Source organism: Hyperoodon ampullatus, assembly GCF_949752795.1.
Source record: "Hyperoodon ampullatus genome assembly, chromosome: 2".
Lineage (NCBI taxonomy): Eukaryota > Metazoa > Chordata > Mammalia > Artiodactyla > Ziphiidae > Hyperoodon > Hyperoodon ampullatus.
In genome coordinates this window covers 116,199,536-116,271,624 of record NC_136915.1, presented here as the reverse complement: position 1 = coordinate 116,271,624, position 72,089 = coordinate 116,199,536, and the positions used below count along the sequence as shown (strand labels likewise).

The 72,089-nt window shown below is 39.4% G+C and overlaps 2 protein-coding genes across 2 annotated transcripts; both read left to right on the top strand.

Annotated features, from left to right (window-relative positions):
- Positions 1–18,888: 18,888 nt before the first annotated feature.
- Positions 18,889–28,135, top strand: CD5L (CD5 molecule like; the record flags this gene model as incomplete). Its single annotated transcript, XM_079721995.1, has 7 exons — positions 18,889–18,916; positions 21,311–21,337; positions 24,154–24,477; positions 25,226–25,543; positions 26,076–26,396; positions 27,410–27,471; positions 28,112–28,135. The coding sequence occupies 7 exons, from the start codon at positions 18,889–18,891 to the stop codon at positions 28,133–28,135; spliced, it is 1,104 nt and encodes a 367-aa protein (XP_079578121.1).
- A 158-nt stretch (positions 28,136–28,293) lies between these two features.
- On the top strand, positions 28,294–58,888 carry LOC307065167 (Fc receptor-like protein 1; the record flags this gene model as incomplete). The annotated part of the gene is given in 12 exon segments (XM_079721988.1): positions 28,294–28,353; positions 40,877–40,918; positions 40,920–40,965; positions 45,012–45,032; positions 47,302–47,571; positions 53,210–53,497; positions 53,641–53,919; positions 54,266–54,386; positions 56,890–56,993; positions 57,220–57,291; positions 57,863–57,894; positions 58,817–58,888. Coding segments are annotated over 12 exon segments (1,407 nt in total).
- Between the last annotated feature and the right edge of the window lie 13,201 nt (positions 58,889–72,089).

Here is a 72,089-nt window from a genome sequence, read left to right as displayed (position 1 = left end):
CTCCATACAAATTTTAAGAAGTTTTGTTCTAGTTCTGCAAAAAATGCCATTGCTAATTTGATAGGGATTGCATTGAATCTGTAGATTGCTTTGGGTAGTATAGTCATTTTCACAGTATTGATTCTTCCAATCCAAGAACATGGTATATCTCTCCATCTGTTTGTGTCATCTTTAATTTCTTTCACCAGTGTCTTATAGTTTTCTGCATACAGGTCTTTTGTCTCCCTAGGTAGCTTTATTCCTAGGTATTTTATTCTTTTTGCTGCAGTGGTAAATGGGAGTGTTTCCTTAATTTCTCTTTCAGATTTTTCATCATCAGTGTATAGGAATGCAAGAGATTTCTGTGCATTGATTTTGTATCCTGTTATTTTACCAAATTCATTGATTAGCTCTAGTAGTTTTCTGGTGGCATCTTTATGATTCTCTATGTATAGTATCATGTCATCTGCAAACAGTGACAGTTTTACTTCTTCTTTTCTGGTTTGTATTCCTTTTATTTCTTTTTCTTCTCTGATTGCCGTGGCTAGGACTTCCAAAACTATGTTGAATAATAGCAGCGAGAGTGGGCATCCTTGTCTTGTTCCTGATCTTAGAGGAAATACTTTCAGTTTTTCACCATTGAGAATGATGTTTGCTGTGGGTTTGTCATATATGGGCTTTATTATGTTGAGGTAGGTTCCCTCTATGCCCTCTTTCTGGAGAGTTTTTTTCATAACTGGGTGTTGAATTTTGTCAAAAGCTTTTTCTGCATCTATTGAGATGATCACATGGTTTTTCTTCTTCATTTTGTTAATATGGTGTATTACATTGATTGATTTGCATATATTAAAGAATCCTTGCATCCTTGGGATAAATCCCACTTGATCATGGTGTATGATCATTTTAATGTGTTGTTGGATTCTGTTTGCTGGTATTTTGTTGAGGATTTTTGCATCTATATTCATGAGTGATATTGGTCTGTAAATTTCTTTTTTTTTTTTTGTAGTATCTTTGTCTGGTTTTGGTGTCAGGGTGATTATGGCCTCATAGAATGAGTTAGTAGTGTTCCTTCCTCTCCAATTTTTTGGAGGAGTTTGAGAAGGATGGGTGTTAGCTCTTCTCTAAATGTTTGATAGAATTCACCTGTGAAGCCATCTGGTCCTTGACTTTTGTTTGTTGGAAGATTTTTAATCACAGTTTCAATTTCATTACTTGTGATTGGTCTGTTCATATTTTCTATTTCTTCCTGGTTCAGTCTTGGAAGGTTATACCTTTCTAAGAATTTGTCCATTTCTTCCAGGTTTTCCATTTTATTGGCATGGAACTGCTTGAGGTAGTCTTTTAGGATGCTTTGTATTTCTGCTGTGTCTGTTGTAACTTCTCCATTTTCATTTCTAATATTCTTCATTTGAGAGCTCTCCCTCTTTTTCTTGATGAGTCTGGCTAAATGTTTACAAATTTTGTTTATCTTCTCACAGAACCAGCTTTTAGTTTTATTGATCTTTGTTTCTATTTCATTTATTTCTGCTCTGATCTTTATGATTTCTTTCTTTCTACTAACTTCGGGTTTTGTTTCTTCTCCTTTCTCCAGTTCCTTTACGTGTAAGGTTAGATTGTTTATTTGAGATTTTTCTTGTTTCTTGTGGTAGGCTTGTATTGCTATAAACTTCTCTCTTAGAACTGCTTTTGCTCCATCCCATAGGTTTTGGATCATCATGTTTTTGTTGTCATTTGTCTCTAGGTATTTTTTGATTTCCTCTTTGATTTCTTCAGTGATCTCTTGGTTATTTAATAATGTATTGTTTAGACTCCATGTGTTTGTTTTTTTTACGTTTTTTTCCCCTGTAATGATTTCTAATCTCATAGTGTAGTAGTCAGAAAACAGGCTTGATATGATTCCAACTTTCTTAAATTTACTGAGGCTTGATTTGTGACCCAACATGTGATCTATCCTGGAGAATGTTCCGTGTGCACTTGAGAGGAAAGTGTAATCTGCTGTTTTTGGATGGAATGTCCTAAAAATATCAATTAAATCTATCTGGTCTATTGTGTCATTTAAAGCTTCTGTTTCCTTATTTATTTTCTGTCTGGATGATCTGTCCATTGTTGTAACTGAAGTGTTAAAGTCCCTCACTATTATTGTGTTACTGTTGATTTCCTCTTTTATAACTATTAGCAGTTGCCTTATGTATTGAGGTGCTCCTATGTTGGGTGCATATATATTTATAATTGTTATATCTTCTTCTTGGATTGATCCCTTGATCATTATGTAGTGTCCTTTCTTGTCTCTTGTAACATTGTTTATTTTAAAGTCTATTTTATCTGATATATTTCTACTCCAGCTTTCTTTTGATTACAATTTGCATGGAATATCTTTTTCCATACCCCCCTCTTACAGTCTGTATGTGTCCCTAGGTCTGAAGTGGGTCTCTGGTAGACAGCATATATATGGGTCTTGTTTTTGTATCCATTCAGCAAGCCTTTATCTTTTGGTTGGAGCATTTAATCCATTCACGTTTAAGGTAATTATCAATTTGTATGTTCCTATTACAATTTTCTTAATTGTTTTGGGTTTGCTTTTATAGGTCCTTTTCTTCTCTTGTGTTTCCCACTTAGAGAAGTTCCTTTAGCATTTGTTGTAGAGCTGGTTTGGTGGTGCTGTATTCTCTTAGCTTTTGCTTCTCTGTAAAGCTTTTGACTTCTCCATCGAATCTGAATGAGATCCTTGCTGGGTAGAGTAATCTTGGTTGTAGGTTCTTCCCTTTCATCACTTTAAATATGTCATGCCTCTCCCTTCTGGCTTATAGAGTTTCTGCTGAGAAATCAGCTGTTAACCTATGGGAGTTCCCTTGTATGTTATTTGTCATTTTTCCCTTGTTGCTTTCAATAATTTTTCTTTGTGTTTGAGTTTTGTCAGTTTGATTACTATGTGTCTCAGTATATTTCTCCTTGGGTTTATCCTGCCTGGGACTCTCTGCACTTCCTGGACTTGGATGACTATTTCCTTTCCCATGTTAGGGAAGTTTTTGACTATAATCTCTTCAAATATTTTCTTGGGTCGTTTCTCTCTCTCTTCTCCTTCTGGGACCCCTATAATGTGAGTGTTGTTGCATTTAATGTTGTCCCAGTGGTCTCTTAGGCTGTCTTCATTTTTTTCATTCTTTTTTCTTTATTCTGTTCCATGGCAGTGAATTCCACCATTCTGTCTTCCAGGTCACTTATCAGTTCTCTTGCCTCAGTTACTCTGTTATTGATTCATTCTACTGCGTTTTCATTTCAGTTATTGTATTGTTCATCTCTGTTTGTTTGTTCTTTAATTCTTCTAGGTGTTTGTTCTTTAATTCTTCTCGGTCTTTGTTAAACATTTCTTGCATCTTCTCGCTCTTTGCCTACATTCTTTTTCCGAAGTCCTGGATCATCTTCACTATCATTATTCTGAATTCTTTTTCTGGAATGCTGCCTATCTCCACTTCATTTCTTTTTTTTTCGTAGGTTTTTATCCTGTTCCTTCATCTGGTACATAGCCCTCTGCCTTTTCATCTTGTCTATCTTTCTGTGAATGTGGTTTTTGTGCCACAGGCTGCAGCATTGTAGTTCTTCTTGCTTCTGCTGTCTGCCCTCTCCCTGGTAATGTATTTTTTCAGGACTGTTACAAATTTCCAAAATATAAAATTTTCTAAAACAAATTTTGCAGACAACTCTGGGATGAATTAGTCAAAACCACCCCTAAAATGATAGAGAGAATCCATGAAAACCCAGTAAGAGCAAGATAATATCAAGGATGAGAATGAAGTTTGAATTGAAGGGACTCTAAGAGACCCAATGAGATTTTTTAAACTTCTTTTAAAAGATTACAATAGTTTTCCTATGTAGAAAATTGATCAGGACAAAACCTAAAGTGTTCAGTTTCTGGCATGTCCCTCATCCTTGCTTTTTGTGAAAAATTCTTTGTTTGCACTGCTCTGTTGGGCTGATCAGCATAATCCAAGGAGAGTGTCAATGTGAATTTTGGAATTTACTGAAAGTAGCTTGAGGACTCATAAAATACTTTGTAGGTATTTATGGTTAGATATTTTAAATGTACTGATTAAGAACAACAGCAAAAAACCCAAACAATAGGGAAAAAAAACAACAGAAAAACCAAAGTGATACTTAATAATGTAACTTTATGTTAATGAAAATTTAACAAGTATTTTTAAGTGGGATTTTTATAGCTTAGTTAATTAAATTTCTTAGACATTTTCAACTGCATTGATAAATTTAATGTACTATATTCTTTTTTCTTTCCTGTAAATGATCAGTCTAACAAACCTTCTCATGTACTTAAGTAATCACAAATCAAATAAATTGCTCTTAAAAGTATGGTGACTATGATGTTCTCCTCAATGATGTTTGCAACAGTAAAATTATCTCATAACATTCAACTTAAAACAACAATTCTATTAAACGAATTCTCCCTCAATCATTTAGTGGTTTGTCTTACTTAACTGGTCTCCCAGGAGGTCTGATCAAGGAAATAAATGGTTGTGTTATTTTTCTCTAAATCCAGAGCATTATCAAGCTGGGTTGGTCTGATCCTATGCTGCCACTTATCATGCTTGCCCTATGTTTATCCAAGGAAAATTTCTAATAGAGGTTTGGAGCTCTGACACACTTCATTATGATACTTGATTCTCTAAAGGTCCCCTGGCTCCCTTGCATTTAATGCATCTGGCAAGTTAGTTGCTGATTGCATTCCACTGGGTGTTCTTATAAATTCAGAGGTAAGGTTTATGCTCTTGTTGAATTTGGCTGTCCTATGGATTCCATTCTTTGTGATATAAAACAGAAAAATGACAGCTTGTATAAATTATTAAATGAAGAGACAAATGAGAACCACAATGAAGAGAAAAAGAACACACACAAGTCATCACTTCAAGATCATCAGATTTAATCCATGGAATATTAGAAAAAAAGGTGTTGTCTTCAAGAAAATATGCCAATTATTTAGAGTATTTGGAGCTGTTTCCTAAGATTATAATGAATATTCTTCCTTAATTAGAAAATGTTTAGAGAATTAGGTGCAAAACACATTAGAACTCAAATAAATATTTATTTTTTTGTCACCACCCCCAATTCTAAATCATTTACTTATTACACTTTTTAGATATTGAAATCTCATAGTTGTTAGGCATTTCAATATACATATTATCTTAAATATTACAAATGTTTAAAACACTAAATAGTTAAAGATTATTTTTCAACATAGAGAAATATTAATAATGTTTTTTAACTTTATCATATCAATCCTTCTCTTTTTATTGGAATAAAGCCCCATATCCACTAAAGAAACAATTTTAGCATACTGACATAATTTGAAGTTACTAAATATTAGGAATTTGATTAATTGCCAGTCACGGAAACCTAAATGATGATGGCTTAAAAATGTGAGGAATTTGTCTTTCTTTACCTAAAAGATGTTTATACGTGCAAAAATTAAGTCTTTTCAAAGAGGTTCACCAAATTTAATTGGGTCATGAAAGGTCCCTACCACTTCAAGTTCTACCCTTCACTCATGATATTATCTTCCTGCTACTGAATTTGACTTTTAAAAACTTTTCAATGTTCTGTATTCCTTCTAGCTTTCTTTTCTGTCATGATTAGCACATGGATTCCATCCTAAAGGTTGCCTCAGGGTTGTAGCAGCAATTTTCCCATTTGAAGTAGGAAGAAAGAAGAACAGAAAGCCTTCCCTGTTGAGTCAGCCTCGTCCTCTCTGAAGAGTTTTCCCAGAAGTACCATCCAACAACTTCTGCCTACATACCATTGCCCAAAATGCAGTCATATGACTACCCCTATCTGCAAAGGGAGTGGGTGGGGAATCTGGATGTTCATCTGGTCACATTATTGTCCCTTGTTGTTACTGAATAAGGAGAGAGTGAACGTTTGGTGGGCATCCAGCAATCTCTGCCATAACCTGTCAAGCAACTTGGCTTTATGGTGTAGGTGGACTGATATTGCATATGGAACAGACCTCTAGGTTTAATTTTCTCAAAACTGTGAAAAATTAGTCAAACCTTGTTTTACACTCTCCATACCAATAGATACTTCAAATCCATGCCCTATAAATGGGATAGTCTTGCAGCTCACTGTCCTTGAATTCATCTTGACAAAATTTCAAGCCTAATTTGGGCTTATGGCCACTCCCAACCACTGGTCCTCCATCAGACCTTTTTGCCATTAGATTGGATTCAACTAATTGCATTCCAGGTTCTCTCTATATTTTTAATTGGCAGGAGTACAATTCTCATAGATACTTGGATAGCATATGATTGTAATCAACATGTCTTACATGTCAGCTTCTGGATCTGAAACCACAGCTTCTAGAGTCTTTCTAATGAAAAGAGGAGACTTGAAGGTACACAAAGGTAAGACAGAAAAAGCTCTAGAAGGTAGGATGAGGGGCAAGAGAAGTAAGGAGATTGGGAAAGATGGTCAAGAGTGAGATCAGGAAACTGGAGATTTGGGAAAAATCAAAAGAGTCTGGTGTAGGCAGATGCTCTGATTAATGCACATTATGGAGGGAGATCTCTAAAGGGGAATTTTGGAAAATTTTACTGTGTGCTGTATGTTTCAATATCCATCACGTCTTACTGCTCCCCACTCTTGCCACCTACTCAAGAGATAGTCTATAAAGGTCTGTGTTACTGTTTGATAATTTGGGGGGTTAAATTTCTGTATTTTTTGAAAGCGCCAAATTGCCAAAATGGATGTTGAGATATATTAGAGGCTCAATTTATTGGGGTACACTAGTGTCATGACTTGTAGTACCCAACATCTGTTCTAGGGAATTCAGTGAGGACACAATTGTGGGGTAGATTCCATAAACCTCCAGATAAGTTATGGGAAATCCAATACTCATGGCTGATTCATGGTCAGAGACATACGTATTAGTAATATGATAGAAATTCTCTATTCTACCAAAGCATGGAAGTAGGTTAGAGATGGCTGGGCGGGGACTTCAAGGAACAAAAAGTCCCTCAGTTAGCAAACATTTATTGAGCATGTATTTTATTTGAGGTGTTATTCTATGTTCTGAGAACAATGATGAACAAGATAGACAGCATTCCTTCCCCTCAGGAGCTTATATTTGTTGAGCTTAAGGTAGCACACTAAATCTCCTGCAGGGACCATATTTCAGACAAAGAAGAAAAGTGCATGGAATGATGATCTAAAACCTATAGAAATATGGACACCTTAAGAGATGCCAACATAGAGGAATGATCTTGAAGACCAAATGACATGAATCAGATGTCTACATGGATTAAAAAGGGACTTTTTAAAAAGCACTAGACCAGATACCCAATATATGCCTTTCTGCACTGTGTCCCACACACACCTGATCCTGGAATTATTCTCAGAGATAAGTGGGAGGGGGAAATATTGGGTTGAGTGAGAAAACTCTGATATATCTGAAATTAACCAGAACTGGCAAGATTAAGTACTATTTATTTGGCAGCATGCAGAATGGAGATTAGAAATAGAAGTTAAATTATAAAAAATATGAGAAAATTATCATTGTTGTACATTTTAGTTTGTGGCTTATTCTATTTTTATTCTGTACATCAGGTTACAAATCTAACTGAACAGGAATCATCCAGAAATCATTTTGGTGTCTGTATGTTTCATGGTAATTAAGATTAACATTTTGATTGGCATCAAAATATATTCTAGAAGATATTAATGACCAGGATCATTAGAAAGTTTTCCATGTGATTTTGAATTAAATGAGTCTAGTATTAGAATAAACTCACTTTTATGTTGCTGACTACTCAAGGATCACTGCAGATGTAAGAATGAAGTTTCAACTTTTCAGTGAGATTCAGGTAAACTCTAATAATAGAGTAAGTATTACACTTGTGGGAGTTTTAAAGGTAGTGTTTTAACCAAGTGCAGTGTAGGAAATGTCAGTGATATCCTTGCTTTAGGACTGATATCTTGAGATTTGAGTATATATGAAACACTTAGCTCTGATTTAAGGCTAGGAATGATGAGTAAGTGCCAAGTTTGGGCTCCATCAAATTTTGAATCAAGAGTAAAAGAGTCTAGATGCAGATGTTTACTTTATTGCCTTCTTGAGGATGTTAAAAGGCAGGATGTTGCATAATCAAATACCCAATAGGTTGGGATCAAGTTGAGAAAGCAACTCAAGTTGCCTACCATGGGTTCAGGCTTAGAGAAGATCAGGAAATGGACTGCTATGCTATACAGTATGTCCTTGCTTTTTATCTGTTTTATATGTAGTAGTGTGTATCTGTTAATCGCCCAATCCTAATTTATCTCTCTCCCTGTCCTGCTAACCCCTTTGGTAACCATAAGTTTGTTTTCTATGTCTGTGAGTCTATTTCTGTTTTGTAAATAAGTTTATTTGTATCATTTTTTGGATTCCACATATAAATAATATCATATGTTACTTCTCTTTCTCTGTCTGACTTACTTCACTTAGTATGGTAATCTCTAGGTCCATCCATGTTGCTGCAACATGGTATTATTTCATTCTTTTTTTGGCTGTGTAATATTCATATACATATACCACATCTTATTTACCCATTCATCTGTCCATGGACATTTAGGTTGCTTCCATGTCTTGGCTATTGTAAATAGTGCTACTATGAACATTGTGGTTCAGGTATCTTTTCGAATTATAGTTTTCTCCAGATATGTGCCCAGAAGTAGGATTGCTGGATCATATGGTGACTCTATTTTTAGTCAAACAACAGATTTTTAATGTAGATGAAACAGGTTTATACTAGAAGAAGATGCCATCAAGCACTTTCATAGCTAGAGAGGAGAAGTCAATACCTGGCTTCAAAGCTTCAAAGAACAGGCTGATTCTCTTGTTAAAGGCTAATGTAACTGGTGATTTTAAGTTGAAGGCAATGCTCATTTACCATTCCAAAATCCTAGGGCCCATAAGAATTGTGATTAATCCAACATAAATAACAGCAACATCTATTTTGACCCACCTCCTAAAGTAATGAAAATTAAAACAAAAATAAACAAATGGGACCTAATTAAACTTAAAAGGTTTTGCACAGCAAAGGAAACCATAAATAAGATGAAAAGACAACCCTCAGAATGGGAGAAAATATTTGCAAATGAAGCAACTGACAAAGGATTAATCTCCAAAATATACAAGCAACTTATACAGCTCAATATCAAAAGAACAAACAACCCAATCCAAAAATGGGTGGAAGACCTAAATAGACATTTCTCTGAAGAAGACATACAGATGGCCAATAAACACGTGAAAAGATGTTCAACACCACTAATTATTAGAGAAATGCAAATCAAAACTACAGTGAGGTATCACCTCACACCAGTCAGAATGGCCATCATCAAAAAATCTACAAACAGTAAATGATGAAGAGGGTGCGGAGAAAAGGGAAACCTCTTGCACTGTTGGTGGGAATGTAAATTGATACAGCCACTATGGAGAACAGTATGGAGGTTCCTTAAAAATCTAAAAACAGAACTACCATATGACCCAACAATCCCACTACTGGGCATATACCCAGAAAAAACCATAATTCAAAAAGACACATGCACCCCAGTGTTCATAGCAGCACTATTTACAATAGCTAGGACATGGAAGCTACCTAAATGTCCATTAACAGAGGAATGGACAAAGATGTGGTAAATATATACAATGGAATATTACTCAACCATAAAAAGGAATGAAATTCGGTTATTTGTAGAGGCAAGGATGGACCTAGACAGTGTTATACAGAGTGAAGTAAGTCAGAAAGAGAAAAGCAAATATCGTATAAAAATGCATATATGTGGACTCTAGAAAAAAGGTATAGATGATCTCATTTGTAAAGCAGAAATAGAGACATAGATTTAGAGAACAAATGTATGGATACCAAGGGAGGAAGGGGTGGGGAGGGAGGAATTGGGAGACCGGTATTGACACATATATATTATTGATACTATGTATAAAATAGACAACTGATGGGAACATACTGTATAGCACAGGGAACTCTACCTAATGCACTGTGGTAACCTAAATGGGAGTGAAGTCCAAAAGGGAGGGGATATCTGTATGTGTATGGCTGATTCATTTTGTTGTTCAGTGGAGGCTAACACAATATTCTAAAGCAACCATACTCCAATAAAAATTAATAATAAGAAAAAGAATTGTGATTAATCTACCCTGCCTGTGTTCTGTAAATAAAACAACAAAACCTGAATGACAGCACATCTATTTATAACATGGTTTACTGAATATTTTAAGCCCACTGTTGAGACCTACTGCTCAGAAAAAAGAGTGCTTTCAAGATATTACGGCATATTTTTTTAACATCTTTATTGGAGTATAATTGTTTTACAATGGTGTGTTAGTCTCTGCTTTATAACAAAGTGAACCAGCTATATGTATACATATATCCCCATATCTCCTCCCTCTTGCATCTCCCTCCCACCCTCCCTATCCCACCCCTCTAGGTGGTCACAAAGCACCAAGCTGATCTCCCTGTGCTATGCAGCTGCTTCCCATTAGCTATCTATTTTACTTTTGGTAGTGTATATATGTCAATGCTACTCTCTCACTTTCTCTCAGCTTACCCTTCCCCCTCCCCATGTGCAAAAGATTGTTATCTTTGCAAATCTGATAGTATTTCAGTGTATTTTAATTTACATTTTTCCTAATGTGACTGAAGCTGAGTGTCATAGATATTTTTTTAAATTGCCTCTTAATTTTGTTGCTTCCCCCCCACCCCCAATTTGGACACAATTTTATTCTTTTCAGGTCTCCACTAGAGTTCCCAATCTAATTAATTGAGTAATCAATCTTTCCCCCATTAATATTACATCATTACCATATACTAAATTCACATGTATTTTTGATTTTTTACATTATAATTTGTGACACTCGTTTATACATTAGCACACTTCTGTTTTAATGATGAGAATCTACAAAAACTTATTAGTGAAGAATAAAATGCACAGATCTCAAATGTTCAGTTTGATGTATTTTGACAATTGTATATACTTATATATCCACCTCCCCTCCAATATAGAACATATCCATCATCCCAAGAAGTTCCCATATACCTCTTTCTGATCAGTGTACAATCCCCATCCTAAAGCTATCTCTTTCTGATTTACCACTACAAATTAGTTTTGCCTGATATTGGATATTATATAAATAGAATCATACATTATCTTCTCTGTTTCCTTTTTTTAAAAAATTTGACATAATATTTTTGAGAAGAATAAATGTTTCTGCATATATCAGTACTCTGTGTTTTTTAATTGCTTAGTATTTTACCACTATATGAATATATTATCATTTATTTATTCATTCTCCTGTTGACAAACGTTTGGGTTGTTTTCAGTTTGGAGCTATAATGAATAGATCCTTACAAACATTCTTGTATAAGTCTTTTTTTTTTTTTAATAAATTTATTTATTTATTTTTGGCTGTGTTGGGTCTTCATTGCTGTGCACAGGCTTCCTCTGGTTGCAGCAAGCAGGGGTACTCTTTGTTGTGGTGCGCGGGCTTCTCATTGTGGTAGCTTCTCTCATTGTGGAGCACGGGCTCTAGGCATGTGGGCTTCAGTAGTTCTGGCACGTGGGCTCTAAAGCACAGGCTCAGTAGCTGTGGCACACGGACTTAGTTGCTCCACGGCATGTGGGCTCTTCCTGGACCGGGGCATGAACCCGTGTCTCCTGCATCGGCAGGCGGACTCTCAACCAGGCGCCACCAGGGAAGCCCGATCTTTTAATCTTCATTTTGTTTCTGAGCTGTATCACATTTATTCTTCTTTTTTAAATTTATTCATTTATTTATTTATTTATGGCTATGTTGTGTCTTCATTTCTGCGTGAGTGCTTTCTCTAGCTGCGGTGAGCAGGAGATACTCTTCATTGCGGTGCGTGGGCTTCTCATTGTGGTGGCTTCTCTTGTTGTGGAGCACGGGCTCTAGGTGCGTGGGCTCCAGTAGTTGTGGCACGTGGGCTCAGTAGTTGTGGCTCATGGACTCTAGAGCTCAGGCTCAGTAGTTGTGACTCAGGGGCTTAGTTGCTCTACGGCATGTGGGATCTTGCCGGACCAGGCCTCGAACCCATGTCCTATGTATTGGCAGGTGGATTCGTAAACACTGCACCACACGGAAGTCCCTGTATCACATTTATTGATTTGTGTAATGTTGTGCTATCCTTGCATCCCAGGGCTAAATTCCAGTTGATCATGGTATATGATCCTTTAATAATTTGTTGATTCTGTTTGCTAGTATAAATTGTTGAGGATTTTTGCATCTATGTTTATCTGTGATATTGGTTGGTAATTTTCTTTTCTTGTTTCCTTGTCTGTCTTTAGTCCCAGGGTAATGCTGGTCTTATAAAATGAATTTGAAAGTGTTACCTCCTCTTCAATCTTTTGGAAGAATTTGAGGAGGATTGGTATTAATTCATCTTTAAATGTTTAGTAGAATTTTTCTGTAAAGCCATCTGGTCCTCAACTTTTCTTTTTGGGAAGTTTTGATTACTGATTCAATCTTTTCCATTGCTATTGGTTTCTTTAGGTTTTATATTTCTTCATTATTCAGTTTTTGTAGGTTGTATGTTTTAGGCATTTACTAATTTCTTCTAGGTTTTCTAATTTTTTGGCATATAATTGTTCATAGTAGTTTCTTATGATCTTTAGTATCTCTGTGTTATCAATTGTAATGTCTCCTCTTTCATCTGTGTTTTTATTTATTTGAGTCTTCTCTCTTTTTCCTTAGTCTAGCAAAAGTTTTGTTAGTTTTGTTTATCTTTTTTACAAAACTAGCTCTTAGTTTCATTAATCTTTTTTTAATCACCTTTCTAATCTCTATTTCATTGATTTCTGCTCTGATCTTTGTTATTTGTTCCCTTCTACTAACTTTGGGTTTAGTTTGTTCTTTTTCTAGTTCTTTGAGGCCTAATATATGTTTTATCCTGGAGAATATTCTACATGCTCTTGAGAAGAATGTGTTTTCTTCTGATGTTAAATGAAATGTTCTGCATATATCTATTAGGTTTGATCCATTTGGTCTAATGTGTAGTTTATATCTGATATTTCCATATTGATTTTCTGTCTTGATGATTATCCATTGTTGAACGTGGGGTATTGAAGTCCCCTATTATTATTATTATTTTTGGCTATGCTGTACAGCATGCAGGATCTTAGTTCCCCAACCAGGGATCAAACCCGTGCCCCCTGCAATGGAAGAGTGGAGTCCTAACCACTGGACTGTTGGGGAATTCCCCCCTACTATTATTGTTTTGCTGTCTAATTCTCCTTTCATATATGTAGATATTTATACTATAAATTTAGGGGCTACAATGTTGGCTACATAAAAATTTACAATTGTTATATACTTAAATATATATATTTTTTTACTGAAGTATACTGATGAGGCAGCATAGTGCAGTGATGTCTAATAACGCCTGGGAAACTGCCCAATCTGTGGCTGGTTCATCAGACAGCTCCTCTTGCTATCTTCTCATGGGCCCCATACTGACCATTTATTCTTATGCTACCAAAATATGGGCTTTTTTTTTAAACATGGGAATGTCTGTCTTTCATAGGGACTAGGTTTAGCATCAGGGATGTCCAGGGAACAAACTTTGGGGCACAGAAAAACTAGGATAAAGGCTAATTACCTTAGGAAATGAGCTGGCCTTCTGTGCTTGGTGCTTATCTGAGGAGTCACTCTATAAGCTACTTGCTTTGCTGTCATTTTTGATTTCCTATTTAAAAAAGGAACATGAAAGTGGATTAAGCAAGATTAAATTAGTTAAATATTTATTCAATAAAAGGCAGAAATGAAAACTGATCATTCTAGCAAAAAAGGTATAAATCCTCTTCAACAGAACTACCCCAAAGGGTCAAAGTAACTTGTTCAAGGCCACATGGTTATTAAGTGACTGAGTTGGAATTTTAACTAGGTCCACTTGCCTCCAAAGCACATGCTCTTAGCCTTTGCACTGTAATGCCTCTTTCTAAGGATGATTCCAGGAAAGTCCAGAAAAGCAGGTTGAAGTGACCTGGCCAGAGCACACACCAAGGACATAAGGACAGCTAAGGCCAGTTTTCTGCTAGCAGGAAGTGGACAGCCAGGCAGGACGTACACAGGACAGCCAGGTTTACAGGGTTTCCTCCCTGCATACTCTACTCTTTTGGCTGCCATCACCCGTCTCCTCTCTCTTGGATTTCTTGCTTCTGGTACCTGAAGAGTGAGAGGCCATTAAGCCTTTGTCACCTCCTGATAGAGGCCACAGCCCAGGTGTCCTGGCTGTCCTTCAGCATGAACAAGTGCTCTCAGCCCAACAGAGATGATGCTGGTATTTTAATAAGGATTTAGGATCTTTTTCCTGACCAGGTTTAGAATATTTTCACAATTTTGAGACTTGGTGACAACAAAATAATTAATAATAATCACCCAACCATAAATAATGGAATCTATTAACAGACCATTTGAATAAACACCTGCAGTTATAGATCATGTCCTCTGGGACAATCTATTTTGTCTTCAGATTTTTCTAATGATGAGTTGAAAATAAATGTTTTCCGGAAGTGTCCATATGTAAGTCTTGTTATTTCCTCAGGAATATCACAAAGCAATTTTCTTCTAAATACCAGAAGACTGTGCTCATGCTCCCTCAATCCCAAGTCCTGGTTCTATTCCTTATTTTGAGCTCCTTCTCCATCCTGGTCGCTATGGGAGAGGGAGGCAGATAAACAAATGAGAGCAACAGAAGGGAATCAGTGGTGCTATTTACAGGGGTTTACAGATGTACACAGGAAAAGACAGCCACACCCACCAGAAACCTGATTTCAGATGAATTATTATAGAAAGGCAGCCTGCGAGCCCCAGTCATTCTGACAACCATCTCAGGATGTCAGTCTTTACCTTCTCCCACCCAGGAAGCACACGCCAGTGACTCTCACCTGCGAGTTCAGCCCGACCCAGTTCTAAAGCCAATCCTGCGTGAGATAGGTGCACATTAAAAACCTTGTCCCACCAAGAGTGACTGAAATGTGTCTTCCTGGAAAATATCTATCCCATTATTATGGTGGTAGACACCTGATTGACTTAGTATCCTATTAGCTCTTCAGATCATCCTTTGATTATGCACACCCCAGATAGATAGAGTACTTATTTCATGCCAGTTTTTTCTCTTAGGGACTCTAAAGTCTCTATCCCCCAGCCCATAGAAGACAATGTGGACATGATGGACAAGAGATGACGATTCTTTCTCTTTAAATTAATTAATTAATTAATTATATTTTTGGCTGCATTGGGTCTTCATTGCTGTGCGTGGACTTTCTCTACTTATGGCGAGCAGAGGCTACTCTTTGCTGTGGTGCACTGGCTTCTCCTTATGGTGGCTTCTCTTGTTGTGGAGCATGGGCTCTAGGCATTGACTTAGTATCCAAAGTGTGCTTCAATAGGTGTGGTGCGTGGACTCAGTAGTTGTGGCACATGGGCTTAGTTGCTCCACAGCATGTGGGATCTTCCCAGACCAGGGATCGAACCCATGTCCCCTGCATTGGCAGGAGGATTCTTAACCACTGAGCCACCAGGGAAGTCCTGAGACAATGTTTCTTATGGTTCTAACTGCTCAGTGATGTTCTTTGGCTGCTAATATAATCATTTATTCATTCACGGAGTCAACAATCATTTATTGCATGTCAAACACTGGGAATGCAAGGGGAACAACTCAGATGGTTTCCTATTCTCACAGAGACCACTAATAATTGACATATTCAGTTATTTGTCAGAGGGATTTCACCTTGATGCTAAACCAGCAGAGAATGTAGCTCATCCTTCATTACAGTACCCCAGAGAGGGTCTTCTATGCTCTTATGTATATATATCTTATCAGTATATACACTGATGTTCTCCGGACAATTATCTACTTCCACACTGCTTTGGGCTTACCGCTCCCTGCATCCCACCCCATCTTCCTCACCTGGATAAGCCTCCTACTGATAACCCCTTCTCAATTCCCTAAACTTCTATTTCTGAAACTTCTACCTTCACTCTCTTTCAGTTCCATGACTTGGGACTTGTCATTGCCCAGAACTGCTTCTCCTTTAAAATCCTAACCACTCCTCTGGAAATCGCTGAACAACTTTCCATCACTTGAACTTTCTAGCACTTTCCTTTTCCCCAGCCCTTCCTCAGTGAGATCCTCTTTCCTACCACTTATTTCTGTTTTCACTTTTCATCAACTCATTTCCTGATCTCTAAGTCTTGCCAGCCACTTGAGTTGCTTTCTCATCTCAAACTCCCTGACTCTGTCAGGCTCTCAACATACCTTTCTTACAAGGCTCCAACTTTGAATCGGTCAGGCTGATAATCTCACACTGACCTCTTGATTGTAGTTTGACAGGGCACATTGGTGCCGCTTAGCAAATTCAGGTTTTCAATCCAGTGCTTGTCTTTAACCAGGGTCTCCTTCCCTCTCAGTGATTATTTCAGACCCTTACCATTTTTCAGAAGCTTCCTCTCCAATCCAGACTCCCTGGCTCCTGTTAAGCAGCTTATCCTCCATTTCACCCCCAAAACACTATGAGGTGTAGTGCCCTACTTTCTACCTACCGTAGCTGACATTTATTTTTATTTTCAACTTCTGTATATTTTTTCCTTCCAGAAATCTGGGAATCATCTTAAATGACTATTTACTCCTTATGGTCACATCCAAAGAGCAAAGTCTTCTTATAGAGTCTACAATTAACTCTTTCTCATATCCATCCCCTCCCATGGACAACCTTTGGCACCCTGGCAGTTTAGACTCTCTTCTGCTCTCTCTGGACTAGTGCAGTGGTCTCTTCATGAATCTCCCTGACTCCAGACTTCCCCCATTCCAATTCCTCCTTCAAGCTGCAGTCAGAATGCATGCTCTAAAATGCATACCATCCTTCAATGGTTTTTTTTTGTTCCCTTAGCATAATGTTCTTTCTGATTGAAAAAGCTTCCTTTTCCTTTCTTCATGTTCTTGACTCTGTTAATAAAATACTATAGTTTGGAGAAAGCTTTTGTCTTTATTGTTTCTCTCCTTTTCTTTCACTTAATCTTCTACATTATATGTGAAGAAATATATCTCAATCTTGAAGCCTGAGCTCTCCAGTGGATTTGTCTGCCCATAGGCCACATGAAGTCTTTTCTCTTCCATGTGTAAACTCAGTAGGGCAGGCCTGACTTCTGAAGGCTGAAGGTAAAAGCATAGGATCTTGGATCCCAGTTGCAAACTAATCTAGATTCCTCAAAGTAAAGCTGATGTTTTGAGCCTTTTCTGAATTCTGTGTCTCTTACTGCAACATTTCAGAATCTGCAGAGGGTAGAATGTGAGTAAGTAGCATTTACAAAACCATTTATAATGGACTCTCCATCATCTGGATCCTATTGATACCTTCATATCACCTAGTATCTTCACATTTCAACACCAATATCTCCTGACACCTGACCACCAAGCAGGCTGTGACCAGCCATTTCAAACTACCTGTCATTGCTTAAATAGGTAATACTGTTTCATTTGTCTGCATATGCACAGCAAAGTCTTTTCCCATTCTGATTCTCCATTCTACTCATCCTTTAATTCTTGTTCAAGTGTCATGATCTCTCTAAAGTCTATTATTAGCACCAAGTAAACGTGACCATTTCCTCCACTGTGTTCCCAAAGTTTCTTATACTTTCCTCTCTTACAGCTGTTTTTATGTGCTATTACAATTACTAGACCATATCATTTTGCAGCACCAAACTCTCCATTATTCATCAATATACTCCCTTGACCCATCGCATTCACCTAACACACATGGCAGCTAAAAACTTTCTACTGAATATAATAATATGTAAATTACAGGAAGAAAAACAGGATTAAAAATAAATACCTATAATGAACTAATCTTTGTATAGAGTGATCCAAATATTACAAAGAAGCTAAGATGTTTCATTAGAGAGACAAAATTACCCTGTTTGAAATAGTAGGGAGTGAAGTTAGCATATGTAGTTGAGTTCTTGAGTAGTCTAGAGTTGAATAGCTCTTGAAACAAAGCTATACTTAATAGCAAGACAAGGGAAACTGGGAATACTGAGGGTCTTGCTACTCAATCCCTGCCCATCATATCTTAGACTTAAGAATGACTTGATTTCATTACCATAAGGACCTGTTTCCATTCAACTTCCAAAGATGGACATAAACGAGGACAAGCATAGAAGAAAAGCAGATCCAAGTCCTAGGCCCTCTGCTTAGCACTGGAAAAACTGGTTTGGAGGAAATAAATCCAGCCCTATTTGCAGAGATTGACACATTGGCTCTGGATTACCATCTTGACTCTGGATTATGGTGCCCACAAGGGCAACTCTGGAGTTGTTCTGTGATCTCTGGCTTCTATATTTTCTAGTCACTTCCACATGGAAGGAAAGAATTGAAATTGGCCTATTGCTCCCCACAAACCATACATGGGGGACAAGCATTGCTTGATATTCTAATGTGAAGTGACCCCATTCTTGGTACTTGCCTTTCCTTATGGGAGTTGTTTCCCCTATTTACATAGTGAAGGGACTGAAGCAGAGACTGATGGAGCTGGGATTACAGCTGAACCAAGTCATAACAGCTTGGGAATATTTTGTTTGTTTTCTTTTGTTTTCAACATCTTTCTGCCAGTTCCGGCCACTTCCCTTCCTCTGGGGACATGCTGAATTCAGCAAGTCCAGCTCTATCAGTTCTGCCCCCTGAGCCCATTGGCTTCTGGTCATCTGATAAAGCCTCTGCTGCAGGCAGGACCTGCCTCCTTCCCTCCTCCCAGCACACTTGCAACCAAAACTGAATATTGCTGTTCTGGGGCTTCCTTCCAGCCTTACGATTCAGCTCACCATCTTCAGCTACCTGGGTCATGGCTTTGCTATTCTTCTTGATCCTTGGTGAGTATTTCTGCTCCTTTTGGTCTAGGCTTCAGAATACTCTGGAAGTTTGATTGGAGGAATCCTCTCCTTGCCCATCTGGTGCAGATCTAGGTATCATTCAAGGAAAGACTCTTTCTTGCTCTCCTCCTTTCTCTATATCTGGCAATTATTCTAAATCCCCAAAACCACTTAATCTCTACCCAATTTATAATCCACCTTGATTACCAGAAAATTTCCCCTTTCTCTATATCTTGCAATTATTCTAAATCCCCCAAACCACTTAATCTATACCCAATTTATAATCCACCTTGATTACCAGAAAATTTCCTATTTCTCTATATTTGCACTAACAAATTTGTAATAATTTATCCCATTGCCTTATCACATAAATTTTCCTAAATGCACTATTTATAAAAAGACAAATAAATGGACCAAGGTTAGCAGCAGGTAAAGCAAGAAAAGGAAGTAGAACTGCAGGAGAAACACCTTTCATTTAACATATTGTACAATTTCCTTTCAAATGTGTTTCATGTTTTCCTAGTTTTTCCCAGTTTCTTATTGCTTAGATTAATTTAGAGTAAATGGGGATTTTGGAATCAAAGAGATCTGAGTTTCAATCCTTGCTCTTTGATTTCTTAGCTGTCTGAAATTTAAAGTTACCATATCTCTCTGAAATCTCATTCTCATCTATGAAATAAAGATAATGGTATGTTCCTCAGATGTTTGTTAGGCATGTTTTCACAAGATAACAGTGCCTGCTAGGTCCCTTTCCTAATCAATCACATCCATTTTAATTATCTTGATGATCCAGTACATCACTGAAGCCCACACTGGTTTCTCAGTTGGGCACTTATGTGTTCTATGCAGGGTGCTGGCCACATACTTAAACATCTATATACCCCTTATATCACCTAACAGATAGTCCCACCCATTATGAAGGTGCTGTTGAATTTCTCAAGCTTACCTTCAGTCGCACCTCCATCATGAAGCTTTCCTGGTCTGTGACACCCATAGTCATCCACCCTGCTACAGAGTATTCAAGTCACTTTTGGGCTATGTCACTTTCACACCTACATATCAGGTTCATCACATTCAGTTTCCTTTGCATGTACACGTTTTGTGTTCTTTATTATACATGTAGGGTATTATATATAATATAATTTTGATGTATAATATAATTTTGAGTTTTAGACAATTGCACACAAGGTCTCATTGAGTCTGGGAGTGGCCATATCCTGAAAACTAAGGACATGGGGTTATTAAGAAATTATTTGGAAAGCAAGTATTTGGAAGAAAATATTCCAGGACAAGACAGTGAAATACATAGATTTACCTAAAAAGCTCTAGGCTGGAAGTCCAAAGATATTAACTCCTTCAGAAAGATCCTATAAGATGGGATGGCAGGCGGGGGTTGGGAATGATGAGTTCTGCATTTCAAAGGCCACTGACACTCAACAGGGTTCAGGACCCTCTCTACGGCATTAGTGGGGAGCCTAATGAATAGAAGAGTCTGATCATGTAGATATCCTGTAGGAAGAAACTCTGATGGTTCAAAGATGTGCTGGTGCTTAAACCTGGAAGTTTGGAACTCAATGTAGAACTGCTTTCTGGCCTATTAATCAGGGTTCAGCAAACTACAGCCTGCAAACTAAGAATGGATTTTACATTTTTAAATGGTGGGGAAAAATCAAAAGAAGAATAATATCTTGTGACAAGTGAAAATGACATAAAATCTAAATTTCGTTGTCCATAAATAAAGGTTTATTGGAACACGGCCATGCTCATTCATTTATATATACATGGCTGCATTCATGCTACAATGACAGAGTCGAGTAGTTAGAATAGACTATATGACCCATAAAGCCTAAAATATTTACAATTTGGCCCTTTACAGAAGAAGTTTGCTGACCCTGGTCTAAATGCAGTGTCAGTGAACACAGACATATCCTGCCATTTCTCCCTATGCTCTGTGCTGCCTCCCATGACATTTTTATCTTCCCCAACCAGTGTGTCTGCCCAGAGGCCTCCAGCATGCTTTCCTTTTGAGCCCAGATGCTGCATCACCACACTTTTACTTTAGGTGGTAATCACCAATCAGTCTAATTGACTAGAATAGAAAACCAAATCCATCCATGCCTGGGGCAGAGCCAACATCAGATGTAAAGGGAACATGATGGGTCAGTTAGCTATGGTAGAACTGGTTTTGTGGTTCCTAGTCAGTGCACATGTGTCCTTTGAGACTGGTCATTCCAGGAAAAGAAGGCTCCAACAAGGACTAACTTTGGAGGCTGTGTATCTACCACTCTAACTGTCCCACAAAGTTTGTCAAAGCCTTTCTAGAGAGTTGCATTTTTGAACAAAGCCTTGGAAATTGACTACAGGATCTCATTCACTTCTCTCTTCTTTCCTCAGCCTTTTGCACTGGACTTGGCCTCTTAGGTAAGATTTTTGGGTTCCTAAGAGGGAGGACTTTAAGCTCTGGAGAGTGGAAATTCTGAAACTTCTCTGGGCCATGGAGAGAGCCTCTGGTTCAAAACAGCCCAAGTAGATTTCCTTTCTGGTTTCCCAACCCACCCACTCAGTCTCATGTGGGTAGATTTCCACATAAGAAAAAAGTTGGGTGGTTTATCTTGCAAGGGGATTCCTCTCCACTTGGCTTCTGTGACCCAAGGCTCTCGGCCATCTCTAAGTAGCAGATGGCTTTGTTTCAGGCTCAGAAGACACCTCACCCCCTGGGAAACAAACTTCCTTTTGCCCTGCTGAATTCTACCATTTCCAGTTCTCTCTGCCAGCTTTAATGGTACCATTGAACTAGAAATGCATCAGCTTCTGTGCAGCATATGGCTTCACCAGCAGAGTGCAGGCTGAATTTCAGCCACCACTGGCCATTTCTGTGAGGAGTCTTTGGGCAGAGCACAAACAGCTCAACTAAGGAGAGAAAAGGGCTGCAAAGAGATAATTAGTCTGTGGGAGAGGAAGGCCCTGATGGTCCAAAATCAAGGGGATTTGTTGTGGATTATGAGTTTCTTTGACATTATCCCTTCAGCCTAGTCTTTCTCTTGATAGTAGAGGCTTTACCAGAGAGGGACAGCTACAAACTCCGCTATGAATGTGGAGGATTTTACACCCTGATAGATGCAGTTTGATTCCTTAAAGGAGTGCTGCTTCTGGGTCTCAGTCCAATACTCAGATTACTTGGTCTTTCTTCTCTGGCCTCCAGGGCTATCCCTTACTGCAAGTGCCGGGAGACACCTGCTCTCCTTATAGCCTTCTCACATCCTAAGATGTTGCTTCTCCACCCCTGGGTCCCTCTTTCAAGACCTCAGCTAATAAAGTAAGCTAAAACACTGCCTAGGACACACTGCCCTGATGAGCCCCTCTGTTCTTCTCTCTAGCTTTCAAATCTTTTCTCAGACCTTCTCTCCCCTCCAGCTGGATTTCTTTTGTACTTATTCTGTGTTTCTCTCTCTCACTGTCTCTCTGTCTCTTTTCAAAAACATATTTCTTCTTTCTTAGGAGGTGTTCTAGTCCTCCACTTCATGAAAATGAAAACTTATTTAAAACCAGAGTTTTACCATTCAAAATAAAATGAAATAACCTATGCATGATTCTGATAGCTAATATTTGCTGGAGTACACAATAATGCCTAGCCAAGCTCTAATCTTAGTTACAATGACCCAAAAGTTACCTCTAGATGACTCTTCTTGAATTATATTTGTACTCAGATATACATGCCTTAAACTTCGGTGTGCAAAAATGGAGAATTTTCTTAGTTTTTTATAGTTTTATATTAATTTCTATCTCTAACCTCCATTCTTCATATTGCTTCCCTCAAGAAATTATGGAAGAAAAGGAGAAGACCAAAAACAAATGGACAAACCAAACATAAACTTCCCAATGCAGTTTAAAATCAGATCAGACTTTTTTCACCCAACAGCTTCTTCTGGGGTTGATGCCAAGTTCTAGGGAGTTTATGCAGAGTTGAGACAAGGTAGGCAGTGGAAAATCTGGTCCTGAGAAATTGTATTCCACTTTGCAGGGATCTGGGTCATTCCATGTGGTCCATGTTGTCACATGTTATACTGTTCATATTCTAATAGATCACAGACCACCAGTCTGAATGTGGCCCCTCCAGGTTCAACAGACCTCTCCATGGAGGCATGGCAAATTTAGGTTTTCTTTATCACTCTGGGACTGAGAGGACTTGGTGGGATTGCCTCAAACCTATTAAATATAATCTCTTTGAGGGCAACAATGCTAACTATCTTGTCATCACTATTCTCTGAGTTCATAAAACAATACCTGGAATGTAGTATCCAGAAGTTTATTTCCTGATGGGCTCTTCCCTGGTCTCCCTACACAACCATCTCTACCCCATGTCTAAGTCTTAGTAGAAGGGAAAGAATTTCTATTAGTCTTTCCTACCTCACAGTTGTAGTCAAGAAGCAGAAACAAATCCTGGATTCCTCAGAACTTATCTGGAGGCTCTGTGAAGCATATCTCCTACTCCCAACCCCTAGAATCCTCTAGACTCAGTTTTGGAGCCCTGAGACAGGCTCTGACTCTTCTTTTGCCCAGTACTCTCTGTATTTCTTCTGAGCTGGGTTCTTGGACATGGGAAAATGTCATAGAAGTAGCAAGGATGAGTGGGGGTGGATCATTGATACTGGGAGAGACAGTCAGGTTGTTCAGCCCAAATTATATCCAGACACCTTGCCTCAATCTAGCTGCCATGGGGGGAGACAGAGTCATGAAGAAGAAAGGACAAAAACAGATATCATCTCTACACTCCTGTTCTGACCCAGGCTTTCCACTATTTGACAGTGTGACCATATGACCTTGAATTTCATGAAGATCATTTTCTTCATCAGTGAAATGGTGGGGTAGACTTGATGATCTCTATAGGTCTTTCTGATCCTGACCACCAGAGATTCTAAAAACTCTGCTGGATGTTCAACCAACCTCTTTCTCTTAATCTTTAAACACCTAGATATGACTGCTGGTTTTTGAAAACTAGCAGTCATATCTAGGTGTCTTGAAGTGGAGTTTCTTGGTAGGATACAATTAAGAGTGTAGCAGGGCTAGAACTCAGAGATGGAGTCCTGAAGCTCCTCTTCCCTTTTGGCCCCTCCTTTCTCATCCCTCAATTTTCCATGCAATGGAAGTGGTGGAAGAGTTCTAAGAAGACTGCATACATGCCTGAGTACTCTCTGGGCTCCTCCCAGATCTCCAGCCAATATCTCATTTCTTTGCAGAGTCTTCATCCAGAATGCGACTGGTGGGAGGTCACCATTGCTGTGAAGGGCGGGTGGAAGTGGAACGGCACGGCCAGTGGGGCACCGTGTGTGATGACGGCTGGGACATGAAAGATGTGGAAGTGGTGTGCCGGGAGCTGGGCTGTGGAGCAGCCACAGGGACACCCAGTGGTATTTTATATAAACCATTGGCAGAAAAAGACCAAAAAGTCCTCATCCAAAGCGTCAGATGCAGTGGGATGGAAAGTAAACTGATTGATTGTGAGCAAGAGGAAGATGTTTTTGATTGCTCCCACAAAGAAGATGCAGGGGCGATGTGTGAAAGTGAGTACGGCAGGGCTCAAGGACTATCTGTCAGCTGCCCACACCCCACATGACCACTCTTTGTCCTTATTCTCCACCATGAACTCATGGCTAATTGGCTCCTTGTCCTTCACATCTTACACTTCCTCAATTGTGGACCCTGGAGACAAACATTATCCTCAGGTAGAATCGCTACTCATCCTTGGTTGAGATAATGATTTTCTCTTAGTTTCAGTCTATATGAGAACCTGTTTCTCTTCTTCACACACACAAATATGCACAAATCCAACAACAATTAAACATTTGCATCTAGAGCTCAGGTGGAGTTATGGGGAAGAAATGAGCTCCCAAAGTATAATGTATGCTTTTTCAGTTCTCAAGGAGTCCACCATCTAAGTAGATAGACAGGAGACACTCATAGGAAACCAACACACAACAACTGTGTATATATCTATATCTATATCTATATATATAATTGTTGTTATGGTATTCCTTTGCTCCATTCATATATTTGCTTTCTATGTATTAATAATTTCTCTCTCTGGGTCTATCTCTTCCTCCATTAGACTGTGATTTGTCTAAGGGACTAGTTCATGTCTTCTTTTTGTTACCCCACAGTTTGTTATCAGAGAAACAATCACTAAATGCTTGCACCCTGATGCTGAGGTCTCATTCTTATTTCTTAGAAAAATTTGGTGTTAGGAGCCCCCTTTTCTGGGAAGGATGTGTTCTTACAAAGAGCAGACGCTTCATCTTTCTTTTCCCACAGTTCCAGAGACTGTGCGGCTGGTTGGTGGCCCTGGTCACTGCAAAGGGCGAGTGGAGGTGAAGCACCAAGAGCAATGGGGCACCGTGTGCAAAGCAGGCTGGAATCTCTCAGCTGCGAAGGTGGTGTGCCGGCAGCTGGGGTGTGGGAGGGCCATACTGACCCAAAGAAGCTGCAACGAGGATACCCAGGGCCAAGGGCCCATCTGGCTGAGTGAGGTGTCATGCTCAGGACAAGAAGGAAGCCTTCAAGATTGCCCTTCTGGGCTCTGGGGGAAGAATAACTGCACCCATAATGAGGACACATGGGTCGAATGTGAAGGTAATGCCTATAAGTCCAGCGACTAGCTTCATTCATGAATTTGATTAAATGGAATTCTATTCAACCAATGTTACAGAGAACTACTCATGCATCACATAACCATGGCAATGTTATTTAAGTGTGCTGCTCATCAACTGTCTTGTTTTTAAAATGGAGATAATGATACTTACCTTTTTATATGAAAATGCTTTAAACGATATTAAGCAATGTATTCAAATGAACTATTATTATATTGAATTCTATATAATAGGTAAAGGACACACCATTCCATGTACTTGTTGAAGTCTTCAATTTTAAAAAACTACTAGAAAGTCATTCATAAATATTAGACTTTTATAAAATAGATGGGAAAGTGAAAAGATCTTAGTTAAGGAAACGGTCCTGGGCCACATGGATTGGAACCAAGAGCAAGGGTTATAATCACAGAAACACAGGTAAAGAGTTTCAAAAGTGCTGATGGGATTTGAATGAGGATGTAGATGATGTTATTTTTTCTTCTTTCCATGCCTCTCTCCATCCCCTGACCCTGCAGATCCCTTTGACTTGAGGCTGGTAGGAGGAGACACCCGCTGCTCTGGGAGACTGGAAGTGCTGCACAAGGGTGAATGGGGCTCTGTGTGTGATGATGGCTGGGGAGAAAAGGAGGAACAGGTGGTGTGCACGCAACTGGGCTGTGGGGAGCCAGTCTTTCTATCTGCCAAAGCCCGGAGAAACTTTGGCCTTGGAGCTGGCCGCATCTGGCTAGATGATGTTCATTGCTCAGGGAAGGAGCAGTCCCTGGAACAGTGTCGGCACAGGTTCTGGGGGTATCACAACTGCAACCACAAGGACGATGTGGCCATGACCTGCTTAGGTAAGTCCTGTAGATGAAACCCAAGGGGACTGACATTGAGGGAGGTGAAGAAGGGGGTGGTGGGGGTGAACTCTGAGGATAAGGGTTATTCTACCAGTGCCGTACAGCTGTCCATAATAGTCACCTACTTTATGTGTTCTTCAAGGAATTTAATTGAGACATTCTAGTAGTGAATAGAATGATAATAATAATAATACTAAAAAAATCCCATACCATACAGTTATTGAATGTGAGAACAAAAAGCATTTTGAAAATTATTGAATTAACACCTTTCTATTAAACATGAAGAAAGTAAGAGTCAGTCAATAAGTAACTTCCCAAAATCATAAAAAGTTGTTTTCAAATGATAGGGCAGAACTAAAATGACCAGTATTGACTCTTAACTCAGGATTAGTTGTCTTAGATGACCTCAGTCCTCAAACTCTAAGTTTAAACTATAGAAAATGGTCCCATATCATTCTACCTATTGTCACACCCCAGATACTAAGTTAACCTGTGGGAATGGGGCTGGGGTAGGGGGCTCTTTGGGAATGCCCATGAGTGTCTTTCTAGAGAAGCCAGGATACTAACCCTGAACTGTAGACCTCTATGGGGGAGTGAAGGAAGAAATTCTGTCCCGACGTGAGTCAGGAAATGCAAGCATAGCCCTTGGGTGACTGACTCAAGAGTCACAGTTCTGAAGCCCAGCTTTTTAATCAGGGTGGGAAACTGGCATGCAGAGCTGCCTGGTTAAATACTCAGCTATGGAACTGGGCAAGAGCTGATAGTGGACCAAAGATATGAAGAGCAGCTAGTGCCCAGAAAAAGAGGGCTTTAGTGACAGAAGACTAGGGTTTGAGCCTTGCTGCTGCCATTCTGAGGCTAGTTAATCTTAGATAGTCACTTAACTACTCAAGACCTCAGTATTTTCACTGGTAAAAAGGGAGACACTTGTCCCATTCTTCTTGAAGAGTTTTGTGATTGTGTGAGGGTGAGAAGTGTTAATGTATGTGAATACTGTTTGTGACTCATAGGGGAGCTGGTTGAATTAAGTGCCTGGGACACTGTACCAGATTCTGACATGGTTCACATCAGTGTGAGTTATGTGTGTGATTAGGTCTGGGAGGGTCTCTGTTTCCTATTCTGGAACCCAGTCTTCTTTCTTGGTCTCTTTGGGTCTGAATGAAATAATCCCCTCTTGGCATGTCCCCATCCTTACTGTACATTCTTCTCTTTACAGAACTGTAGCCTGGCCTTCCTGATGCTTGACCTGATCCCTGCAGGCCCTGAGTGTCTTTTGCTTTCTCCTGGGCCAGAATGGCCTGGCATGAGCACTGAGCCTGCAGGCTTAGCTACCACTCCCTCAGCCCCTCAGTAGGAATCTGAACACTCTGCTTATACTTTGCTCTCAGAGCCAAGCACCCCTATCATTGCCTCGAGATATGAGTTGTTGAATTCTCTCTTGCTGGGGAAGATGAGCTCCCAGTCACCCTCTCCTCACTGCTGACCCATTGGCATTGGTTCTGGCCTCTCCTGCTTCTTCTCAACCAGCCTGGCATCCCCAGGCCTGTTACTTTGACCACTACAGGCCCTTTTCAAGACAAGATCTATGTCTGTAAAGAACATGAAAGGAATGAGACAACGAAAGAACATTTGAAGGGCAATGTGGGTTAACAATTACATGAAAGTTGGGGGAAAGCTTAGAGTCTTTTTAAACACTTTTTCTTAACCTTCAGGTGATCACAACAATTAACATCTGAATATTCTCCTATTCTTTGATGAGAGTAGACCATTCTTTCAAGAGCAGTGCAGTATCCTGTAATCCTAGACCTTTTCACGACACTTGGAAAAAAAATCACACTCCCTGAATGCCCATAATAAAATATCTTTGTTGACCATCCATATACATCTTGCCAACATGGTGTACATTGAACAAGAAGAATCTCACAAATTCACTATAATTTTTCCAAGGAAAAATGTATTGGCTATGGAGCTGCCACTAGGAGAAGGGAAAGGAAGAGATGAAGAAAGAGTTTAGGGAGGTCCAGAGTCATGTCTCATGCCAACCAGATGTTATCATTTTAATTCTGTCCACTCAAACTTTAGGATCTACAAGTTTGAGGCAAGATAGAATGATACTAAGGAGAGAATTATGACTTAATTCTAAAAACTGACTACTTTAGATTCTGAGGCTGAGTCGAGTACCTGTAATATGCCTACATTTATGCTTTCTAATAAAGTAGTTCTCACAGTCTCAACAGTTGCCTCTCTCTGTGATATACTCTTTCTACCCAAGAGGAAGCAGGTGTCTCAGCTTTACAGGGATGACCTTTTAGGCAGGATTAGGTAGAAGATGCAATCTGCCAGCAGATGCAATCTTATGGGTAATATAGCTCTCTCCTCTGGATGGAGAACTTTCTCCCTGTCTATTTCCTATAATGGGAAAATATGTAAAGAAACCTAGCTTCATAGAAGAGAAGAAAATGCCTTAACAGACATTTTGAGATCTATCCTGTCTACTCAAAGAGATTTTGCCTTTATCTGATCAGTTATCTCAGGTCTTCCTGATTTTCCCTACAGACTAGTATCATGTTCCCTAAACCACACAGTATTATATCTAGAATCTAGAGGCCTGCTGAACTGCCTTGATTGAGTCATTGTAAAGCTCTTTTATCCTAAGTAGAGTAGAACAGGTTTGGCTTTTCACAAAAGGAACTTTATTTCCCCTTAATTTCTACATTAGAATTTCTTTTGTAAAATTCCTACTTAGCAAGACCCCTGAGAACAAATTAGATAAAAATAATACCTCTTAGAGGAGGCCGGGTGATCCAGCGCAGAAGGCAAGACATGACAGTAGCCTAATATGTAGTGTTGGATGTCTAATAAGAATGTGTCACTTAAGTAGAGGAAACTGAGAAGCTGAAAGTCAAAGTTGACACTAGCCTATTAGCACTGTCCAGGAGAAAATTGTTCCCTGACCCAAGAATATGGCTGTTTATCTTGATTTCCAAAGTGGACATGGATGAAATAGTACATCAGAGCCTGAAGAAGTTAGCATAGTGACAATGACTGACAGTGCTCACAAATATTCATGTTTGTTTCTTCTTCCTAGACATGCCACTAGTCTATCCCAAGTTTGTCTTATAGAAGATACCCCAACCAGACTCCTGCCCCCACCCTAGCAAAGCAGTGCAGTAAACTGGAGCTCTTCATTCAATGAGAATATTACCCACTGGGTATTTTAGGAGTTGCCAGCTGGCATACACCTTATCCTCCAAGTACCTGTCCTGTAACCATCATCTCCTGACTCTTGCCCAGTTCCAGATCCGTAGCTACCCACGAAGTGCTCAGCAGGCACTTGCTCACTACACTTTCTTACAAGAGTCTTGGGCAGCAATGGGCCTCCAGGTCTGTGGAGCTAGAGCCTAACACCAAGCACCTACATAATCTCCAGTGGGAAGGGGACCCACACCTGGGAGTTTACCCTGAGGCTGCAGCTGCAAATTGGTCACAATCAATCCCCATTTGGACTTGCTGCCTGATGGTCCCAGGCTTCTCAAGTAACTAGGGCTCCCAGGTGTCCCTTTGATCTAGGTGGGACCATATGTCCCATTCTCACAGTGGAAATAATTTATGACATTTTCATATCAAGGCAGTTAACAATAGTGTGCCTTCTCAATGCTCTTTTTCTCCTTACCTGCTGGCTTGTTAGAGAAGACCCCAAAGACCTAGGGGAGGGCAGACCCAGAAGATGGAAGGAGCCTGGATCTCTGAATGACAGTGTGGATCTCTGAATGACTCATACTCTGCTGACTGTGTCATGAAAGAAATCAAACTTATTTGTGTTAAGTCACTGAGGTGTTGAGGAGATTTTTACAGCAATTAGTTTAGTCGGACTAAAACAGATATAAATAGTATTTCTAAAAAATCAATTGCATTCCTTCAAAGCTCACCAAAAAATTTCTGATGATCAGTTGGCTCCCTCAAAAGCTTTTAGTATCTAATATTCCATGCTAATCAGGAAATGTGAGACTTGGCTCACTCACTTTATTTTTACTATAAATTATATTTTATTTTGGATATTTATTTTTAATGGTCTTCTGACCCGCCCCCCCCCCCATACGTTTTTCCTAAAACCTATGCAAGATGCTCCTGGAGAATTCCTTGCCAACATTATTTGGTGTGTATCTTAAGACTTTATTTTTTTTTTAAGAACAATTTTAGGTTCACAACAAAACAACAGTGGAAGGTACAAAGATTTCCCATACACCTCCTGCTCTCACATATGCATAACTTCCCCCATTCTCAACATTCCCAATAGAGTAGTGTATTTGTTAAAATAATGAACCTACATTGAAATATCATTACCTCTCAGATTCCATAGTTTACATTAGGGCTCACTCTCGGTGTTGTTCTATGGGTCTGGACAAATTTATAAATGTGTATTCACCATTAGAGTATCATACAGAATAGTTTTACTACCTAAAAATCCTCTGTGCTCTGCCTATTCATCCCTCATGCCCCTCTAACCCCTAGCAACCACTGATCCTTTTATTGTCTCCATAGTTTTACCTTTTCCAGAAAGTCATATCATTGGAATGGTACAGTATATAGCCTTCTCAGATTAGTTTCTTTCACTTAGTAATATGTATTTAAGTTTCCTCCGTGTCTTTTCATGACTTGATAGCTCATTTCTTTTATTTATTTATTAAAAAAATTTTTTTACTATTATTTTACAATCTACTTTAAAATTTTTTTTAAATTTTTTATTTATTTATTTATTTTTATTTTTGGCTGTGTTGGGTCTTCATTGCTGCACATGGGCTTTCTCTATTTGCAGTGTGAGGGTTTCTCATTGCGGTGGCTCTAGGCACACATGCTTCAGTAGTCGGGGCACGCGGGCTCAGTAGTTGTGGCTTGCGGGCTCTCGAGTGCAGGCTCAGTAGTTGTGGTGCACAGACTTAGTTGCTCCACAGCATGTGGGATCTTCCTGGACCAGGGCTCAAACCTGTGTCCCCTGCATTGGCAGGTGGATCCTTAACCACTGTGCCACCAGGGAAGCTCTCATTTCTTTTTAGCACTAACATTCCATTGTCTGGATGTGCCACTTTTTTTTTTTTAATCCATTTATCTAGTGAAGGACATCTTGGTGCTCCCAAGTTTTGACAATCATGAATAAAGCTGCTATAAACATCTGTATGCAGATTTTTGTGTGGACATAAGTTTTAAACTCGTTTGGGTAAACATTAAGGAGTAGTTTTCAACAATATAAGCACGTCATTCTGGCTACAGTCGATTGATACCAAGAGTGGGCTTATGTCCAAGCTAGATCAATCAACCCTTCCCAGGAGACAGGAACTCTGATTGAAATCAGATTAGTTTCTCCAAGTAGCTAGACTTGTAACAAATTAACCCAGGAACTGTGGGTGGTCATTTTCCACATAGATCAGAGAACGAGAGGAAGCCCTTCCACAGAGATACATGAAATGAATGAACGAGATGCACAGAGAGGAACATAGATGAGAGACATAGAACCCGAAAAACATTTTCAATTTCTGGTTCTCATCTTTTCCTGGAATCCAACTGCATTCCTGGTCTTTGGTTCTGTGACAAACTGTTGTAGGTTTATAATATATGTATATTATATATCATGATATGTAATATATATTATAGTATACATATTAATATATATTAATTTTTTAAAATTTTATTTATTTTTGGCTATGCTGGGTCTCCATTGAGGTGCGCGGGCTTCTCATTGTGGTGACTTCTCTTGTTGCAGTGCATGGGCTTTCAGTAGTTGTGGGGTACAAGCTCAGTAGTTGTGGCTTGCAGGCTCAGTAGTTGTGGCCCACAGGCTTAGTTGCTCCACGGCATGTGGGGTCCTCCCAGACCAGGGCTTGAACCCACGTCCCCTGCACTAGCAGGCGGATTCCTAACCACTGTGCCACCAGAGAAGCCCTATATTAAATTTTTATTGAATTATCTCATTTTTTTTAGTTTCTGGAGGGGGTGCTGCATCAGGTCTTAGTTGTGGCATGCAGGATCTTTCATTTCGGTGCACAGGTTTCTCTCTAGTTGGGACACACAGGCTCCAGAGCATGTAGGCACTGTAGTTTGTAGCATGTGGGCTCTCTAATTGAGGCATGTGGGCTCAGTAGTTGCAGCACATGGGCTTAGTTGCCCTGCGGCCTGTGGGATCTTAGTTCCCCAACCAGGGATGGAACACTTGTCCTCTGCATTGGAAGGCTGATTCTTTACCACTGTGCCACCAGGGAAGTCCCCCCCTCCTTGGGTTTCTTTTCTTCTACTCTGAGGTGAAGGCATCCTCTCATGGGGCTTAACACATGATAATGGGATAGGTGTGTCTAATGGCCCATGTGTTCTCTATAGACTGGCTGTGGGCAGAGTTAGAAAGCACTTTCTTGTTGAGGGTCATGGTCTAGGGCAGGTCTGTCCAATAGATATATACTATGAGCCACATATATAATTTAAAATTTCCTAGTAGCCACACTAGAAAAAGGTAAAAAAAAAAGAACAGGTGGAATTAATTTTAATAATATGTTTCATTTAGCTCAATATACCCAAAATATTATCATTTAATGGTAATCAATATAAAAAATTAACAAGGTACTTTACAATCTCTTTTTTTCTTACTAAGTTTTCAAAATCCAGTATGTAATTTACGCTTACGGTGCATTTCAATTTGAATTAGCTACATTTCAAGTGCTCAAAAGACATTCATGGTTAGTGGCTATAATGTGTGACAGCACATGTAGGTGTAATATAAAGTCATTGGGGTTATATCAGGCTTAGTTCTTATCACAGGTTAAATTCTGAAAATTACTTAACATCTTTTTTTTAATTTTTTTTACAACTTTATTGGAGTATAATTGCTTCACAATGCTGTGTTAGTTTCTGCTTTACAACAAAGTGAATCAGTTATACATATACATCTGTTCCCATATCCCTTCCCTCTTGCCTCTCCCTCCCTCCCACCCTCCCTATCCCACCCCTCCAGGCGTTCACAAAGCACTGAGCTGATCTCCCTGTGCTATGTGGCTGCTTCCCACTAGCTATCTACCTTACGTTTGGTAGTGTATATATGTCCCTGCCTCTCTCTCACTTTTTCACAGCTTACCCTTCCCCATCCCCATATCCTCAAGTCCATTCTCAAGTAGGTCTGTGTCTTTATTCTTGTTTTACCCCTAGGTTCTTCATGACCTTTTTTCCCCTTAAATTCCATATATATGTGTTAGCATACGGTATTTGTCTTTCTCTTTCTGACTTACCTCACTCTGTATGACAGACTCTAGGTCTATCCACCTCATTACAAATAGCTCAATTTCATTTCTTTTTATGGCTGAGTAATATTCCATTGTATATATGTGCCACATCTTCTTTATCCATTCATCTGATGAAGGACACTTAGGTTGTTTCCATCTCCGGGCTATTGTAAATAGAGCTGCAATGAACATTTTGGTACATGACTCTTTTTGAATTATGGTTTTCTCAGGGTATATGCCTAGTAGTGAGATTGCTGAGTCATATGGTAGTTCTTTTTGTAGTTTTTTAAGGAACCTCCATACTGTTCTCCATAGTGGCTGTACCAATTCACATTCCCACCAGCAGTGCAAGAGTGTTCCCTTTTCTCCACACCCTCGCCAGCATTTATTGTTTCTAGATTTTTTGATGATGGTCATTCTGACTGGTGTGAGATGATATCTCATTGTAGTTTTGATTTGCATTTCTCTAATGGTTAATGATGTTGAGCATTCTTTCATGTGTTTGTTGGCAGTCTGTATATCTTCTTTGAAGAAATGTCTCTTTAGGTCTTCTGCCCATTTTTGGACTGGGTTGTTTGTTTTTTTGTTATTGAGCTGCATGAGCTTCTTGTAAATTTTGGAGATTAATCCTTTGACAGTTGCTTCATTTGCAAATATTTTCTCCCATTCTGAGGGTTGTCTTTTGGTCTTGTTTATGGTTTCCTTTGCTGTGCAAAAGCTTTGAAGTTTCATTAGGTCCCATTTGTTTATCTTTGTTTTTAGTTCCATTTCTCTAGGAGGTGGGTTAAAAACGATCGTGCTGTGATTTATGTCATAGAGTGTTCTGCCTATGTTTTCCTCTAGAGTTTGATAGTTTCTGGCCTTACATTTAGGTCTTTAATCCATTTTGAGCTTATTTTTGTGTATGATGTTAGGGAGTGATCTAATCTCATACTTTTATGTGTCCCTGTCCAGTTTACCCAGCACCGCTTATTGAAGAGGCTGTCCTTTCTCCACTGTACATTCCTGCCTCCTTTATCAAAGATAAGGTGACCATATGTGCATGGGTTTATCTCTGGGCTTTATATCCTGTTCCATTGATCTATATTTCTGTTTTTGTACCAGTACCATAATGTCTTGATTACTGTAGCTTTGTAGTATAGTCTGAAGACAGGGAGCCTGATTCCTCCAGCTCCATTTTTCGTTCTCAAGATTGCTTTGGCTATTCTGGGTCTTCTGTGTTTCCAAAGAAATTGTGAAATTTTTTGTTCTAGTTCTGTGAAAAATGCCAGTGGTAGTTTGATAGGGATTGCATTGAATCTGTAGATTGCTTTGGGTAGTAGAATCATTTTCACAATGTTGATTCTTCCAATCCAAGAACATGGTATATCTCTCCATCTATTTGTATCATCTTTAATTTCTTTCATCAGTGTCTTATAATTTTCTGCATACAGGTCTTTTGTCTCCTTAGATAGGTTTATTCCTAGATATTTTATTCTTTTTGTTGCAATGGTCAATGGGAGTGTTTTCTTGATTTCACTTTCAGATTTTTCATCATTAGTGTATAAGAATGCCTGAGATTTCTGTGCATTAATTTTGTATCCTGCTACTTTACAAAATTCATTGATTAGCTGTAGTAGTTTTCTGGTAGCATCTTTAGGATTCTCTATGTATAGTATCATGTCATCTGCAGTGACAGCTTTACCTCTTCTTTTCCGATTTGGATTCCTTTTTTTTTCCTTTTATTCTCTGATTGCTGTGGCTAAAACTTCCAAAACTATGTTGAATAAGACTGGTGAGAGTGGTCAACCTTGTCTTGTTCCTGATCTTAGTGGAAATGGTTTCAATTTTTCACCATTGAGGACGATGTTGGCTGTGGGTTTGTCATATATGGCCTTTATTATGTAGAGGAAAGTTCCCTCTATGCCTACTTTCTGCAAGGTTATTATCATAAGTGGGTGTTGAATTTTTCAAAAGCTTTCTCTGCATCTATTGAGATGATCATATGGTTTTTCTCCTTCAATTTGTTAATATGGTGTATCACGTTGATTGATTTGCGTATATTGAAGACTCCTTGCATTCCTGGAATAAACCCCACTTGATCATGGTGTATGATCCTTTTAATGTGCTGCTGGATTCTGTTTGCTAGTATTTTGTTGAGGATTTTTGCATCTATGTTCATCAGTGATATTGGCCTGTAGTTTTCTTTCTTTGTGACATCCTTGCCTGGTTTTGGTATCAAGGTGATGGTGGCCTCGTAGAATGAGTTTGGGAGTGTTCCTCCCTCTGTTATATTTCGGAAGAGTTTGAGAAGGATAGATGTTAGCTCTTCTCTAAATGTTTGATAGAATTCACCTGTGAAGCCATCTGGTCCTGGGCTTTTGTTTGTTGGAAGATTTTTAATCACAGTTTCAATTTCAGTGCTTGTGATTGGTCTGTTCATATTTTCTATTTCTTCCTGATTCAGTCTTGGCAGGTTGTGCATTTCTAAGAATTTGTGCATTTCTTCCAGGTTGTCCATTTTATTGTCATAGAGTTGCTTGTAGTAATCTCTCATGATCTTTTGTATTTCTGCAGTGTCAGTTGTTACTTCTCCTTTTTCATTTCTAATTCTATTGATTTGAGTCTTCTCCCTTTTTTTCTTGATGAGTCTGGCTAATGGTTTATCAATTTTGTTTATCTTCTCAAAGAACCTACTTAACATCCTTGAGTTGCAGATTCCTCATTTGTAAAATGAGTAAATTTTCTACTTCAAAATGTTCAAACTCATCACATCTAAAACTTATAATATCTTCTCTTTATTTCCTGAACTTTCTGTTACTGCCCTATTACTCTCTTAGTTGGTAGCTTTATCATTCCACCTTAGGCCAAAAGACAACAACAACAACAACAACAACAACAACAACAACAACAAAGTCTCTCTCCCTGCACGTCCAGCTAGTTGCCAAGTTCTCTCAAACATTTCCTTAAATAAGTCTACTTCTCTCCATTCCTACTCCTGCTTCAGAGCTTCATTAATGTCCTGTTTATCCTCTCCCTAATTCATTTTCTGTATGATTACTAGTGTCTGTCCCCTGACCATGACCTAGAGCAGAGGTCACAAAGCTGTGGGGCACTACAAAAATACTTGTTTTCAGACAATTTTTAAAATTAGTCTTAAACATTTAAAAATTAGTATATTTTACATAAAATTCCCAAACTCTGATTTCTTTGGACAGTCAGACGATCTAGCAACATGTTATTTTAACCTCCTGGCAATGACCAACTGACACAGAGTAGCAACTGCTCCCTTGGATGAGGAATGCTTTCTCCAGCTCATCATAGCCCCACCTGGCCCAACTCACCACCTGGAAAGTACATTCCAAAATTCCTAGGATAACATTTAAAGCCTTTCACGATTTATCCTCTGTCTCTTCAGCCTCATTTCATGTCTGTACTTCTTCATATTTTCTTCCAATAAAATCAAACTACAGGGCTTCCCTGGTGGCACAGTGGTTGAGAACCTGCCTACCAATGCAGGGGACACGGGTTTGAGCCCTGGTGCATTTAGATCCCACATGCCGCAGAGCAAATAAGCCTGTACACCACAACTGCTGAGCCTGCGCTCTAGAGCCCGCTTGCCACCACTACTGACGCCTGTGTGCCTAGAGCCCGTGCTCCTCAGCAAGCCACCGCGATGAGAATCCCGTGCACCGCAACTAAGAGTACCTGCCGCTCACCGCAACTAGAGAAAGCACGTGCACAGCAATGAAGACCCAACGCAGCCAAAAATAAATAAACTAAATAAATAAAAATCAAACTACAAATATCTCAGCAAAAATGCCTCACTACTCTTGACTTGATGATTTTGTGTGTTTAGAATGTTCTTCCCTACCTAGAAGCTAGCTGAACCACTACTCATTCTTAGAAATTCAGCTTACACATCACGTCCTCTAGAAAGGTTTGCTTTATTCCCTTACCCCACCCCTTTCCTGATATAAGTTCAATTAGACTCTCCACTATGTTACCTCTATACCCATGACAATTCCAGTCATTATGTTAATCACTTCATTGTGTTTTGTTTGCTTATATATCTCTCTTCTCTACTATACTGTGGGTTCCTGGCGCTTAAGAAACATGCCTTTTAAAGAACTCACTGTAAACCCAGAATGCAGTACAATGCATGGCACATATTACCGTTTTTAGAGACCAATAAGTAATACCCCTTTCTTACTCACCCAATTTTGGAACAAACGGAGAGTAGCAAGAGTCATGCAGAGGGAATCAAACTTCAGCTTTCTCACCAATAAAAAGCACTTTGGAGGAAGTGGCTTCAGTTGTGTGACCTCAATGGGTTCTCTGATAACTCACCGTTGTACTAGGCAGATTTACCATGCCAGCCACAGGCAGTCTAGACACCTATGGGCCTCTGCAACAGGGACAGACTCCTTTTATATGGACAGTGGCAGATTAGAGCATGGTGAAGCCTGGTAGCACAAAGAGAAAACCCAGGTGGCACTAGGGCAAGCTTGCTCAATTTCTTCTAAATTTTCAGTCAAATAAATCACATCTCCTAGATAATATTCTTCCTGAAGTATGGACAGAAAATATCTTCCTTTTATGAAAACAGAGGAATAGAGGATGTGTACTCCTAACAGTCCAGAGCAGAGATCCAATAAGTAAATGAGTAATATTAATTTGAAGATGAAATCAAAGTGGCAATGCATATTAGTAGTAACCAGCCACAAATCTCTTGTGTGACTGTGTTAGCACTTGCTATGGTAATAAACCATATCGATATCTCATGACTTACAATGTAAACTTTTATTTCTTGCCCAGGTTAACTGAGGGTTGCAGGTCAGCTGAGGATTTTCTGGGCTCGGCTGGGCTTGGCTACAGGCTGTGGACTGGGTTCAAGTTTCCTCTGTCATCTCATTCTAGGAACTGTGTTGAAGGAGCAGTCAAATCAAACCATGAAACTGCAATTAAGTGTCTGAATGGATGCAGCAAATACCCTGTACATTTACATCCCTTTGGCATGTCCCATAGCCAAGCCAAAAGCCAGTGAATCAGGGATGTACACTTCTCCCAAAGGTTGCTTGAGCAAGTCACCTGACAATGAGAAAGCATATATAATTCTCTTATAGGTAGGGAGCTAATAGTTGAAAGTAGTAATCCAATCTACTACAGTGACTTGAAACAAATTTCTTCTCCTCTATGGACCACATTTTCTTCATCTCTAATATATGGGAATGAAGATTCCTGTTTTTGACCATACATCTGGGCACTATAGCCCAGACAAGTTGACACAGAACATTAACCATCACAGTTTCCCCTGCAGAAAGTGGGGTTTGTTAGATATGACCCATGAGCATTTTAGATCTTTTCTCTGCATTGTGCTATGTTACTTCACTCTCCAAACTATTGCATTTGAGTTCAAATCACCTCTGTGTCCTCATCACTGCTCCATGGAGCAAAAGGTGCTGATTTCCCAATAGAAGCATCCTCTTGTGTAAATTCGTATCCTGATGTTGGAGCCCCAGTGATTTCCCCCAGAGGATTTCACATTCCTCTCCTTTCTAGTGGTACACCTGTTCACTTACCACCTCCTGAATCAACTCTTATCCCCATTTACTTCACTAGAAACTTTGTGAGTGGGTTCATGGTTTTTCATTTTATTATAATATTGCATAACTTAAAGGCGTGTTCCATTTCTTGGTATATATGTATGTATTAATGTTATAAAAATAAAAGTGTGAGAACTTGATAAATAATGCAGTTGTTAAACCCATGGAGAAGGAGGAACAGATATTTTAATCTGAATAAATTGTGAAGGCACACACTTGAGCACAGGAAAAGGTGTTAAACAGCGCAGTGTATGCAGAAACATAACCTTATGCTCTGAGTTTAGAGGGTTCCACATTTCTCATTGAGTTTTATGTCTTGGCCCTGAAACTTTAAACCAGGCAAACTCGTCCCCACACAGGCTTTCCCAAGTCAATAAACAAAGCTATGGCACACTTTTCCTGTTTTTGGCAATTTCCTAGGGGTCTTTAGTCTGGTCCCCAACATTGCTCCCTCTTCCCTCCAGCTTTGCACATCACTGACTTTTTGTTTCTTTCTTTTTTAAAGTTTTTATTTTATATTGAACTATAGTTGATTTACAATGTTGTGTTAGTTTCAAAGTGATTCAGTTATACATAAACATATATCTATTCTTTTTCAAATTATTCTCCCATTTAGGTTATTACAAGACTGTTTGTTTCTTTTCTCAGTCTTCCTCTTCAGACTGGATACCTGGACTTGGAAGTCATTACTGAATAGCATCTTCCCAGGTCCCTAATATCTTAGCTTCTACACATTCTTATGCCTAGATACTCCAAGATTCAAGAAATGTTGAAAATTAAGATGTCTTATTCCCCTCTAATCCACAATCTGAATTAAATACAGGCTTCAAGTGTGGAGATCTGGTAGCCACAAGGTGCTAAAGGAAGAAATGGAAGAGATTATAAATATCCTGATTTTGGGTGAGGGGGGAACAATATTGCAAGTGCCAGGGTTAGTGATAATGGCGAACTGACCCCAAATGCCCAGAAGATAATTTGCATATGCCTGTTTCCTGTATTTCACTTATAAATATTGCCCAGGTTGTAATTTCCCATGATTTTATTTTTCAGCTGTTTCATGCTCCCTCATTGGTACACTGTGAACGTTTAAATATGCAAGCTAGTATTTTATGGATAGCTTGATCCTAAAAATCATCCTGTGCAACAACTGTCAGACATTACACATAGCCTGGGTGACAGCCCATCGGTCCCTGCCTTACTGGCTCTTGTGCATAGCGTGACTACGATAGAGGCTGCTGTGAGACAAAAGGATGTGCTGATTAGATATGGTCGAGGAGACATCTTTATCAAAGATGACAGACATGCCGTTTGAATTTCAGCAGGACCACTGCCTGATGAGATGCTCGTCAAAGTTAGAAACTGCCTTTGGGAAACTTCCTTTGAGCTACCTGTGTTCTTGAAGAAGGAGCTGGTGTATTAATATGCATTATCTTCACATTTTGGAAATAGAATCAAACTATAAACAGGATTATATTTAATTTTCTTGGCCTCCACAGCTGAGGAAATAGAGATTGGCCATCAGAAGGCTCTTGTTCCTTCTTCTATTTCTGTAAATGTGTGCTTTCGATTGTGTGACTTCTGATCCCGACTTCCTCAAACCTCTGACAAGACACTGCCTCCTGATTCTAAGGTGAATTCTTTTTTCGATGAGAGAGCACCTCCAGTTCCAGTCCCCTGACCTGGTCCTCATGCTGCTGAGGCTCTTGCTGTTGATCTGTGGTGAGTAGGACAACTCAGAAAAGGGTATAGGATTCCATTCCCTGGCGCCCGGCTTCCTGAAGAGCATTGGGACTTCTCAGGACTAAGTTTCTGCAGGGCAATGGTCAGGCATGCTCAGATCTTTACTTCCCACTGAGGGCTTAGAGTTGGGCAGAAAGTCATAGATAATGGAAAGCCAGACTTTGGAAGAAAACTATCATTTTAGTTTTTATCTCATAGGAAGTGTTTACTTTCTGTCTTTCTTTCCACTTTTGATTCTGACTTTGTTCTTGGTGGTTTCGATAGCCACAAAGATAATTCAAACAACAAATCGGCCTCTCAGTTCCTTGCCCTTCTTATCATCAACATGATTTTCCTATATCCTTCCTTGACTTCCCCATTTCTACCATCAAACCCTAGAACTTATCATTACCAACAACTGTCCCACTTCCAAAATCTTTGACTTCAGCACCCACCTCTTTACCCGACTACATTGTATTTCCAGCTCACTTTCTCTAATGCTCCATATTCAGTATGCCTTCCCCTCTCCAGGCTTACTTTTCCCCTGTCAAATTACTACACTCCATGTCCTCACTTCTCACAGTACTTAGATTCTGTAGTTTATCACAGTACTCCCTTGGATATACCTTCATCCCTCTTCCCCATAGCAGTTTCCTGACTAACACACTTTTCTGCATGCTTCACACCTGTGCCTAAGCAGCTGAATGTGACTCTAAACAAAAGGTACAATCCTGCTGACTTATTTTTCTTTAAATGTAGGACCACCAATCTCAGGTGCCATGCAATCCTCCTATTCTTTCAGAGTCAATGCTCTTCTTTTTTTTTTTTTTTTAGCGGTAGGCGGGCCTCTCACTGTTGTGGCCTCTCCTGTTGCGGAGCACAGGCTCCGGACGCGCAGGCTCAGCGGCCATGGCTCACGGGCCCAGCCGCTCCGTGGCATGTGGGATCTTCCCGGACCGGGGCACGAACCCGTGTCCCCTGCAACGGCAGGCGGACTCCCAACCACTGCGCCACCAGGGAAGCCCTGCTCTTCCATTCTTGATGACCACTTCCTCATACCCACTCCTTTCTCCTCAAACTTTTCTCTTCTTACTCTTAGTTTATAACCTGAGAAAAATAAAAGCAATCGAAAGAAAATTTCCTCATCTCTATACAGCTGTATCTATCAACCTGCCCACCTCTGCATTTACATACTCTGCTTTTTCTCTTCCTATTGTGGATATATTTTCCCTCATCCGAATTGAAGACAGGACTCTCCACTTGTGCATTGTGTCCCAGACTCTCTTGCTCCATCATCAAAATATTTCTCCATCCTGGATTATTCTTGTAAGTATACAAATATGCCATAATATCTTCTATCTTAAAATAATAGAAATGTGACCTCCGTTTGCTTCACCATTCTGCACATCCTTTTATAGTTTTCAGTGAGTCATTATCCTAACTTGATCTCCTCCCATCCTTTCTTTCTAAAATTCATTTTTAATTTACATTACAGTAAGATACACTTTTTTGATGCAATGTCTATGATTTTTGACAAAGATTTAGCATCATATGACTACCACCACGATCAAAATACAGAAGATTTCCATCACTTGAAAAATTCCTTCATGCCCTCAATCCCTTTAGAGTCAACTCCTCCCTCGTTCCTAACCCCTGGAAACTGCTAAACTGTTTTAGGTCCTTATAGTTCTTCCTTATCCTTTATTGAATCCACTTCAATCAATCTTTGTCCTCACCACTCCACTGAAACTGCTCTTGTTAATATCATCAACCACCTCTATGTTGCCTCACCCAGGATTCAATTTTTATTTCTCATTTTATTCAGCATCTCAGGGGGTATTTGACATAAGTTGATCATTCCCTCTCCTGGAAATACTTTTCCACTTGGCTTCTAAATACCGTATTCTGATGGTGTTCTTTCTAACTTAATACCTGCTGCTTTACTGACCTTGAAATATTTGAGCTTCTCAAGATTGGTACGTAGACTTCTCTTCTCCATCCATACTCATTCCCTAAGTTATACATTTTAGTCACTTTAAGCTTAAACAGCATAAAATCAAGCTTATTTTTTCAACTTCGATCCCACCTTTGAACACCTTTCATATATTCAACTGCCATTCAACTGTCTAATATGCATTTTAAACTCAACATGTCCTAACAGATCCTTTGAAATGTGATTCATGTGGAAGCACATGAATCACCATCACCATAGGACTTAATCTATTTCTCCCCAATACTTCTCCATTTTTGTAAACGTCACACCATTCTTCTGGTTGCTATGGCCAAAAATCTAGGAGTTATACTTAATTCCTCTCTGTCTTTGACACTTTATATCCAATCCATAAGTAATTCCTATTGATTCTACTTCCGAATTTATACTGAGATCTGTTCCCTTCACAGCACCAATACTGCCTAGCCTGAGCCACCATCCTCACTGTTCCAGACTAAACTCCCACTAATGTTCTCCCTGCTACTCTTGCATGTCTGTAGTCTGTTCTTTCTGCAGTGGAAGAATGATTCTACAAATGCAAATTAAGTCAGAACTGTCCATCACTCTCCATTACATCATGAACAAAATCCAAAGCTATTACCAAGCCCACAAAGCCTTCTGTGACTGGCCCCTGCTTACTTCTATACTAAGTATTAACCACTGTTCCCCACACCTAGTCAGTTCCCAGTGCACCTGCCTTCTCATTCTTCCTTAGACAAGCTCATTCCTTCTCAAGGTCTTTGTGTTTGCTGTTTCTCTGCCAGGAATGTTCTTTCCCGAATATTCAGAAGGCCTACTCTCTAATTTCATTCATGTTTCTACTCAACTGACATCTATCTAAATAGTCAAGACCATCCCAAGATACTCTGTAACTTATTTTTCTACTGCACTTTTCTTAGAGCACTGACCATTCTCTAAAATCATGTTACATATATATTTTTTTGATTGGCTCTCTCCCAATATAATGTAAATTCCTTGACAGAAAAGATTGTCATTCATGTTCATTCTTTCAACCTAAGTGTAATGTACAATGCCTGGTATATAGTAGGCACTCAAAATTATTTGTGGTATGGATGAATAAATAAAAGGTGATTTTCATACTAGCCCTCATTGATTCCCTTCTCCTTCCTGAAGAACTAATTATTCAAATAAACATTTAATATAAACAGTAGGCACCTCAGACCAAACTGAACTAAAATAGATAATAATAGTGAAATAATATTTATTAAATGCTAGATAAATTTCAGGCATTCTTCTAAGCATTTTGTGGATATCAGCTCATTTAATTTTCACAAAACTATGTGAAGTAGTTCTATTATTATCTCCATTTTACAGAAGAATAAAGCTCAGAGAGGTAAAGCATTTTTCCCAGAGTCACACAGCTTGTAAGAGGAAGAGCCAGGATTCAAGTCTATGTCATCTGGCTACAAAGGCTGCGTTTTCCCCAGAATTTTCTGTTCTTGACCATTATGCCATAATATTATGGTCAAATCCTTGGGATAAGAGAGAATCTTTGGAGAAATCTGAAGTCCTTCTCTGGATCTAAGCCTCCTCTGCCCTGAAATTGTTAAATAAAGGGACATGATGTTTTGAGCATAAGCCTGTCCACTCTCCTTGCCTGACCACTGTTACCATGAGTCAGCAAGTCTAGACTTGGATCATCAGACTTTTGAGAGAGGGAATGAGGATGATGGGCTTGAGGAAGGGAGAGGCTAAGTAGTTATACAACAAAGGCACCATCTCATAACCACAGGTGAGAGAAGTTATTGGAAATTACAATCATAAAACAGAACTCTGTGTCGTTTTGTAGCAGGTGATTGATGTGGAATGTGGGGAAAGGAACAGAGAGAAAGGAGGAAGGAAGCAGGGTAGGGAAGGGGGAGAAAACAAGAAGATAGGAAAGGGAAAAGAGAAAAAGAGAGGGAAAGAGAGAAAAAAGAGAAGAAGGGCACAAATGAAGGAGGGTGTGTTGTTAGGAAAGCCCTCGTGGGAGTTAAACTTTGGGTATGTTTGGGATTTGCTGCCCTGTACTGATCTCTGCTAAATTCTCTCCCAGCTCCACTCTGTGAACCAACTGGTGAGTTGCACTTCCTTTTCTTCTTCACGGTCTGTGGGTGTCTTGTCACTTGAGCCAGTGCAGGAGGCCTGTGGATGGCTGTTTGATATCCGGTATACAGCTGACAGAGGCTCCCTTGGGCCCAGGTTGCTTGTGTTCACACCAGCCTCTGCACGTGACATGTACATGCTCAGCTGATGGAGCAGGTCTTGCTCTGACCTTCTCAAGACCACAGTCTTTTTTTTCTGGGACATCCCAGCTTAGGGAGGGTAATGCTATTTGCACAAGGAAGTCAGGGAGTGCTGAAGGTTGATGTTATAGAAAAATCTCTGCCCTCTGGCAGAAGGGCTCCAAGGCACCTGTGTACTCCCAGCTGGGTACTCCACCAGAAGTGTTGGAAAAAATACCAAGGTCACGCCTCCACGGAGAACAACATTACAGTCAATGCGTGGGCCATGTACAAACTGTAGACTGCCGCCTTCTTCCTGTTTTCGGCCTTGCTCTGCAACCACAACTGTCACCCTTGTGTGTTTTCTCTCTCAGATTCTGGTTTATGCAAACTTACTTCATAGTTTGCTCCTGATTTAGTCTTACTTGTACCGGATGAGGAGAGGAGGAGATTTTCCCCCAGAAGAAATCTTCCACTAAAGTATGTTTAAATCTAATATATATGAGGACTGCTGTCTTGTGCTTAAAACAATGAGCACATGGTTAAAAGAGATTATCCTGCTACTTCAACACAGGCTGCATGTGCAACTAAGAACACAGGGTTTGGAATTCCTATGACAAGAGATACTCAGAACCAACTCAGGCTTCCGGTTTCCTCACCTCATGTTTGTCCAAGTCTAACTCATGCCTTATGTTAATTCCATGATGCCTTGTGCTTGGCTCTGCTTTTACTCTGTAAATGTGCCTGACCAGTCGTAGCCTAAGCAAAAATCCAAAGCCACATCCAGGATGAAGAAACAAAGCTTCTGCCACCAGGAATTTGCCAGGTAATCTCTGTGCCTGAGAATTTTCTGAAACAAGCTCCAAGCTGCAAGACTGAGCTCTGGACCCATGCAAACTGCCCTGTCCAGTGTCCTATTCCATCCCCGCCCCAGAGCCATTCTAAAGAGTGGGTTACAGGTGCCTAGATGCCTTTTTTTATTCCTTTTTCTGCTATGAACTCAAAGCTGTGCTGCTCCTCAGTCCTCTGGGGACTACAGTTTTCCAAGGAGACAAAGTGATTGATGCACAGGGTATTCCAGGCGTCAGCAAACATTTTGATACCACAGTTGAACTGAATTTTTAAAAGTCCTAGGGTAAAGCATTCCAGTCGGAAGGCTTGGAGATTATAGATACTGGACTAGGAATCACCCCTCAGTGATCTAGAACACTTATCATTTTCATCTGATGAGGAGACAAAGAGGCTTTTCTTAGGAATACTATTAAAACTTCCAAAAGAACAGAGGCTCTGAGGGTTGGATAAACAAATGCCCTGAGAGCAAACGCAATCAGGGCTTATGATGTTTCATGGGCTGCTGCAACTGGGATAGATAAGGAGATGAAAGGAAAGCAGAACACAACTTTACTCATCTTTAATTCATCTGGAAAAGAACCCCTATGGCCAAAAAGGGATACATGCTTTCTATAAGGGTTTGTATAGAGGTCCCAGATCAAGGGATCTGGGCCATGTGGATGTATGGATGCAGGGTATTTCTAGGCAAATGTATGCCTCTTCCTTCCATTAGGAATAGCAATAAAAGGGGTAGGAGAGAAACAGTACAGAAGAAATAGAATTCCTCTGAGTATTTCCCAGACTGATTCTCCATGTCTTATATTCTATCTCTGAAAGAGATAGCATGGGTCTGAGACATCAGGGGAATGGGAACAGAAGAAAATGACCAATATGGCTTATAACAAGGATGAATGAAATATATTTTCCTAAAACTTCAAGCTTCACCATCTCCAATGCCAACTCTAGTGACAGTCATCAGTATCCTTGCATTGTCTCCAAAAGTGTTTTCAGTTCATGGATAGAAACTTCAAAGAGTAATAACCAAGTCAAAGGTAAGGGTTGCCTTGTAGAAAGAAGTGATGTTGCACAGGGGCAGGAGGTGCTGGGGGTGAGTAGTTGAAAGTCCATGAGCCATGTCGGGGCAGGGCAGTAATGTGAGAAGTGGTCTGCATGTCTAATGAGCTGGACATTTGAGTCTTGCTGAGAGCAAATGCTGAGAACACAAAGTGCCACCCATCAGGATCTCTAAACCCCATTACCCTAGAATGTGTGTTTAACTCTTCCCTCTAGAGCTCTTCCTGATAGTCAGCCCCTCTCGGCCCATAGAGGGGAACTCAATGACCCTGGCCTGTGAGACCCAGCCCCCTCCACGGAAGTTAGATGTTCAGCTCCAGTTCCGCTTCTACAAAGATGGCAGGCCCCTAGGGCTGAACTGGGACAGCATCCCAGAGCTCTGGATTCCTGCTGTGTGGAGGGAAGACTCAGGGTCCTACTGGTGTCAAGCAAAGGCAACACCACTCGGAGTCAAATGGAGCCGCAGAGTCCAGATCCAAGTACACGGTGAGTTCCGGTGGGGGACTCTGCTAGGGTAGGCTGAGAAGGGCAGAGGTATGAGGCTGGTCTTCCCTGACTGTTGTGTTCTGCTCCTGCATGCATGGATGCTGTTTGAGACATGTACCTGAGCTTCTTTTTATCAGAGTTCTTAAGGGGTCTTCCCTTATCCTTGCTATTCGCATTCAAGCAAACAAAAGTATTTTTAGGAAGCCCTTACCGTGTGTCATCACTGTGCTGGAGGGTGTGGAGGAAATAGCTGCATAATATATTGTCCCTGACTATGAGAAGCTGATGCTTAAATGGCATCCTAAACAACTAGGGTGAAATGTGTGGTGGTGTCGTAAAGGTCGACCATTAATAGAAACTACAAAGAAGGGAGAAATCTGACTGAGGTGGTAAGAGGAGGCCTTGAGGAAAAGGCTATGGGGGAAGGCCTTATGGAAGAGAAGCTGAGGTCTGATTTTGACAGATAAAAAGGAATGAGGGTGTTTTGTGATTCTGAACCATGTTATTCCATATAACATGGTTGACGTTTCTGACATCCTCTCCCATTCTCAAAGATGTAGCCATGATACCATAAAGCAATTGCTAATACCTTCCGAAAGCTGGGCTTTCCCAGATTTCCTCAAAACTCAACTCCGTGAACCTGGACCACTACAAAAAGTCTCTGGACAGTTCATATGCCATAGTCCCTGTTCTAGTGATTCACACATATTGTTTTTACTATTTTTTAAATTTAATTTAATTTAATTTTTTATACAGCAGGTTCTTATTAGTTATCTATTTTATACACATCAGCGTATACATGTCAATCCCAATCTCCCAGTTCATCCCACCAACCTCCCCACCCCCGCCCACCGCATTCCCTCCTTGGTGTCCATACATTTGTTCTCTACATCTGTGTATCAATTTCTGCCTAGCAAACTGGTTCATCTCTACCATTTTTCTAGGTTCCACATATATGCGTTAATATACGATATTTGTTTTTCTCTTTCTGACTTATCTCACTCTGTATGGTAGTCTCTAGGTCCATCCATGTCTCTACAAATGAACCAATTTTGTTCCTTTTTATGGCTAATATTCCACTGTATATATGTACCACATCTTCTTTATCCACTAGTCTGTCAATGGGCATTTAGATTGTTTCCATGACCTGGCTGTTGTAAATAGTGCTGCAATGAATATAGGGGTGCATGTGTCTTTTTGAATTATGGCTTTCTCTGGGTATATGCCCAGTAGTGGGATTTCTGGGTCATATGGTAATTCTATTTTTCGTTTTTTAAGGAACCTCCATAATATTCTCCATAGTGGCTGTATCAATTTACATGCCCACCAATAGTGCAAGAGGGTTCCCTTTTCTCCACACCCTCTCCAGCATTTGTTGTTTGTAGATTTTCTGATGATGCCCATTCTAACCAGTGTGAGGTGATACCTCATTGTAGTTTTGATTTGCATTTCTCTAATTTTTAGTGATGTTGAGCAGGTTTTCCCTCTTGGCCATGCCTTCTTTGGAGAAATGTCTATTTAGGTCTTCTGCCCATTTTTTGATTAGGTTGTTTGTTTTTTAATATTGAGCTGCATGAGTTGTTTATATATTTTGGAGATTAATCCTTTGTCCATCAATTCATTTGCAAATATTTTCTCCCATTCTGAGGGTTATCTTTTTGTCTTGTTTACAGTTTCCTTTGCTGTGCAAAAGCTTTTAAGTTTCATTAGATGCTATTTGTTTATTTTTATTTCCATTACTCTAGGAGGTGGGTCAAAAAAGATCTTGCTGTGATTTGTGTCAAAGAGTGTTTTTCCTATGTTTTCCTCTGAGAGTTTTAGTGTCTGGTCTTATATTTAGGTCTTTAATCCATTTTGAGTTTATTTTTGTGTATGGTGTTAGGGAGTGTTCTAATTTCATTCTTTTACATGTAGCTGTCCAGTTTTCCCAGCACCACTTATTGAAGAGACTGTCTTTTCTCCATTGTATATCCTTGCCTCCTTTGTCATACATTAGTTGACCATAAGTGTGTGGGTTTATCTCTGGGCTTTCTATCCTGTTCCATTGATCTATATTTGGGTTTTTGTGCCAGTACTATATTGTCTTGATTACTGTAGGCTTGCAGTATAGTCTGAAGTCAGGGAGTCTGATTCCTCCATCTCCGTTTTTTTCCCTCAAGATTGTTTTGGCTATTTGGGATCTTTTGTGTCTCCATATAAATTTTAAGATATTTTGTTCTAGTTCTGTAAAAAATGTCATTGGTAATTTGATAGGGATTTCATTGAATCTGTAGATTGCTTTGGGTAGTAGAGTCATTTTCACAATATTGATTCTTCCAATACAAGAACATGGTATATCTCTCCATCTGTTTGTGTCATCTTTGATTTCTTTCAACAGTGTCTTACAGTTTTCTGAGTACAGGGTTTTTACCTCCTCAGGTAGGTTTATTCCTAGATATTGTTGCAATGGTGAATGGGATTGTTTCCTTAATTTTTCTTTCTCATCTTTCATTGTTAGTGTATAGGAATGTAAGAGATTTCTGTGCATTAATTTTGTATCCTGCAACTTTACCAAATTCATTGATTAGCTCTAGTAGTTTTCTGGTGGCACCTTTAGGAGTCTCTATGTATAGTATCATGTCATCTGCAAACAGCAAGAGTTTTACATCTTCTTTTCCAATTTGTATTCCTTTTATTTCTTTTGCTTCTCTGATTGCCATGGCTAGGACTTCCAAACCTATGTTGAATAATAGTGGTGAGAGTGGACATCCTTGTCTTGTTCCTGATCTTAGAGGAAGTGCTTTCAATTTTTCACCATTGAGAATGATGTTTGCTGTGGGATTGTTGTATATGGCTTTTATTATGTTGAGGTAGGTTCCCTGTATGCCCACTTTCTGGAGAGTTTTTATCATATATAGGTGCTGAATTTTGTCAAAAGGTTTTTCTTCATCTACTGAGATGATCATATGGTTTTTCTCCTTCTATTTGTTAATATGATGTATCACATTTAGTGATTTGCATATACTGAAGAATCCTTGAATCCCTGGGAAAAGTCCCACTTGATCATGGTGTATGATCCTTTTAATGTGCTGTTGGATTCTGTTTTCTAGTGTATTTTTTTTTGCCGTACATGGGCCTCTCACGTTGTGGCCTCTCCTGTTGTGGAGCACAGGCTCCGGACACGCAGGCTCAGCAGCCATGGCTCATGGGCCCAGCCACTCCACGGCATGTGGGATCTTCCTGGACCGGGGCAGGAACCCATGTCCCCTGCATCGGCAGGCGGACTCTCAACCACTGCGCCACCAGGGAAGCCCCAGATTTTGTAGGTCCTTTTATTCTCGTGTTTCCCACTTAGAGAAATTCCTTTAGCATTTGTTGTAGACCTGGTTTGGTGGTGCTGAATTCTCTTAGGTCTTTCTTGTCTGTAAAGCTTTTGATTTCTCCTTCGAATCTGAATGAGATCCTTGCTGGGTAGAGTAATCTTGGTTGTAGGTTCTTCCCTTTCATCACTTTAAATATATCGTGCCACTCCCTTCTGGCTTGTAGAGTTTCTGCTGCAAAATCAGCAGTTAACCTTATGGGAATTCCCTTCTATGTTATTTGTCATTTTTCCCTTGTTGCTTTTAATAATTTTTCTTTGTCTTTAATTTTTGTCAGTGTGATTACTATGTGTCTCAGTGTGTTTCTCCTTGGGTTTATCCTGCCTGGGACTCTGCACTTCTTGGACATGGGTGGCTATTTCCTTTCCCATGTTAGGGGGGTTTTCACCTATAATCTCTTCAAATATTTTCTCTCTCTTCTTCTTCTTCTGGGACCCCTATAGTGTGAATTTTTGTGCATTAAATGTTGTCGAGAGGTCTCTTAGGCTGTCTTCATTTCTTTTCATTCTTTTTTCTTTATTCTGTTCTGTGGCAGTGAATTCCACCATTCTGTCTTCCAGGTCACTTATCCGTTCTTCTGCCTCAGTTATTCCACTATTGATTCCTTCTAGTGTGTTTTTCATTTCAGTTATTGTATCGTTCATCTCTGTTTGTTTGTTCTTTAATCATCCTAGGTGTTTGTTCTTTAATTCTTCTAGGTCTTTGTTAAACATTTCTTGCATCTTCTCTATCTTTGCCTCCATTCTTTTTCTGAGGTCCTGGATCATCTTCACTCATTATTCTGAATTCTTTTTCTGGAAGGTTGCCTATCTCCACTTCATTTAGTTGTTTTTCTGGGGTTTTACCTTGTTCCTTCATCTGGTACATAGCCCTCTGCCTTTTCATTTTGTCTGTCTTTCTGTGAATGTGGTTTTTTTGTCCACAGGCTGTAGGACTGTAGTTCTTCTTACTTCTGCCCTCTGGTGGATGAGGCTATCTAAGAGGCTTGTGCAAGCTCCCTGATGGGAGGGACTGGTGGTCGGTAGACCTGGGTGTTGCTCTTGTGGGCAGAGCTCAGTAAAAGTTTAATCCACTTGTCTGCTGATGGGTGGGGCTGAGTTCCCTCCACATTGGTTGTTTGGTCTGAGGCAACCCAGCACTGGAGGCTACAGGCTATTTGGTGAGGCTAATGGTGGACTACGGGAGGGCTTATGCCAAGGAGTACTTCCCAGACCTTCTGCTGCCAGTGTCCTTGTCCCCGCAGTGAGCCACAGCCACCCCCTGCTTCTGCAAGATACCCTCCAACACTAGAATATAGGTCTGGTTCAGTGTCCTACGGGGTCACTGCTCCTTCCCCCGGGTCCTGATGAGCACACTACTTTGTGTGTGCCCTGCAAGGGTGGAGTCTCCTTTTCCCCCAGTCCTGTCAAAGTCCTGCAATCAAATCCCACTAGTCTTGAAAGTCTGATTCTCTGAGAATTCCTCCTCCTGTTGCTGGAACCCCAGGTTGGGAAGCTTGATGTGGAGCTCAGAACCTTCACTCTGGTCTGTGGGCTTCTGTGGTATAATTGTTCTCCAGTTTGTGAGTCACCCACCCAGCATCATGGGATTTGATTTTATTGTGATTATGCCCCTCCTACCATCTCATTGTGGCTTCTCCTTTGTCTTTGGATGTGGGGCATTTTTTTTAGTGAGTTCCAGTGTCTTCCTGTCAATGACTGTTCAGCAGTTAGTTGTGATCTCAGTGTTCTTGCAAGAGGCAGTGAGTGTATGTCCTTCTACTCCATCATCTTGAACCAATCTGACCCACATGTTGTTTAATTGAAGCATCACAACTGTAAGAGACAACTGTCATTATCTTCTCCATTTTCCAGATGGGAAATTGAGTCTCAGAGAAGTTAAGTAATTTGATCAAGCACGCACAAGAGGATCTGGAACCAACATTCAAACCCAGGCAGTTTGATTTGTAACCTAGACTTGTAACCATTACACTACTGTGCCTTGAAAAATGGGAGTTTGAGAGATCAGCATTCTGGGAATCACACTGTCTTAGGCAGGGAGAAGACACTGTAGCCTCCATGGGAATATTATGGTGCCTTTCTTACCCTACCACCATCAACCCAACCAATGCCAATTCCAAATCAGCAGGACCCCCTCTGCCCACTAGCTCCCTGCCCCACCTTTAAACAATATAAGCTGTTGACTTCACCGGAGGCCTTTGCTTTCAGGACTGTTGCACCTATGCTTCCCTGAAACCCTCCCTACTCAGGGCCTTCCTATGTCATCTTGTGTTCATGTAGGAATCCCCATCAGTAATGTGAGCTTGGAGATACAACCTCCAGGTGGATACCTGATGGAGGGAGAAAAGCTGGTTCTTGTCTGCTTTGTCACTGGGGGCACAGGAGATATCACCTTCTTCTGGTACAAAGGGGCCCTGGGTTTAAACCTGGAAACGAAGACCCAGCGTTCACTGACGGCGACGTTTGAGATCCCTGTGGTGAGGGAGAGTGACTCTGAGCAATATTACTGTGCGGCTGACAATGGCTATGGCCCCAGGCTCAGTGAGCTGGTGAGCATCACTGTCAGAAGTAAGTTCCACTGCCTTTCTGCTCAACCAGCATATTCCCCTGGGGCACCCTGAGGAAGTTAACTGGCGCTGAGCCTCTGTGGGCAGGGATTGTGAGTCTGTCATCATCAGAGACCCCCTCTGACAGTCTACTGTCTCTCTCAGTTCCAGTGTCTCGCCCTGTCCTCACCCTCAGGGCTCCTGGGGCCCAGACTGTGTTGGGGGATGTGGTGGAGCTTCACTGCGAGGTCTGGAGAGGCTCTCCCCCGATCCTGTACCAGTTTTATCATGAGGATGCCGCCCTGGGGAGCAGCTCATCTCCCTCTGGAGGAGGAGTGTCTTTCAACCTCTCTCTCACTGCAGAACATTCTGGAAACTACTATTGTGAGGCCAACAATGGCCTGGTGGCCCAGCGCAGTGAGGTGGTACCACTCAATATCATAGGTATAGCTCGTGCTGTGGAACTACTTCGGTCAATGTCTCTTTCTCAGCATTCTGTGAGAGTTTTGCTGACCCCACAAAGTTTCTGGTGGTGTGCTACCCAAGATGAGGCTTCTATGGATAGTCCTGTCCTGGGAGATATATCCGAGGGGGCATGGGGGACATCTAAGCTGGTGCCTCTCTTCTCTCATCAATGTGATAACCTGCAAGTCCCTAGGTGCATAAGTAAGTCCTACCTCCCCATCTCCCCCAGGAAGAGCAGACCTTGCCTCAACCCACACTAAAGATATCTGTTCTCCAAACCCAAGCCCTTCTCCTTGGCAGCTCATGTACACGTCTCTCCCTTCAGTGTCTACGGAGGATAGAAAAGAAGTTCTTACTTCAGGAGTCATGGAGGTGCTGCTTGGCATCTCTGGTCCCACCACTATGGCCCTATTACTTTGCTGCTGGCTCAAGAGAAAAATAGGTTTGTACTTATAGATATTGGTATTTTGTTACTGTGACTTTTTTTTCACTGAAATAAGGTAAGATTTGTGACATATATACTAATAAGGATGAATATATCCCATTAGCCACCTTGCCTATAGATCTGCTTATAGCCATCCCCACTGCCCCAGCACACGGAATGGCACCTATTAAAGTAGCTAAAGTTTTTAGTAAAGCCCTTCATCCCCACGTATGATCAATTGAGGTTAAACTGATACCTTGTAATTCTGTGGTTTAATGTTTATACAAAAATGTAACTACTTAAAATAACTAATCAGCCACTTAGAAGAGAAATACAGTTAGCAGTTCCAGCTATACTGACAATCTCCCAGGTTAAGTCATTGCACTAATTCTTATTTGCCTTAGAATATTGTCACATGGTTTTTCTTCTCCCTGAAATATTTACCCACACATCCACACATATGCTTTTTGCTGAATGTTTCTCACTTTTTAGCTTAAATGTCGTTTTCTCCAAGAGGCTTCACCTGACTACAAAGCTTACAATTCTGTTCTATTATTCTTCCTCAGAGTACCAATAACTTCACACGTTATTACAATCAATTATTACCTATTTATTTGTATGTTTAATCTTGGTTTCCTGTTCTCCACTGAGCAAGTTGGAGATGGGGCAAGAGAGGACAATGTGAGATTCTTACTTAAATTCCAAGCTTTTGGGGCATCTTTGGAGATGTCACCCTAACTATACTGTGTCTATGTCAGTGCCTTTTGTCATGATAGGATTAGGTCGTATGGTTCTAAAACCAAAACCAAAAAATATTATATGTGTGAGGGTACAGAGCCTTGGGCTCAAGTCCAATTCTGGTATTAACTGTCTTTGGGAAGCTCACTTAATTATTTTGGACCTAAATCTCTTCATCTGCAATATGAAGGATCTGCCCAAATAATTGCCAGGGTGTCCTCTGAGCACACAGTGACATCTTGCAATGGGCATTCTGGAACAAGGCACATTCCCTGCACAAGGGCTGTATGAAAGCACTGAGAAAGAGAGTTCCCTCATTGACATGTATGTTCATTTGTTTGACTTGCAGGAAGTCGTTCAGCCAGGGATCCACGCAGGTGAGACCTCTGCTTTCTCTGTGTGCACAGTTAATGTAGAAAAATCTATTTCAAACAATTTTTTGAATTGTTCTCTCTCATGAGCTTTTTTCCATATTTTGTCAAATCCAAAACTGCTACTCCAGAGTTCTTCCACTGATAACTTCATTTTCTATTCCTCTTCTTTTATATATTAACTAATTAATTTAAAGCCTTTCATCATTTTTCCTAATTTGTCTCCCTCACTAAATCTGCAGAATAAGACAGTTCTATTATATTGATCAGTTTCATGCATTTATTCAATCAACCAATATCTGAGAGTCTGTAAGTCATTTTGTTGAGTGCTAGAAAGCATGAAAATATGGAGAGATCTTGAGAGTTTTAAGTATCCTAGAGTAGTTAAGATATACACACATTTCCATAATGTAGGCCAGAAAATAAGTAATAAACACACTGAAAAATTGTTGATGAAGTTCCTTAGAAGATTAGAAGAGGAAAAGATTTTTTAAAATTTATTTTTGATTTTATTTTATTGAAGTATAGTTGATTTACAATGTCATGTTAGTTTCAGGTGTACAGCACAATGATTTAGTTATATATTCTTTTTCAGAGTCTTTTCCCTTATAGGTTATTACAAAATATTGAGTATTGTTCCCTGTGCTATATGATAGGTCCTTGTTGGTTAGAAGAGGAAAAGATTTTTAAAATACTTCCATTGGGGGATATCAGTGTTTAGTTGATACATTTTTTTTTTTTTTTTTTGCGGTACGCGGGCCTCTCACTGTTGCGGCCTCTCTCGCTGCGGAGCACAGGTTCCGGACGCACAGGCTCAGCGGCCATGGCTCACGGGCCCAGCCGCTCCATGGCATATGGGACCCTCCCGGACCGGGGTTTGAACCTGCATCCCCTGCATTCACAAGCAGACTCCCAACCACTGCGCCACCAGGGAAGCCCAGTTGATACATTTTATACTGTGTTATTATTTTTGCCAACAAAAACCAGATTTTTTTCCAAATCAGAATAGCACTTTTTCGGTGATGCACATGCAAGAGCATTTTCTTCTTTCCCTTCCTCAAGCTGCTTGTTCTGCCTAACAACCGGTTTCCATCTGGGGTGAATCAATATTTTTTCATTCAATATTTACCGAGCACTTATGATGTGAATGGCACTATTCTGGGTGTGGGCAATACCACAGTAAGCTGTCAAATAAGAACCGTACATTTGTGGAATATATACTCCAGTGATACTCTGCAATGCCCTGCTCAGTGCAAGTATAGGGCTTGTATCAGACAGCTGTGCTGATTGCTGATTTCCCCATAAATTAGCATTCTATTCAGGACACTTTGTAACATGCTTCTCTCCTTCAGTGTTTTACTCATAATCCCAAATAGTTATGTCTGGGACATCTAGGATGCTATCCCAGATAGATAGCATGTATTTCTGTGTTTGCAGGAGCCTTCCCAGTCCTGTACCCCAAGAATCCACCTACCTCAACTCACAAGCCCCAGAGCAACTACACCCTGACTATGAAAATGGTGAGGCTTCCCAAATGACCTGGGCCAAAGTAGGCAGAGCAAGCTGGGGAAGAAGCAATAAGGTGATGTCTATTAACCAAATCTGACCCTGCTGTGTCCTAGCCACCTCTACAAATAAATGACTCATCTATCTTCATGGCTGTGATAGGTGGTAGGTATGGAGTGAGTTAAATGGCAGGAAGAAGGGACTGTGTCATGTCATTATGCCTCCTTTTTTCTCTTTCAGTGAATGTTGTAAGTGGGGATGAGGTTTATTCTTTGGTGTACTGTGTGCAGCAGGAACAGCAACCAGCAGCAGGTGAGACATGAGGGAGTGAATTTGTCTCTGACTATTGTCTTTCCTGGAACAGGGAGGATAATCAGTGACTGTGTATGGCAACATGGCTCTGTTTTTTGGCGCTGCTGCTTCTGCTCTTGAAGCTGACTATGAGCATTGCTGTGCCTTATATGAAGATTTGCCTTTGGTCTGGAAGCTGTCTTGAGTAGATGCCAGTGCTGATGCTAACTTGGCCTCCTGTATATCTCACTCCCCAGTCAGATGGCAGCATTGGAGATGGTACCAGCTATGTAATCCCTGTAGCACCCCAATACAGCTGCCTAGTTGTGGCTGTTGTCCCATCCCGTACTTGGTGGGCACAGAAATGCTGAGAGGTACAAATGCCAGGAGGGGCTGGTGGACTCTCACTCCCCCCAGGTACTAGTTTTCCTCTGTACAGTAAGGAGTCATATTTGTGATAGGCAGAAAAGTGAGATAGAAAATATTAATGGAAGTAAGTCCATGAGAAATAGACAGGAGAGAAAGAAGCCTTTATTAACACTAATTTAATGAAGGACTTTAAATGGAATCTCACATATGTTTGTCTCCACAGAAGAACCCCCTGGGATGCATACTGGAGATAAGGTGAGTTAGAATCCCTGTTCTTTCCTCCATGATATTTCTCTCTTTCTTCTGGGGACAGGTTCTCAAATTTTTAAAATTATGGCCACTTAGGAAAAACAAGATATCTCATGGTCTATCTCCTATCTTATCTCTTCACACCACAGGGATAAGAACATTTGATTATAACAGTAAAGTGTCATTGTACAAGGTAATTTTAGAGGCTCACATATACTTTTTTTTAGCAATGGACATATGGAAGGTTCGTAGCTAAACTGTAGTGCATGCTTAGTCTAAAAATTCTATAGATTTGAAAATCTTTATCCTGAAATACTGTTGAACAATACATACATCATTTTGTGCTATAAGGTTAACCAAACAACATGTCAAAAACTAAATTAATATTGAATAAAGCTAACCTAAGTGACTTTTGTCATTAAAAAATCAGTAATTTCTAAACCTTGATCAATTCAAGACTTCACTGATGATACAAAAATGCTTTCAGAAAATTGCATAAATTCCAACTCTGCACGTGTGCAAATAGAGCAGGTGCTTTGTATTTGAGTCTAGTGTGGTGTGGTAGCCAAATATCTCAGGACAGTAACAGGCTAAATTTAGTTTATGAATACAAAATTCTGACATCCTTGAAAAATTACAGTCCATGGAACAGCCTAACAATGACTCATAAAAATGAGAGAAGGCTTTGTATGGGTCAGTTTGCAGCTCATCAGGAGCATCTCAGTAACCCAACAGTGGGACGCAGGTCCTTTGAAAATGATGGCCTAGGGCCACAGTCTTCCAAGAGGCTCCAAATTTTGTCTTGAGTGGTGCACCATGATAGGGTGCATCCAGGCTGACTGGAAGAGGACTGGGGAAGAGGATCTGTGGGAAACATGTTAGACTTGTCTTCCCTTCTCAGGTTCTATCCATGTACCTTTGCTTTTAGAACTCCTCAGCCATCTATTCTAGGCTGAAGAAGGCAGACCTTACAGATGTGGACTATGAAGATGCTATGTAAAGTTAAAGAAGATTCTGCTCTTGGGAAACCATGCATGACCCTATACCTCCGAACTAATATGTCCTTCAGAGATCCTGGGAGAATCAGCGTTCCAGTACACCTCATCCAGGTGTTTTCCTCCATGAGATTATTCCTGCATCTACTGTGAAGTGAAGTTGGCTCAAGCTTTGAAGAGATCACCCAGGAGAACCAACATGAACTCAGGAGTGGGAAGAACTTTGTTACTAGAACCGGATTCCTATTGGTTCTGTCAGGTACAGGTCAAACTCTGCTCTGAGTTCTTTTTACAAGAGGAAACAGGACAGGAATAAAAGAACTTGAGGTCATGGGGTAGAGGGACAATGAAGCTTAGAAAGCATGAACCCAAGGTTAGTGATTTTGTGGGACTGCTCCATACAGAAAGCTGTGTCCATAATTTTTTGTCCAAGTGCTTTCTCTCCTTAGACAGTACAGAGCTCCAGCCCTGCCCCTTACATTAATCATCCTGTTTCTACATAAAATATGTGACAGTGAATTTGGGGGTCACTGTTACCAAACTAAAATTAAAGCAAAGTTACATAAAATACCACTGCGGTTACACTAAATTTTAATGACATATTTTGTATGTCAGGCCAATCTAGGTGCCAATCTAGACACCCCCATATTTATAAGGAGATATAATCTCAGTAGGTTTCACTACATCCAAAGTTCTGTATTTGTTGCAACCTCTAAAAGCTTTAGGGATATGTTTTCTTCCTTAATTCACAAACTTTTTGAAAACATGATAATATGGTTTGAAGTCTGTATTTTAATTTTAAAGCAATCATAAGCTAACACATAAATTAAAACATTTAAAAAGTATATAATGTAAAAGTTAAAGTCTTCCCTATAAGTTACCACAAGTGGTACCCATTGTTAAAAGCTTAGCACTGTTAAAATCTTAGCTCTGCAGATATTTTTCTACTTTTCTGTAGAAACACTTCTACATACATGTGAATATATAGGTATTTAGAAGTATACCTATTTAATAAAATATCATGAAATATTTTAAAGTCTGTATGTAGATTATTATACTATTCTAAAAGCTGTGAAGTATCCTGTTATATGATAAATCATAATATATTTTTTCCTTTTTTTATTTTGCTAAAATATAAATAACATAAAATTTACCATTTTAACCATGTTGTTCTTTATTTTCCAGTTATCAAATTCTTTTTATTCATTTTTTTCCTCATTTGTGTTTCTTCTATTTTTCTCTTTTTTTAATTGAGGTAACAGTTTATAACATTATATAAATTTTATGTGTATATTATAATTTGACTTCCATTTACACTACAGTGTGCTTAACACCAAAAGTTTAGTTTCAGTCCACTACCATATAGTTGGCTCCCTTTACCCACTTTGCTCTCCCCCCACCCTCTTTTCCTCTGGTAACTGCTAATCTGTTCTTTGTATCTATGTGTTTGTTTTTGTCTTGTTTTTGTGAGTAGTGTAAGATAGGTGTCCAGTTTCATTATTTTAATATGAATATCCAGTTTTCCCAACATCATTTATTGAAGAAACTATCCCTTCTCCACTGAATATTCTTGGCTCTCTTGTCAATTATTAATTGACCATATATGCATGAGTTTATTTATGGGCTCTCAATTCTGTTTCATTTGTCTATGTGTCTGTTTTTATAGCAATACCATACTGTTTTTATTATGATAGCTTTGCAATATAGTTTGAAATCAGGAAGTGTGATGTCTCCAGCTTTGGTCTTCTTTCTCAGTATTGCTTTGGTTATTTGGGGACTTTTGTAGCACCAAACAAATTTTAGAATTCTTTGTTATATTTCTGTGAAAAAATGTCATTGGGATATTGATAAGGATTGCATTAAATGTATAGGTGGCTTTGGGTAGTATGGACACTTTAACAATATTAATTCTTTCAATACATGAACAAGGGATATCTTTCCATTTATTTATGTCTTCTTCTATGTCTTACATCAAGGTCTTATAGTTTTAAATATACAGACCTTTCACCCCCTTGGTTAAACTTATTCCTAAGTATTGTATTGTTTTTGATGCTATAATACATGGGATTGTTTTCTTTATTTCTTTTCAGATAATTTGTTGTTAATGTGCAGAAATGCAACTGAGTTTTTGTGAGTTTATTTTTACCTTGAAATTTAACTGTATTTTATTACTTCCAGAAGATTTTTGGTGGAGTCTTTAGGGTTTTCTATATATAAATCATGTCATTCACATACAAATTTTATTTCTTCCTTTCTGATTCGGATACCTTTTATTTCTTTTTCTTGTGTAATTGCTTTGGCTAGGGCTTCCGGTATTATGTTGAATAGGAGTGGTGAGAATGACCACTCTTGCTTGTTCCTGATGTTAGAAGAAAAGTTTTCAGCTTTTCACCTTTGAGTATGATATTAGCTGTGGATTTGTCATATATGGCATTTATTATATGGAGGTACATTCCTTCTCTATTCAATTTTGAAGGTTTTTTTATCATGAAAGGTTTTGTCAAATGCCTTGTCTGCATCTATTGAGATGATCTTATAGTTTTAATTTTTAATCCATTAAATTGATATATTACAGTTGTTGATTTGCATATGTTGAGCCATCTTTGTATCCCAGGAATGAATTTCATTTGATCATGATATTTGATCCTTTTAACGTGTGGTTGAATTCAATTTGCTAGTATTTTGTGGATTGTTTTTTGCATCTATATTCATCAAGGATATTGGCCTGTAGGGTTTTTTTTTCTTTTCTTTTCTTGTAGTGTCCTTATTTTGCTTTGGTATCTGGGTAATTATGGCCCCATAAAATGTTTTTGTACATGTTTACTTCTCTTCCATTTTTTGAACAGCTTGAGAAGAATTGGCTTTAATTCTTCTTTAAATGCTTTCTAGAATTAACCTGTGAAACTGTACAGTCATGGACTTTTCTTTTTGGGGAAGCTTTTGATTACTGATTCAATGTCCTATTTATTACTGATGTCTCCAGATTTTCTGTCCCTTCATGATTCAGTCTTCATAGGTTGAATGTTTCTAGGAATTTATTCATTTTTTCTGTGTTGTCCAATTTGTCAGAATATAATTGTTTATAGTAGTTTCCTATGATCCCTTGTATTTCTGTGGTATTAATTGTAATGTCTCCTTTTTTCACTTACAATTTTATTTATTTGAGTCCTCTTTTTCTTGTTTAATCTAACTACAGATTTGTCAATTTTGTTTATCTTTTCAAAGAACCAGCTCTAGTTTTCTTATTCTCTTCTATTGTTTTCCTATTCTCTATTTCATTTATTTTTGCTTAATCTTTATTATTTCCTTACTTCTGCTAACTTTGAGCTTAGTTTTTTCTTGTTTTTCCAGTTCCTTGAGGTACAATGCTAGGTTGTTCATATGAGGTCTTTCTTTTATGTTTTTTTAAATGTAGGCTTTTATAGCCATAAACTTTCCTCATTAGACTGTTTTTGCTGCATTCCCAAGTAATGGTGTGTTATGTTTTTATTTTATTTTGTCTAAAGATATTTTTTGACTTCCCTTTTGCTTTATTCTTTGATCCATTAGTTGTTCAGAAGTGTGTTGTTTAATTTCCATTTATTTGTAAAATTTCCAGCTTTCCTCCTGTTATTAATTTCTAGTTTCATACTATTGTGGTAGGAAAAAAATACTTGATATAATTTATTTCTCCTTAAATTTGTTGAGACTTGTATAGTGGCCTAACATATTATCTAGCCTAGGAAAAGTTCTATGTGTACTTGATAACTGTGTGTATTCTGTTGCTGTTGGGTGGAATGTTCTATATATGTGTGTTAGGTCTATTAGGTCTGTAGTGTTGTTCCAATTCACTGTTTCCCTATTGATTCTCTGGATGATTTATCCACTGTAGAAATGGGATAGTTAAGCCCCCAACTATTATTTTGTTGGTGCTTATTTCTCCTTTACTTCTGTTAGTATTTGCTTTATATATTTTTGACATCCCAATTTTGGGTACATAGATATTTACAGTTGTTATATTTTCTTGATAAATTGACCCCTTTTAGATTATATAATGATCTTCTTCGTCCCATGTTATAGCTTTTGACTTAAAGTCTGTTTTGTCTGATATAAATATAGCTTCTCTCTTTTGGTTTCATTTACTCAGAATACTTTTTTCCATTCCTTCATTTTGATCCTATGGGTGTCCTTATAGGTGACATGCTTCTATTGTGAGCATATATAGTTGAGCCTTGTTTTATTATCCACTCAGCCTTTTGATTGAAGAATTGAATTAATTTACATTTAAATAATTATTGATATGTAAGAACTTACTAATGCCATCCTATTCATTATTTTCTGCCTTTTGGTAGCTTCCTATTCTTTTCTTCCTCTCATTGTTTTCCTTTCTGAATTGATGATTATTCATAGTGGTATGCTTAGATTTTCTTTTTATCTTCTGTGTATCTACTGTAGGTTTTTGCTTTGTTGTTGCTATGAGGCTTACATAAAATATCTTATAGATATTACAGTCCATTTTATGCTGATAATAAGTTAATTGCATACCAAACTTCTACCCTTTTACTCCTTCCACATTATGTTTATGATGTCACAATTTACCACTTTTTGTATTGTGTAGCTATTAACAAATTATTATCATTATATTTATTTTTATGCTTTTGTCCTTTAAACTTTATACTAAAGTTTTTTTTTTTTGCTTTTTTTTTTTTTGCGGTACGCGGGCCTCTCACTGCTGTGGCCTCTCCTGTTGCAGAGCACAGGCTCCGGATGCACAGGGCCAGCGCCCATGGCTCACGGGCCCAGCCGCTCCGCGGCATGTGGGATCTTCCCAGACCGGGGCACGAACCCACATCCCCTGCATCGGCAGGCGGACTCTCAACCACTGCGCCACCAGGGAAGCCCTAGAGTTAAGTTATTAACACATCACCATATCGTAGTATTACAGTATTCTGAATTTGACTATATATTTACCCTTACCAATGTGTTCTATGTCTTCATATGCTTTTATGTTCTTAATTAACATCCTTTCACTTCAACTTAAAGAACTTCTTTCAGCATTTCTTATAAGGCAGATCTAGTGGGTGATGAGCTCCTTCAGCTTTTGTTTGTTGGTGAAGTCTTTATCTCACCTTTGTATCTGAAGGACAACTTTTCCCAGTAGTTTTCTTAGTTGGTTTTTTTTTCAGTATTTTGAATATATCATCCCACTTTCTTCTAGCCTGCAAGGTTTGATAATATTATGGGTGTTCCTATGTATGAGGTTTTTTTTTTTCTGTTTAAATAATTCTTTCTTTGTCTTTGCTTTTAGACAATTTTATTATCATGTGTTTTGGAAAAGATTGTTTGGAGTTGAAGTTTTGGGTGGCCTATTAGCTTTATGAACTGGATGCCCAAATCTCTCCCCAGATTTGGGATGTTCTCAGCCATTATTACTTTAAATGAGCTTTTTGCCCCATTCTCCCTTTCCTCTTTGGGGATTCCAATAATGAATAGATTACTTCTCTTAATGATAGTTCATAGTTCACATAGCATTTCTTCACTCTTTTTCATTCTTTCCTTCTTTATTCTCCTCTAATTAGATAATTTCAAAGAATGTGTCTTCTATACTTCACAGATTCTTCTGCTTGATCTAGTCAATTACTGGTGCTCTCTGTTGCATTTATTTCATTTATTGTATTCTTCAGCTCCAGGATTTCTGTTTGCTTCTTTTTAAAGATTTCTGTCTCTATGTTAAATTTTGCATTTTGCTCATATATTATTTTCCTGAATTCACTGAATTGTCTTTCTGTGTTGTCTTATAGTTCACTGAACTTCCTTAGAATAGTTATTTTGAATTTTTATTGCATAAATCACAGATCCATATTTCTTTGGAGCTGGTTATTGAAAAAATGATTGTATTCTTTTTGTAGTATTATATTTCCTTTATTTTTATATCTCTTGGGGTCTTGCATTGCTATCTTCACATTTGAGGAAGCAGTCTCCTTCTCCAGTCTTTACTGGCTGATTTTGGGAGAAAAATGCTTTCTGTCAGCCCTGCTAGGAATTCTAAGGCTTTCTTAGAACTTTTCTATGGGTGTACCTGATCCACATTTCGTGTTCTATCTTGTAAGAGAATTCTTAATCTTGTATGCCTTCTCTTGATCTGCCAGGCCAGGTGCTGCCAGACTCCTTTTTGCTTTTTCTAGGGTGGTCCTGAATGCTTAAGTTGTGTCATTTCTCCCAAGTCCACAGAGCTGGTTCAGCTTTCTGTGTGTGCTCACTAGCCATCTTCAAAGGCTGATTTTTGCAGCTATTGGGAACATACATAAAGAACCATTCCTGCAGTGGAGGAATGTGTGAGTGAGGCCTGTGGAGTGCTATAGGTGCCTGTGGGCCAGTTGGAGGGATCTGCATGTGAGACATCCCCTGTGGTTCACAGGCAGACATCCTGATGGATTCTGTGATGCAGCTAGTAGCACTCATGTCCCTCTGGTCCCCTCTGAGAGCCCTATCTGCCACTTTCCCAGTGGCTCTCCACCACTCAGTCACACAGCACACCTCAATATTCCCCTTCAATCTATCCAACATCTGAGTTTTTTGCTCTGAGAGTGTGTCAGAAATTCTCTGCTGGACTCCTGGATTTCCACAAGACTCTCTTGTTCTTTGGCGATTGTCTAAACTGGTGGTCTTGGAGGAAAGACAGAAGAAAATTCTTATTCTGCTATGATGATAATGTCACTGTGGTCCAATTTCTTTCTTTATGAACTTTTACTTTCTAGTTCTTTTTGCTACAATCTGTGAGTTCATTTGTCCAGAAGGTGAAAAAGCAGAATTTAAGACTGATAGTTTAGATTTGCTCTCAATAGTTTTAATACTTTATTCCATGGTCTTCCTTCTTCTATTGTTGCCTTTGAGAAAATTTCTCTCAGTTTAATTGTTGTTTCTTTGTAGTTAATCTGTCTTTTCTCACTGGTTACTTTTAAGTCTCTCTATCTTTGGTCTTATGTAGTTTCACTCTGCTGTGTCTAAATATGAATTTATTTCACTTGAGATAAATGTTTCTTAAACCTGAGGATTCATGGTTTTCTTCAAATTTAGAAAATACTTAATTATTATCTCTGTTATTATATTGCCTCATCATTGTTTTAATTCTAGCCTTCAGAAATTCATATTAGAAGTCTTCTGGACCTTATGCCTTTATTCTCATGACTCTTAATTAGTCTTCCAATTTTTCATTTCTTTATTAGCCCTGTTGCATTCAGGGCAATTTCCTAATCTCTATCTTTCAGTTTACTGATTGTTTCTTCAGCTATATCAGTTTAACCTATTTCTTTCTTATTTCAATGACTACATTTTTTTTTTTCTTCTCAGAGATATTAGTAGCAAAATTTTTAAAGCATGGTTTCTGAAGAGTTGTCTGGATTTACATTTTGGCCTCACCATTTACTAGTCCTGCAGTTTGGGTCAAGAAAATTAGCCTCTGTGTGTTTTTCATGCTTAAAATTGGGATAGCAATTGTATCTAATATATGACGTTGTTTTGCTAATTATGTAAAATCATTTGTTTAAAATGCTTAAAAGTATACTTGGCACTCATTAAGTTTTCAAAAATATTATTATTATAACTTTTCAAATTTGTCTTTTTATTATTTATAGTATTTTACTCTTATGGGCTTAATACTGTTGATTCTTGAACAACATGGGTTTAAACTGCATGGGTCCACTTATATATCTTATTTTTTCAATACATGTACTACTACATGATTCATAATTGGTTGAATCTGCAGATGCAGAACTACAGATATGGAGGACCAACTGTAAAGTTATATATGGATTTTCGATTGCATGGAGAGTTGGGACCCCTAACACTTGTGTTATTTAAGAGTCAACTGTACTTTATTATTTTAACAACCTTAAAATAGTTTAAATACATTTAATATACTGTAATTCTTAGATAGTTCTTCTGAAGTTTTAGGTATTTAAAGCCTGTATTTATTGTATATTTTGAATCTTGTTCTTCATAAGTTGATGGGTTTTGTGATTTTAGATTAAGAAGCTTTTTGTGCAGTGTAGGAATTCCATGTGACCTGGGTTTCTGACTGTGTCCCTCAAAAGCCATTTTGTATTTACTTCTTCTAAGCCCTGGGTGGTCACTGGCCCAGGACCAATTTTTATAATAATTCTTTATTTGGGATTTCCCAGAGCACACACAAGAGCATGGCACAGTCCTGGGCTTTTGTTGTTTCAGAAGAAACTTTCTATTTTCCCTAAGCTTGTACAAACACAAGCTTACTTGCCATCTATCTGTGCTTGTGGGTAATTTTTTTCCCTCACCAAACCACTCATTTATTAAAAAGAAAGTCTTGTGATGTTTTAGTTTCAAGTTTCTGCCTTTTGTAGGTCTAAAATTTTGTCTACTGATTCCACATAGACTTTAAGTGCGAAGCTCATAAAAATTATTTAGTGTAGTATTTTCTCTCCCACTCCTCCTAGGGGAACAGTAATGTAATTTACATGTTTAACACTCTGTTTTCACTTCCTTTTTTATCTGTAATAGGGGAATTTCCCTTCTTACCTGTTTGGCTATGCATTTTAAAAATTATGCAAAATTTATCCATCCCTGAATGAATGTATGAATGCTTTTTCTGACTGGGAATTATACCTTTGTGAACTGGGAAAGAGTTGCTAGGACAGCATGTTAGAAGAGTGAACAAAAACCTCTGAAGGGAAATTGAGATTGAAAGCCAGGGTATAATTTGGTAGTACTTGTTTATTTTCTGTCACCAACAACTGATGTTCAACTGGCAGGAAGATATGCACAGGAAGCTGCTCTGGGTGATGCTATTAAGGGTCGGTATAGTCAATGACCCATGGCCCACAGTTCTTTTTGGTAATTGTCCTTCCTGCATGGAAAGTCATATCTCATCCACATTTCTGGAAATCCCACAAACACACAATTAAAACAGAAAATAGAAAGCTTCAGATTGAATTGTCTGATTCGTGGAGGCCCCTCTGCACCTGCTGTCCCCAGGGAGTCTAGGTCACTTACTGGGCGGTATTTCCACACATGGAGGGAGGATGGCTCCTTGTTGCAGATGCTGCTCAGATATCTGCCAGGAGACTCACTAAGTCTTCCTGTGCCTCTGTCTCCCCTCAGACTCCAAGACTAGGTTTACCTCTACTCCCCACCCCAGGAATAGCAATGCCTTCTTTAGAAGGGGTTTATAGAAACTTCTACTAATACTGAAGAAACTGGTACTCCTCATGAAGAAGAAATATTTGAGTTTGGTAAAATTCCAGTCTCTAAAAATAATCACTATCTGAAACTAAAACTTCCTCCTGCTCTTCTCTAATTGAGTAAATATGGGGATACTTCTTTTAGAAACTGGGTCTCTGGAGCATCTCCATCTTTATATCTGCCAGGGAGGTAATAGAGAACAGCTTCCAGGCATTCTTACTCAGTCTGAATTCCATGTCATGCTGTTTGGCCTATGCAGGGCCCCAGTAGACTTCTAGAAATAATTAATTGCATTGTAAAGAATCTGCTGGGCAGAAGGATATGATTCTGCCTAAATAACATCTAGGTGTTGTCTATTAAGACAAAATCAATATTTCCACTAGCCAATTCTGCTCCAGAAGGTCTCCAACAAACATTATCACCTCCAAAAGCATGTATTTATTTTTTATTTTTTTTTTTGGTAGGCGGGCCTCTCACTGTTGTGGCCTCTCCCCTTGCGGAGCACAGGCTCCGGAGCACAGGCTCAGTGGCCATGGCTCACGGGCCCAGCCGCTCTGCGGCATGTGGGATCTTCCCAGACCGGGGCACGAACCCGTGTCCCCTGCATCGGCAGGCGGACTCTCAACCACTGCGCCACCAGGGAAGCCCAAAAAGCATGTATTTATTACCCTGGACATAAAATTCCTAGGTCAAGCCCCACTCAAGGAAGACATATGTTGTTCACGATAATTACAGTAACTATTAAAATTACTACTACAGGGCTTCCCTGGTGGTGCAGTGGTTGAGAGTCTGCCTGTCAATGCAGGGGACACGGGTTCGTGCCCCGGTCCGGGAAGATCCCACATGCCGCGGAGCGGTTAGGCCCGTGAGCCATGGCTGCTGAGCCTGCGCGTCCAGAGCCTGTGCTCTGCAACGGGAGAGGCCACAACAATAAGAGGCCCGCGTACCGCAAAAAAAAAAAAAAAAAAAAAAAAAAAAAATTACTACTACAACTACTACCACACAGTGATGATGACCATGACAATGACTACTTCTACGGCCATGTATGCAGCATATTTATATACATTATGACACTTATTCTGCCATAGTGACCTTGGAACCCCAAGTTCAACCAGATATATCCAGAGATCTCTGAAGTTTACCAGCCTCATTTTTCTACCCTAACTGTCCTAGTAGTCAACTTCCTCAAATGGGAGATGTTATTTATTTTCTTCTGAATTGTATTTCATGAAGATTCTCTTCTTCTTTGTTTTAATTCTGGCATCCCCCATCTTGGCACTATGCTCTGTGTCCCATTCAAGATATTGAACAGAATTTTCAGAGACTGCTTTTGCTCTGCATCCGAGATAGCATCCTTCTGCCTGCTGCTACCTGTGGAATCTCTAAGTCAAGAGTCTTCATGGCTGTGCCAAGAGGCTTTTATATCTATGTGTAACTCTGCTTCCCTGCGGTACCTGTGACTCCATCTGACTGGTAGCTAAATATCTTTGCAGAGGGATAGTTTTATCTCTCACTTTGGTTAAACATATGCACACACAATTTCACTTTTGCCATTACAGTCTTAAACATTGTTACCTTTGCCTCCACTGAACCATTTAGCTTCCTAATCTCTGCATGTGGTCCCTAGTTTGCTTCCAAGTTTAGGTATTCTTCCAGTCTATGTCTATCCATATGTAAATGCCTACCATCTGTCAAATACAGAGCAGCACCCAGGTGGAGCCTGTCAATCATTTCAGAGGACTTGTTGTCACCACTGTGGCCCATCAACCTCACTACGACAACACTTGTCTCTAACGACTCATTATTTCTCTTTTCTACCTGCAACAATCACTTTCACACAAACCATGAATTCCGCCCCACACCATTTGGTAACACCTTAGGAAATATTAACTTCCAACCAAACAGGATACATTTCCATAGAAGACATATTGGAATCAATGAAAGGTTGTGAATATTTTGAAAAATCTCCTCAGATATTTATGAAAAATTTATACCTATCATGAACTCCTCCACCATCTTTTGCTTGCTTCTCTCTGCACTCTCTTCCCTAATTTGCTCCCATCCATCAGAATCCTATGACTTCCTGGCTGGCCAGGATGAGAAGGAATTTACAAGCCACCTAGGAACCTTTCCAGTAGGCAAGGACTTGAAGATCAGCTCTGGCCCCTCTTCTAAACACAAATAAGCCATTTATGCAGAAAGTTAAAGTAGCATTACTTGATATACCTTAAGGTTAGAAAGGCCGAAAAACCCAGGCCATTTTTTAAATGAATCTTTTAAAAATATATAAATAGCATATGTTTATTGTAGGAATACTAGAAAACACGAATAAGCTAAATGAGGAAAATAAAAATCACCTTTAATTACATTATTCAGATATAATTACAGTAAAGACTTGGTGTTTCTTGTCTCAGACATTTTTTTACTGGAGAGCAAGAGAGTGGTATGCAGCAGATAAATTGCATTTAGTAGCCACTTTCCCCTTAGCAGTATATCATGAGCATCATTTATTGCTATTAAATATTCTTCTACAGAAGCATTTTAATGGCAGCTTGGTAATCCATATATAATTTATTTTCAAACTGCCTTTGTTTGGTGTTTTTAGCCTTTTCTTTCTACATGATTATAATGGTTCATCACATCACATACATACATCAGTATTTCCCAAAGTAAAACTAGGTTTATAGTGAATGATATTGTTAAGTATTCACGTGAACAGATAACATTGAGTCTATGATTATTATTTCACTATCAGTCTCCAGGTTACAAACACCTGTGATTTTGTGAATTAAAGTTTCATGCTGCATAAGGTCCAAAAAGGCAACTTGCATCTGCCTGGACAGCCTGATCTGAGCAGATTGTTCTGTATAACATTTCTGAGGACTACATACTATCAGAATGAGAGTGACAATAGGCTTTGACGTGATGCATGCTTTGCAGGGTGTAGCCGTGTTAAGACCAGCCTGTGGTATAAAAAGCAGTATGGATTAGAAATAGGGAAGGGAATAATGCAATGATATAGAGCAAGTGCTTTGAGTCTTAGTAAAAATCCCATTCTACGAAGTTAGAAATTGACTAAGGAAAATTTCACCTAAGAAAACAGCCATTGCAAAAACGGCCCTGTTATCTTAAGAAACATTGAGAGATGATATATCATAGCAAGATGTTTAACAGCAAAGTGTTTAAGAGTCAGACTATGGAACTGGACTGCCTAGGTTTGACTCCCAGTTGTTACTACTAGAAATTGACCATATTGCTGTTGATCAACTTGCCTTTTCTGGTGCCTCAGTTTCCTCAATTGCATGAAGGGGATAGTGCTGACTTCACAAGCTTACTGAGGGTAATAATGACTTTGTGGGTATAAAGCACTTTGAATTTACTCAACTTATTAACAGCCATATATAAGTGTTAGCTATCATCGGTGTCAAGATGTGGAATTTCTCTGGCATTGAGAGGATCGTCTTCAATTCTCTAGCATCTATGGAAAAGAAGATAGTGGTGAGACATTGAAGAGCTCTTCTACTTCCTTTTCTTACTAATTGTGCAAAATTTATTTTAAAAAGTAGTTTTCATTTCCTGAACACAGGACTGAACAGGTGGCGGAGGGAACATCTTCTCAAATAGCTGAACTAGGCCTTCATGCTCTTATGGTTGTTACTAATCATCTTTTTTTTTTTTTTTAGTTTCTGCTTTATAACAAAGTGAATCAGTCATACATATACATCTGTTCCCACATCCCTTCCCTCTTGCGTCTCCCTCCCTCCCACCCTCCCTATCCCACCCCTCCAGGTGGTCACAAAGCACGCAGCTGATCTCCCTGTGCTCTGCGGCTGCTTCCCACTATCTATCTACCTTACGTTTGGTAATGTATATATGTCCATGCCTCTCTTTTGCTTTGTCACAGCTTACCCTTCCCCCTCCCCATATCCTCAAGTCCATTCTCAAGTAGGTCTGTGTCTTTATTCCTGTTTTACCCCTAGGTTCTTCATGACATTTTTTTTCTTAAATTCC